General features: G+C 33.8%; 4 protein-coding genes across 8 annotated transcripts; all 4 read left to right on the forward strand.

Annotated features, from left to right (window-relative positions):
- Positions 1-8,518: 8,518 nt before the first annotated feature.
- LOC140892127 (protein root UVB sensitive 2, chloroplastic) lies at positions 8,519-12,166 on the forward strand. 3 transcript variants are annotated; one of them, XM_073300883.1, is made up of 10 exons: positions 8,519-8,637; positions 8,801-8,923; positions 9,300-9,388; positions 9,478-9,562; positions 9,689-9,748; positions 9,839-9,932; positions 10,005-10,102; positions 10,232-10,411; positions 11,324-11,446; positions 11,527-12,166. In XM_073300883.1, exons 1-10 carry the CDS (start codon positions 8,626-8,628, stop codon positions 11,950-11,952), a joined length of 1,290 nt encoding a protein of 429 aa, XP_073156984.1. In that variant the 5' UTR covers positions 8,519-8,625; the 3' UTR covers positions 11,953-12,166. The 3 variants fall into 3 exon arrangements, with proteins under 3 accessions (XP_073156984.1, XP_073156992.1, XP_073156999.1); XM_073300891.1 differs by having other exon boundaries at positions 8,521-8,650; XM_073300898.1 differs by lacking the exons at positions 8,519-8,637; positions 9,478-9,562 and having other exon boundaries at positions 8,776-8,923; positions 9,708-9,748.
- Positions 12,167-13,541: 1,375 nt separating this feature from the next.
- Positions 13,542-16,595, forward strand: LOC140874644 (pre-mRNA-splicing factor SLU7-like). The gene is made up of 7 exons (XM_073277999.1): positions 13,542-13,682; positions 13,799-13,962; positions 14,051-14,163; positions 14,653-15,057; positions 15,240-15,375; positions 15,479-15,778; positions 16,237-16,595. The coding sequence occupies exons 1-7, from the start codon at positions 13,667-13,669 to the stop codon at positions 16,483-16,485; spliced, it is 1,383 nt and encodes a 460-aa protein (XP_073134100.1). The 5' UTR covers positions 13,542-13,666; the 3' UTR covers positions 16,486-16,595.
- Positions 16,596-36,589: 19,994 nt separating this feature from the next.
- LOC140879247 (pre-mRNA-splicing factor SLU7-like) lies at positions 36,590-40,841 on the forward strand. Of its 2 annotated transcripts, none has more exons than XM_073282928.1 (9): positions 36,590-36,725; positions 36,853-37,016; positions 37,119-37,231; positions 37,703-38,116; positions 38,314-38,449; positions 38,564-38,863; positions 39,606-39,822; positions 40,177-40,280; positions 40,471-40,841. In XM_073282928.1, exons 1-9 carry the CDS (start codon positions 36,710-36,712, stop codon positions 40,615-40,617), a joined length of 1,611 nt encoding a protein of 536 aa, XP_073139029.1. In that variant the 5' UTR covers positions 36,590-36,709; the 3' UTR covers positions 40,618-40,841. The 2 variants fall into 2 exon arrangements, with proteins under 2 accessions (XP_073139029.1, XP_073139034.1); XM_073282933.1 differs by having other exon boundaries at positions 40,183-40,280.
- A 16,569-nt stretch (positions 40,842-57,410) lies between these two features.
- Positions 57,411-61,867, forward strand: LOC140875451 (mitochondrial ATP-independent inner membrane protease subunit 2-like). Of its 2 annotated transcripts, XR_012148452.1 has the most exons (6): positions 57,411-57,515; positions 58,894-59,066; positions 60,077-60,260; positions 60,967-61,073; positions 61,171-61,315; positions 61,739-61,867. XR_012148452.1 is itself a non-coding variant. In XM_073279136.1 (5 exons), the coding sequence occupies exons 1-5, from the start codon at positions 57,444-57,446 to the stop codon at positions 61,250-61,252; spliced, it is 618 nt and encodes a 205-aa protein (XP_073135237.1). In that variant the 5' UTR covers positions 57,411-57,443; the 3' UTR covers positions 61,253-61,725. The 2 variants fall into 2 exon arrangements, 1 of the variants encoding a protein (XP_073135237.1); XM_073279136.1 differs by lacking the exon at positions 61,739-61,867 and having other exon boundaries at positions 61,171-61,725.
- Positions 61,868-72,089: the final 10,222 nt, after the last annotated feature.

Genomic DNA, 72,089 nt, shown 5'->3' on the forward strand with positions numbered 1-72,089 from the left:
GGCCACAAACATCTATATGGATCAGATCCAATAGATTTTGACTACGCTCAGGCTTTCCCTTAAAAGGTGTTTTAGTCATTTTTCCTTTCAGGCAAGACTCACAAGTAGGTATAGAGTTTATATCTGACATATCAAATATGCCCTCTCCCACTAGCTTGTTCATCCTCCGTGAGAAAATATGACCTAGCCTAGCATGCCAAAGGTTTGCTGGGTTTTGACTATCGTTTTTTCTTTTTATTGTTGTTGCCAGTTTATCAACATAATTAACTGGTACATCTTTTAATTTTAAGTTATATAGATCGTTTTCAAGTTGTCCACATCCAATCAAACATTCATTCTTGTAAATATTGCAAATCTCATTCACAAAATTGCAAGAAAAACTATCCCTATCAAGCATAGAAACAGAAATAATGTTTTAACCAAATCTGACAAAAATAAAACATCTCTCAAAATTAACTTAAAATTGTTCTGCAAAATTAAATAAACATCTCCCACAGCTTTTGCCTCAACTCTGGAACCATTTCCGAGCCTCAACTGGGTCTCACCCATCCTCAGCTTACGACTTCTTGACATCACCTGCAAATCATTGCAAATGTGAGATCCACATCCGGTATCCAATACCCAAGAAGTAGTATTAAGTGAAACATTTATTTCAATATAAAACATACCCTTCGCAGTTCGCAACTGCTCGAGATATTCCTTGCAATTGCGTTTCCAGTGATCGAGTTTCTTGCAGTGATGACAAACATCTTCAGACTTGTCCATGTTAGAAGCCTTGGTCTTGTGCTTCTTCTTGGTCCCAGTTTTCTTGGGAGGGGTAGAACGTTTCTTATCCTTTGTACTTGGCCCCTTCTTAGCAGAAGAAGAGGAGCCCACCAAGAGAACCGGTTTATCCCTCTTGAATGTGGTCTCATAAGTGACAAGCATATTGACCATCTCTTCAAGGGTGGCCTCTAGCTTGTTCATATTAAAGTTCACCACAAAACCGTCAAACGATGAAGGAAGAGAAAGAAGCAGTAAGTGTGCACACAGTTCGTGCTCCAACACCAACTCGAGAGTCACCAATTTTTCAATGAGCCAAATCATGCGTACCACATGCTCACGGACCGAAGTCCCTTCTCGCATGCGGCACGTCATCAACTCTTTTACAGTGGAGTACCTCTCAGCTCTCGATTGAGCCCCAAAAAGATCCTTGAGTTGCACGTGTATGTCAGCAGCAATCACGGCATCCTCAAATCGCCTTTGGAGTTCATCAGACATCGAAGCTTGCATGTAGCATTTGGCCTTGATATCATGGTCCCACCATTTATCAAGTTTGGCCAACTCATCCGGACTCACATCAGCCGGTGCTTCCTTCGGAGGAGCCTTTTCTAGCACGTAGAAAATCTTCTCCGAGCATAAGACAATTTTCAACTTACGGAACCATTCCATATAGTTTGCGCCAGTTAGTTTGTTTTGTTCGAGAATAGAAAACAGTGGATTACGCGAATTCATATACTGAAAAATAACAAACAATAATCAGTGATTGTTTAATTAATTTAATAAAACATAAAATAAGGCGAGTTTAATTTTATGAATTACTCTCCCACTATTTTAACGATTTCACCACTCTCTAGTGAAAACGAGAAAACCATTTTCTTTAGTAGGATCATGGAGCCCAATTTACAAAATATAGTTCCGAATAAAATCAGTCAATTATAATTTTAAAAAGGTAGAGTTCAATTGCTGCTAGAGCAACCTCCATGTTTTTACATCATATCCAATAAAGGGTCCCAATAATATGACGCCGTTTAAAGTGATATGTCAAGTTGACCCATCAATATTAAGTTGTGATGGACGGTCGTCATGTGGACCCCCAATAATATGAGGTGATCCCATGAGAGTTCCACCCAACTTACAACAATTGTCTACTCAATGCACAACTTTTCAGCGAACGGCCTTCCCAATAATATGAGATGGACCACGGTCGCGGGTAGCATCTATCATGCATTAATAGTTGATGGAAGGTAGGAAAATATAAACTATATTTAATTTTCTTTTTGTTAAACTTGATATTAATTTAAAATCATATTTAAAATGAGAAATTTTAATTTTGAAAAGTTGTCTCATCATTTAATTAATTTGTATGCTTGCGGGATTCATGCAATTTAGTCTAAACATGCATACAACAATAATATCAAATATTAAATAAAGGATGATCGATGCCTAGATCTAACCGACCCGTGGTTGTCAATCACGAGTCTAAGTCCAATCCTAGATGATATGCAAGTATGCAATGCAATCCTATTACATTGAGCTTCCAATTTACATTTCTTCGGTCTTTATCATCGTCTGTTGGGCCCACCATTATCTTCAAATTTTTATCTCCCACTAAGTCTAATAAATTTACAATAAATTTCGATTACAAGTAGGGGATACATATTTAAGGGTGGGAACGGGCCATAAACCAGGACCACTTTTATTACAAATGACAAATCAAATTGGGCCATAATACAAGCCCATTAATAAAACCCAACAACAATAATAAAAACTAAATGTAAACAACCTAACATACACCTAAAAAATTGGTCATGGCAATCGATCATTCTTTTATCCTATTATTTAATTCAATTAAATGATTGGATAACATGCAATTCAAAATGACAATAATTGTAAATAGATAAAATCATATTTTATACATAAAATCCCATTTTACATATAAAATCATATTTTATCTAGTTTATCCATAAAATCATATTTTATACATAAAATCTAATTTTATATATAAAATCATATTTTATTATCAATTGTACCAAAATTAATTTTCATAAAATTTTGGGTTCAAGCAATTTTGACACATTGCCTCGTGGACCAACCGAAACGATTTTCGATCGGACCAAAAATTGGGCCCAATAACTATTAACAGGCCGTAATACATAATTTTCAAAATTATTTAATAATAAAAATAATAATTTTTGGGGCCACCCGGGACGATCCCGGGCAGCACCCACCCTGCCCAGCCTAGATCCTGGGCCGCTGCGTGCTGGGCTAGGGCAAAATTTGCCCCAGCCCAGCCGCCGAGCTGCTGGGCCACTGCTTGCGGCCCAGATGCGCGCTGGCTAGGGCAACAATTGCCCCAGCCCAGCCGCCGGGATACTGGGCCGGCTCGCGCGGCCCAGCTGTGTGCTGGGCTGCCGTGCGCAGCCCAGCCGCGCGCAGCGGGCAGTTTAGAAAAATATTTTTTTTTCGTTTTGTTTTCTGAAAACCGAGGCTTAGTACAATCGAGAAAAATTTAATCGTTAGATCTGAGAACAACTTGTCTCTGATGCCACTGTTGGAACACGTTCTCGGATCTGTCAGATCTAATACCCGTAGCAGCGAAAGTTTAAAAAATTTTGTTTTTAGATCTGGAACGATTCCAGATCATAGGTACCAGATTCGTAAGATTAAAATAATATGCGTAAAATAAAAAAAAGTAAATTTTACCTCTCAAGTCTCAACTTGAGGTTATGGACTCCAACAGATAAATTTGCTCTTCTTGTATATCCCAGGAACCAATGCCTCGATCAACTCCTGAATCAGGTCCACGAATAGAGATCTAAAACCCTCTGACATACTGCACTATAAAGTCTATCAGAAGTTTCTACGAAGAGAATAACAGATTTGATCTGTTAAACCAGACTGCAATTTCGAAAATTGCAGACTGGAATTTTCGAACATAAGAGGGGAGGGGAACGGCCAACCCTAGGGAGACTGCTCTCTAGGTTTCGAAAATTATGAGATGTTATTCTTAATTTCTGTACTGCAATAACTTATTTATAACATGGGCTGCTAACAGCTTAGGGCCCGTTGGTCATAAGTTCAAGCCTGACAAGCAAAACCCACATGTTCAGAAATTAATATAAAATTCATCGTGACTCAAATTGATAAACCAATTTTACCAATGTGTACAAAAACCTTTTCTGCATATTTTAAAGTCAAGATAAATTTTCTGAATCCGAATTCAGTGGTTTCCAAAAATGGCATCCCTATGTCATTTTAAGAAATCTCACTCCCTCTACTCATCAATAAGAAGTCCTACTTCTCATTTGCTAAATTTAACTCATTAAATTTAATTATCTCAACGGGGATTAGAAATTTATTACTTGTGTGACCCTCAATGGTTCAGGGATACAACTAGCCATGGGCCCACAACTCCTTTGTGACTCGAAACAACAATTTCCGACTTGCCAATCGAATCATGGTAAGAGCGCCTAGCAACATCGCCCCATGATTTCCTAGGTATCACTGATAATGCCTGCAAGAACCAGTGGGTTTTGGTTAGCGTACAGTACGGTCACTTCAACCATATATCCCGATCGAATCAACAACCATTGGTATATTGAGAGTCGTTTGAGATTCGATAACTATGCAATATATCTTGAAGATTAAATAGTGACATCGCATGTGAAACTAGGAAACCAAGTAACCTAAACACATCATGTACTCTGGCCAGAGATTTGTCACACTAATATCTCCTCAGATCGCATAGGACATCCACACTCGTAAGCGTGTGGTGAATCCTTGACAACAAAACATTGACTCCTATATGTGTCATAACTGTACCCAATCTCGACACCTGATGACCCTCATGGAGTTGGTAAACGAGTCAAAGTACAATACTAGCATATAGAGTCTCCATGATGTTTCAAGTAGTAAGGACTAATGGTGTACAACCAAAACCACGGACTTATCCACTCAATTAGTGAAAACCACTTGAAAAGTCCGAATAGGGTAGTTCGATCATCCATCCAATGAATATCCATTTGCATGCTTCGAACATCTCTATGTTCCATACCAATGAAGCATGGTACTCGGCATCGCAAATGCCAGTCTCAATCTTGAGCGATCCTTATCCTTATTGCGGACGGCTCAATTGACTAGGAACTGGTTTAGAATATACAGTGATTTACAAGATGTGTTTCATGATAGTCATCCATATACAATATCACATCTTACATGCACTTTAGTATATTCAAGGTTTTTATCTAAACATCGTATAGTACGTCACAACATAACAATATGATAAAAGATAAAGTAAATGCCAATGAAGAGTGTAAATTATATTAAACAAAGATTGTTTACAAATAGAGTCATAAAGACCCTTAACCACAAGTTGGCTAGTAGGGCACCTACTCTTTCAATTAACGTGTTATATGAATCTCCCATATTCAACAACTTCTTTGAAGGAAATGAGTCGGAGATTAATTTCACGGTGAACGGCACTGAGTATACGAAGGGTTATTATCTATCAGATGAAATATATCCAGAATGGGCTACTTTCGTTAAGGCTTTTCCTTACCGGAGGATCCCAAGAGGAATTTTTTTAAGGAAAGACAATAGTCTGCAAGAAAAGATGTCGAACAGACATTTGGGGTGCTCCAATATCGATGGGCAATTTTCGGAGGTCCAACTCGTTATTGGTATAGGAAAAAGTTAAAAACAAATCATGTTAGCATGTAATATTTTGCATAATATGATTATTGAGGATGAGGGAGGTCACGATGAAGGTGACGAACCCGCACTAACTATCATGGCTCAAAACGAGGATTTCAGGATAATCTTCGGACAAATTCTGAACTACGTGACACTCAAGTGCATCACCAACTTTGCGCCGACCTAGTTGAGCATATCTGGGGACAATACAACAACAATCTGTGAATTACTGTTTCATATATTTCGAAACGTTTATATTATATGTTATTTATAATTTCATGAAAGTGTGGTTTTTTTCTAAGTTGTATTGTTTCATTTCAAGTTTATAATATTTATATTTAAATAAATCTCGAGCTCCCAAGTGTGTAAGTTTAGCTGGTCAATTGTCATAAGGCGCGCCCACGTCTTATGCCAAATCCTCTTTTAGTTTGATTACTTCAATTTCTCTTTAAGGGGAAAGACCACAACAGAAGAAGTATTTAGACTTGTATCTAGGGGTGATCACGGTGTTGTTTTACGGTTTTTTAAAATTAAACCGAATTGATCTTTGTGGTTCGGTTATATTTTATTTTTTTTAATTACGATTTTGCATATAAAATTGGTTTTGCGGTTTTGAGCGGTTTTAAGCGGTTGCGGTCGGTTTGCGATTTTTTTTAATGATAAGTAGAATGAAAAAAAGTTCTCAAATTATTTAAAACAATAATATAAAAATAATAATAAATAACATATTTAAAGATAATATAACCACAAATAATACAAAGCATATTAGATAAAATACATAACATAAAAAATAAAGCATCAAAATAATATTAAAATAGATAAATAAGATCCTTTATGTTTCATTTTTAGTCATGATTATAAAATATTTGTTGTGATAAGAAATAAAAAAGAGAAAATATTGAAAGAATGTTGCGAGAGAAAGTGACGGAGTGCAATTAGAAATAAAGAATATACTATATATTAAGGTGTCATTAATAACATTATTTAAAGCAACTATATAAGCAAGACAGTGCGGTGCGGGAGGTTTTTGGTAAAAAATATATATATATATAACTGCACCGTGGAGGCGGTGCGGTTTCATATTTTTTTTAAAAAAAAACTGTGGTTATTTATAAAAAAAAAAATGAAAAAAGCGGTGCGATGTGGTGCTGTGCGGTCGGTTTGGATGGTTATTGAAAAATTTTGATCAGCCCTACATTTGTATCTATACTTCTTCTGCTGTGGTCTTTCTTTCAAAAAGCTATTTTGAAAACTTCAGGTGTGAAAAAAATAACTTTTTTAGCCCAATTTTTCCCCGATATCATAAAACTTGCTTTTACTATTAATGACATGACATAAATTAGAAAAAAAATAATAAATATATTAAAAATATTAATATTACTTTTTTTTGAAAAATAAGATATTTTTTAAAAATGATTTTTTTAAAAAAATAATAATCATTTAAAGATTGTGAATAAAATTTAAAATGTATTTATTTAATATGAAAAAAATAAAGATGATTGAGTGTACAGTGAGACCCATAAATAGTGAGTATTTACTCTTAAAATGAATGTGGGTGAAAGAGAGATGTTAATATAATGAGTATCTCCTCAAAAAAATATATATATATAAGTATGTGGCAGTGGACCTCATGTTTTTTGATGATGTGGTGGATGTTATAATGAGAACCAATCCGGATGCTCCAAGTAATGGATTCATTTCATTTATAGGGCATTTAACCCCTTGCCGCAGTACGATAATGAATTGTAATATTAGTTATCCAGTTATCCCTTTTGTTGCGTGTTTTATGCTCGTAAGTAGGGGTGGTATATTGGGTAGGGGTCCGCCAACCCCCCGCCACAAAAGGCGGTTTTTTTATTTAAAAAAACATGTAGGGATGGTATACCGTACCGTATCGAAAATTATGGTATACAAAAATGTTATATCGATATCATACCGAAACTCTCGGTACATATATATAGCATATCGATCATACCGAAATTTCGGTACGGTATTGGTATATACCGTTTTATATCAAAAATTTCAAATTTCATACCATTACCGTACCGAAATTTTCGGCATACCAACAATTCGGTATTTTTTCGGTACAGTAACTTCGGTATACCAAAAATTCGGTATTTTTTCCCACCCATACTCTCAAGTGTACAATGTCAAGTTTTAATATATGATAAGTAAACTATCGTTGTTCGTACGAGAAATATGTATTGAAAATTATATTCATGCTTGTAATTAAAATATATCAGATTTTATCTAGAAAATTAAGAATGTGATTATTTTAAACTTAAATAAATTAAAGATACTAACAAGCAAACACACACAAAAGATATATATATATATTTATATATATATATATATGAGAAAATTATCTAAAGATTTGATTTCACTTAATTAGAAATTCTAGATTCTGAAAAAAGATTTTTTATTTATAACCAAACACTACAAATTTTTTTTAATTTGATTTCACTTAATTAGAAATTCTAGATTCTGAAAAAAGATTTTTTATTTATAACCAAACACTACAATTTTTTTTTTTTTAAAAAAAATTTCCCTAAAAAAAGTGTTTTTGTTCTCCTGACTTCCCCGATCTAACGACAATCTAACTTCTATTTGATTCGGTGAAATCTTATTTAAAATTACAATCCATCATGTATAACTTTATTGTTGATTTTTTTTTACTCCTAAAAATCGCTCTTCTTTCAAAATTTGCAATCCTATTTTTACCTATATGTTAAAAATTTTAAATTATTCTATTACTCATAATAAAATAATATAAAAAACTTTATTTGAAATAATAAAAACTATCATCTTTAGAGAAATATTTCAACTGTATATATAATCACACAACACTACAAAAAAAAAATCCAATATAAATATTAATCAAAGTAGGTTTTTTGTGAGACGGTCTTACAAAAGTTTTTGCTAAATATAAATTATTGATATGATATAGGTTTATGGAATACAAATAATAATCAAAATGTAAATGATATCGAATAAATAAATAAAGCTTTAACTATAGTAAATAAATAATAAAAATACGAAAATATATCATGTTTGGCGATACATTTACAAATGTAGCACGCCGTACGATTCCCTCTCGGCCTACCAAAGAAATTCCGACTTTGGCGGCGGTGGCTGCGGCTTCGACCCCTTCAATTCCCGCTGTGGTTACCCATGATGTTTTCGGTCTCTTTCTAAAGTAAACTCGTTCTTTATTATTTTCCTTACTTAATAAACAAATAAATTTTAAAAAAAAAATCAATCTTTTTTACTTTTTCTCTAGTATCTTCTTTCTCTCTGACCATGGTTTCGGTTTCTTGAAGTCATTTTTTGTGTGTATTTGTTACAGGAAATTTTGAAAATGTTTAAGAAGGATCCGATAGAGTCCACGCGGCCGATACCCGTGTACTGGATTGAAACTTCGGATTCTGTGTCTCGCCGCTTTGAGTTCGAAGCCGATGGTCGATTGTCGGTGAGCAAATTTTTCAGTTCGTTTGTTCTTGGTGGTGCATATCATGAAGAAATGCTGAACCCAGTTTTATTTTCCTTCGATTTTTCGATTTTGAATGTCCTTGAGCTAGTTCTAACTGAGTAATCACGGTTTTTGTTATTCTTCTTTTTGTGTATTGTGTGGATGCTGTTACTCTACGAGTGTTTTCGGACCTTTTCTTTATAACTTCATAGAAGCGAAAGAGAGTGACTTTTTTTTTTAAATTGGAGGCAAAATTTCTTTTCTTGAAACAATTAGGCATAAATCTTCTAGATATTTGTCCGGAATACTTTTCGGGTATTTTGTTTGAATGAAATCATACATATCCCTGAAAGTGGTTTTTGGTGAATGTACACAGATGAAGATAGTTGATGATGCAAGACCTGCTTCCCGCAGAGTGGTTGAGTCATTCCTCAATAAGTTTTTTCCTTCAGGATATCCTTATAGGTAACTTGCATTGTGTGTATCCTGCTTGATTCGGGTCTAAAGCACAAGTCATGATTTATTGTTTGAGTTGGGGCATCCTACATCTACAGTGTGAACGAAGGATATCTTAGATACACACAATTTCGAGCCTTGCAACACTTCACCAGTGCGGCATTATCTGTGTTATCAACTCAGGTCTTCTTCTGATAGTATTGTGTGATTATTTTGCATGACATGTCATGTCGAATACTGTTCAATTTTTTTAATAATTCACATGCCGTTGCTATGGTAGAGACTTTTTAACGTCTTAATCCCTTTCAGTCACTGCTATTTGCTGCAGGCTTGAGACCTACTCCAGCACAAGCTACTGCTGTCAGTTGGGTAAGAAATTTATTTGTTGGACAATTGGTGAGGTTGCTTAAGATTGTTTTTTCAATTCGGGCTTTGTTATACTGTTTTGATCAAGTGCAGATATTAAAAGATGGAATGCAGCATGTTGGGAAGCTTATATGTAGCAATTTGGGTGCAAGAATGGACTCGGAGCCGAAAAGCTGGAGAATTTTGGGTTTGTTCTGAAAATCTTGTTTAAGTTCTCTAGCTGTCTATGGGATGATTGATAGAAATTTCCTACTTGTAGCTGATGTTCTGTATGATGTGGGTGCTGGTCTGGAAGTTCTTTCCCCTTTATGCCCACAGTTATTTCTTGAAATGGCTGGACTAGGTAATTTCGCTAAGGTGAGTCAGATATTTGCTACACACGTGTATTTTGTTTTTTAAGTGACACAAAGAATGAAGTGTTCTCGTGCCTTTTAGATTTATTTGCGATTATTGAAGTCACTAGGAACGTTATTCTCATTTCATCAGGGAATGGCAGTTGTTGCTGCAAGAGCAACTAGACTGCCTATTTATTCGTCGTTTGCGAAAGAGGGAAATCTCAGCGATCTTTTTGCTAAAGGTGAAGCCATTTCGACTCTGTGCAATGTTTTTGGAATAGGAGTGGGAATTCAGTTAGCATCCACAATTTGCTCATCTATGAAGGGAAAGGTACTTTCCTTGTTGCCCACAATACAGTTGCCATCTCTGATTGAGATCCAACCATTCTAAATTTATATAATATGTTTATGAACAGCGAATCAACCAAATTGCTTTGACGATATTTTTCCTAGTTTATATTTACCGAAAAAATGATTGGAAAGTTATAGATTCACATTTTTTATGGTTGGATGGCTTGGCAGAGCGGTGATATGGGCTCCAGTGACTTCTAGAGATTACCGATACTCTATTCACATCTTTTAAAAGAAGCAATAGTAATGATAAGATTTTACATTTTTTCGTTCAATTCTGATAGTTACTCTTTGATGTGCTCTTGTATAATATATGTAGTTGGAGTTATGCATATGATGCAGGAATGAATGCACTAAGATGCTGCTCCAATGTTTGCTCTTAGTGATGTCGCAACACTGAATGGATTATATTAGATATAATTAGAAACATGTTGGCTTACATTGAAACTTAATACACATGATGACATGATAATCATTAAAGTAAAGGTTCTAAAGAAAATACAGGGGCTCGAAAAATTAAAGTTTGCCATGATGATTATCAGATAATGGTCCTCGACAAGTTACTGGTCACTTGAAATAGATTCTCTTATGTTTGTGGGTTGTGATTCCTATTTTCTTCTGCGAAGAGTAAAGGAAAGAAGAATTTATCGTGGTGTTGTTGTACAGATCCATTGGGGCTCACAATCAATATAGCTACAAAATGGCTTCTTTTATAAGCTTGTTATGACATTACTGCATTTTCGAAACTCTCTCAAGAACTTGCATGAAAATTCTCTATGTTCTCTACTTTCAGTAAATTCATACGATTGTGTGGGTGAGTGGTATCATTTGTGCTATGCCACTTTCAAATGATGTGATAAGATGGTTTTTAATGATTCCGAGCATCTTGCAGTTGATAGTCGGACCGCTGCTATCTTTGGTACACGTTTATTGTGTCACCGAAGAGATGCGAGCAACTCCAGTCAATACGCTCAATCCACAGAGAACCGCTATGATTGTTGCCGACTTTTTAAAGGTTTAGCACCAAACAATCTTTTGAATTATTAACCAAATCTGTTTCTTCTACAACTCAAGCTTTTGATATTTTTAAACCAGACGGGTAGAATTTCTAGTCCGGCTGATTTAAGGTATAGAGAAGATCTCTTGTTCCCTGGACGACTAATAGAGGAAGCTGGCAATGTTAAGATCGGAAGAGCTATACACGAGGTCGTCAAGCCTTCCGAGCTACACAAAGTCAAAGAAAGATTCCCGGACGAAAGATTTATACTTAGCTGTGGAGCGAAATGGACAGACTTGATATTGGAGCGCAGCGCCACTGGTGCAGACGCTCTGAGAGGATGGTTAGTCGCTGCATATGCTGCAGATATCGAAAATTCTTTGCACATGGCGAGCGAGCATGTGTTGGAAGAGGCTTTTGATCGGATGGATAGCGTGTTCCCATCGTTTCTATTGGAAGTTGGGGCTAAGGGGTGGCACACAGATCGGTTTCTTGATGGGGCTAGATGTCGTTTTACATTGTAACGTAATCTCTCAAACCACATTCAGATTTGTCTTGCAATTTCTTTGCTTTTTATTCTGTGTGTTTATTTAAAGTGATTTTGCGTTTCCGGTCAATGAAATGTTAGAAAATTGGGGTTGGATCCCCTGCTGTGGGGTTGCCCACAGCAGGGGGTGCTGTTGGGGCCCCTTTCTTTTTTCTTTTTTTTTTTCTGTTTTTTGCTTTTTTTATTATTTTAAGTTTTTATTATTATTTATATTTTTGGGTCTTTCCTCTTTATTATCAGTTTTTTTTTTTTTTTTTGCTAAATTTTTTGTGTTTAAATTTTGAAGAATTTTTTTTTGTGTTTTCTGTTCCTCTCTTCTGACTTTTTTTAATTTATTTATAATTTTTAATTTTTTAAAAAAATATATCATTTTTTTTGTCATTTTTTGTATTATTTTAACACATTATTTTTGTAAAAAAAAAGAAAAAAATTAATTATAATATTAAATATATATACATTTAAAAATATCATAAATTATAAGTAAATTCTAAAAAAAACCCAATTTAACTTATTTGTAAAAGTGAAAATTATAAAATTAATATTTTGATATGAGATTTTATCAAAATAAAATACATTATGCTCGATAAATTAAAAATAAGAAAAATTAAGTATAATTTTAACTATTTAAATATTTAAAAAATATCATAAACTACATTTAAAGTTTAATTAAAAAAAATCAAATATTATTATTTATAATTTTGTTAATTAGATGAACCGATTTTTTTATGAAAACCAAAAATCAAGCTAAATTAATCGAAATTTTCTAGAACTAAAACCGAATTTTAAAATTATAAGATGAAAAAATGATCCAAGAAAATAATAAGATAAAAAATAAATGTTTTTTTTAAAAAAATTAAAATGTATGATTTAAAAAGGCCAAAATAAAGAGAAAAAAAACCAAAAAACCAAATATGTTTTTTAAAAAATATAAAAACTTAAATATAATAAAAAAAGCAAAAAAAGAAAAAAAAAAAGAAAAAAGAAAAGAAAAGGGGCTGTGGGGGAAACGATGCCGTTTCCCCACAGCACCCCCTGCTGTGCGGTTGGGATCCAAACCCAGAAAATTGTATGTAGAAAAGGAATGTTGCAAAAACTTTTGTCATCGGGTTGGGGACTTGGTAAATAAGTCATTGGGGCTACTCAGATATAATATTATTAATTTTAAAAGGTTATAGCATTATTGATTTTTTTGTACAAAACTATAAAATTTGAATTGCATTAATAATTAAAATCGAATTCAAATTATTTTGTTTAGAAACATATATTGGATGTGTTCCAATTTTAATTATTATTATTATTATTATTATTATTATTATTATTATTATTATAAATATATTGAAGAATAAATGAATTTTTTTAACAATCTAGTTTATGTCAAATTCAATAGTATAAATAAAATCGGAAATTTAAAGTTATGGATAATGTTGGATTCTTCGGCGACTATATAGGTCGATTTGAGAATAAAAAAAAGTTGGAGGACTCCAGAAATAAGTATAAAATTTGCACCTTTCAAAAAAAAAAAGTATAAAATTTGCAAGAGGATATAATAATCATTAGCGCCTAAATTGTTGCCTTTGTGTTTAGGAAAAGCAGAACAGAGGAATCACAGCTTCGTAGTCACTTTCGATTCCCTCTTTTTAACGTTCATACATATTTGGCTTCAATTCGATCGATTGTTAGACAACAACGCCATGGCTACAGCATCAGGTAATTTATTCTCCTCTAATTCAATCGATTTTACCCGATCTTTGATTTCGACTGAATGATTAGATGTTTTTGTCTGATTTCTGATGTAATTTTTTTAATCCAATTTCGAATTGCAGTCTCGTTTAAGTCGAGAGAAGATCACAGAAAAAAATTTGAGTTAGAAGAGGCGCGTAAAGCAGGGCTTGCACCTGCCGAGGTAGATGAAGATGGGAAGGAAATCAACCCCCATATTCCGCAGTATATGTCTTCGGCTCCTTGGTATTTGAATGCGGAGAGACCGGTACGTTGCGGGTTTTATTTCCTTGCTCGAGTTTTGTACTTTGCATCTATTAGCCTGATTCATGTTCTTCGCTTTGTTTTCTTTTTAGAGTTTGAAACATCAACGGAAGTGGAAATCGGATCCCAATTATACCAACGCTTGGTATGATAGAGGTGCTAAGACTTTTCAAGCTGACAAGTTCAGGAAGGGCGCTTGCGAAAAGTACATCACTATATCTTTTTATGTATATGTATGTATTGTTTGAACGTGTCTGTGTGTTCGTGTATGAGTGGTTGCTTCCCAATCTGTTCTTGTTTCCATGTTATCATGCTTCTCATCCAAGATATATTAGCTGCTGATTTCTATTTAATTATTTCTTTTTCTTTCTCTTAATTATTAATTAGTTTTTTTTTTTTTAAACTTTCATAGAAAATTTTATTTATTCCAATATAGTATTTCATAAAATTTTGATCCAGAGAAGATCTCGTTTGTAAAATTAAATTAAGAGTAGGTTTTTTTTATGATATTAGTGGGATGCGACAGATTGATCATATCATATCTATAATATGAAACCCAATGATATCTACCGTGTTACAATTATGCTTTTGTGTCTAGTTTTTGTTCTCATGATTCCTCATATTTAAGCATCATTTTGTTCTAATCCATGTCTCTAATGGTTCCATCAGTCTACTAATTATATGCTTCCTACAGCTGTGGCGCTATGACTCATGATAAGAAGTCTTGTGTGGAAAGGCCCCGCAAAATCAGAGCGAAGTGGACTGGCAAAAATATAGCCCCCGATGAGAAAATAGAGACCTTTGAGCTTGACTATGACGGAAAACGAGACCGGTGGAATGGTTATGATCCAGCTTCTTTTGCACATGTGGTTCAGAGGTATGAAGCTAGGGATGAAGCAAGGCACGAGTATTTGAAGGACCAACAGCTTAAAAAGTTGGAGGAGAAAAATAATAATCAACATAACGAAGATGGTGATAGTGACAATGAAGATGATCTGAAAGTTGATGAGGCCAAAGTAGACGAGAGCAGGCAAATGGATTTTGCGAAGGTTGAAAAGCGTGTGCGTACTACTGGTGGAGGAAGCACAGGAACTGTTAGGTTTGCTATTATCTCTATCTTTTTTATTTAAATTTAAAGTTTTGGCATAATGTGAAATTAACAAAGTCCTTCTGGAATCCTCACTATAGCCTCTAATTTGGAATTCTGTGAAACACATCTTTGAAATTCTTTTGTTGGTCTATTGTGATTGTCCATCTATTAACACGTTTGTTTTCTACCAGGAACCTACGCATTCGTGAGGATACTGCAAAATATCTTCTCAATCTTGACTTTAACTCTGCGCATTATGACCCGAAAACTCGTTCTATGCGTGAGGATCCTCTTCCAGATAATGATCCTAATGAAAAGTTTTATGTGGTAAGTATAGAAGCTGTTCAAATAGGGAAATTGCTTTGTCTTTTTTTCTTCTTTGGTATTTGTGTTAACAAGATGACTAATTGGGCTTGCCAATATAATTTAGGGAGATAATCATCATAGAGTCAGCGGCCAAACTTTGGAGTTTAAGAAGCTCAATATTCATGTTTGGGAAGCATTTGACAAGGGTCATGATGTCCATTTGCAAGCAGCTCCATCACAAGCCGAACTGCTTTATAAAAATTTCAAGATTAATAAGGAGAAGTTGAAAATTCAAAATAAAGACACTATCATGGAGAAGTATGGCGATGCTGCTACAGAAGACAAGCTCCCACAGGAGCTTTTACTTGGTCAAAGTGAAAGAGAGGTTGAATATGATCGAGCTGGTAGAATTAGTAAAGGCGAGGTATGGTTACATAATATTTCTTTGGTATTCTTTCACCAGGTTTATGTGCTCTTTTTCATTTTCCTGTATACTGGCATGTATAGTTTCAGAGTTGATGAAATAATATCTCATGGGCCACAAGATATTTCATTTTGTGCTTGCATGTTTGCTTTCCTTCTGTTTTCCAAATGCTTTGTTGGTCCTTTTAAGTTTCTATGGTATTTCTGTGCTTGTATTCTGTGATGGCGGTTGGTGTGCTTTGTGTTTTTATCCTAATCTCCTGTTTTGCTCTGGTCCTGCGCAAATTTGACACCAGCCTTAAATGTTTTTGTTTACAATTTTCATTTGTATTTTGATCAACAGTACTAAGATTGATATGAAACCTCTATTGATTATCCCGGTGTATGATCGAACAACTGCTATGTGAGGGTGGAATCCATTCCACTGGAGTCTAACCTTTCTGTGCCTGATATTTGTAGGAGGCATCTCTTCCAAAGAGCAAGTATGAGGAGGATACTTACATCAACAACCATACCAGCGTTTGGGGTTCTTGGTGGAAGGATCTCCAATGGGGTTATACATGTTGCCAGCAGACGGTTAGAAATAGCTATTGTACTGGTGCTGCTGGTATTGAAGCCGTTGAAGCTGCTGCAGATCTTATGAAAGCTAATATGGCTCGCAAAGAGGCTTCTGAAGTTAGGGTTTTGTACCATGTTTACATAAACTAGAAAACAAAATTGAGTTGTACAGGCCAATATTTCTTTTGTTTACTTTGAATGATTGCTTCCAATATTGTGGGAAGCAAGAACACATTTTTTTCTTATTCGAAGAAGTAGAAATCACTTTCGTTCTATGACACTAACCAACCATTACCTTAAGTCACTTGCCTTGTGTAGTTATCACGTCTATTCATAAGTTTTCGGCTAATTAACAAATAAACTCTAAACTCTGGTTTGATTTCCTCATCCACCTCAATAAAACCTTAGTAGGAAAAACCTTGTGGGACAATCATAATGAGGTAAAACGAGTACAACGTATCTTGTTAATTGTCTCGTTAAAAATTTATTATTAAAAATTTATTATAAAAAATCACGTGTGAAAAAACATAGACAAGGAAAAAATAGTATAACTTTTATTGTTTTCCTCTTGCAAACATTAATTGAAATTATTAACTCTTTTTGTTCCAATCTTGTGTATCGATTTGAAATGCATGTGATGAGTTCGTCTTTAGATATAGTTCTTGATTATGAAATATTTTTTCTTCACCTTCAATTTGCCGAAAAGATACTTTGAGTATCAAATCCTTCGATGATTTTTCTATATATCAGGATCAATCAGTGTGTCTATAACAAAATGCAAATATTTTCTCATAATCAATTTCGAATATTTTGAGAAACTTTATTAAACTATTACCACATCATGTCATTTGTCAGTCATTTTTTATGACAAATAGTGTGTCAGTGCAAGCGTTACATGTTTGTTTAATATTTTATTGTTAATTTGATTAATGTTCAAATAAGAGTGATATCATTGTTGTAACAATAATCAAATGACTAAACTGCAAAAACAAAAAAACAAAACAAAACAAAACAAAACAAAACAAAAAACAAAGTGTAATATCTATATCAAATAAAAATAATTTTGGCCAAAAAAGATTGTGTCGTCTTTTGTATGAAAAACAAATTCTTTATATATACTAGTAAATATATGCACACGATATTTGCACATAAATTAAGTTTGTATCTAAAATATAGTTTTATATGTGTGCTATTAGCAAAGGTCTTTAGTACACTGATTAGACTCAGATCTATGTAGCCAAAGTGTACCTTCTTACAGTGAACTAAAAGATAAGAAAACAGCTAGTTACCAACGGATGAATTTGAATCAAAGATGTCAGTTATCTTGCACTTATAAATAGAGACCACAACCAACAGAAGAACCATCCGGCTCCCAAGAACTCACAATCACTTACAACTTATCAAAGAACTACTGAACACTTTCAGTTGTTCATATCCACATAAGAAGAGTTCAAACGCTTACATAGAAGATCATACAGAACCCAAAGAACACCAACACACACATCAAGTCTATCAGATCTTTTAGGATCATATTGTGCTTAAGTGTTGAATTGTACAAATATTGTATTTGTAACATTTGAGGTACTGCAAACCTCTGTAACCTGATTTCAACAAAGGGCTGAAACCAATAGAGTAACTAAGAGTCTCGATAGTAGGCAGTGGGGTAAGTACTGGTTGAGGTAGGCCGTTGTGTCAAAGTCTTCTAGTGATACCTTTTGGAAACAGAAGAAGGGGTGACATAGGAGCAGTTGTGCCTCCGAACATCCAAAAACATATTGTTGTGTTGATTACTTTCTGTTGAACATTCACACACAACCAGTAGAGCCAGCTGATGCAAGTTCAATCTCCCAGTTGATCTTTTTCCGCACAACCATATATTTGTTGGTTGATTCTCGGAGATCTAAGAGAAAAGAGAGTTCAACGGCTAATACTACTGAGCTCACTAGTTGCAGTTAGCTACTGCTTCATGCAACACGTTCTAGAATAGTAGCAGCTCACTACTCGTTCTACCCCAGCAGCAGTAGCTTTTCGATCCTGACATAAAATATTATATGTTAATCTAGACGGATTTTGAGGTGTTTAGGCGGCGATTAGGCGGTCTAGACGACTAATTAAGGCAATAACTCTCAGAAACTTCAACTATCTAAAAATTTGGGCGGTGACCAACCGCCCAGTGCCTAAGTGGTCCTAGGCTCCGCCTTTTAAAACACGATAAAAACTTATATGAGACGATCTCAAGGGTCATTTTTTTGAGACGAATCTCTTATATGAGACGGTCTCAAGGGTCATTTTTTTGAGACGGTCTCAAGGGTCATTTTTTTGAGACGAGTCTCTTATATGGGTTATCCATTAAAAAATATTACATTTTATGCCAAAAAATTACTTATTATTATAAATATGAGTAATATTGACCCGTCTCACGGATGAGACCGTCTTGAAAGAGTGTTACTCTTAAAACATCGGTATTATATTTTACATATAAATATTATTTTTTCAATAATTATTAATTGTTTTTTTCATTTTTAAATAATAAAAATTTAAATTTAAAATTTATTTATCATTTTATCCTATCTATAATGGTTAGTTGAAAAAAATATGAAAATATATAAAAATATCAAATTTCTTTATTTATATAGTGTAAAGGACAATTTTGAAAAAAAAATTGTTATCCTCGCGCTAAGATGATTAAATATTATATCTATATCTATATCTATATATATATATATATATATATATATATATATATATAAACAGAAAAGTATATGTTAGGATCGAAATATGTGTAGAGGGTGGTGAATACACAATATAAAATTTTGCGAGTACTTCGATCTGATTTGTAAGAGTCAGACAGAAGTTTCGTTTGCTTAAAACTTTTTATCTGTTCGAAAGATCTGAGCAAGTCAGGCGGAAATAATCTTCCTCACAGATTGAATGCCTAATAGTACTAATGCAAATGAAATGAAATAATTGCAGTAAAGAGATAGAGTTGTTTCTGGATGTTCGGAGATGAATTCTCCTACGTCACCCCTTCTTCTGTTTCCAGAAGGATTCTACTAGAAGACTTTGACTTATACAATTCCTTTGTACAAATTCAATCCAATCAATCCTTTGATAGGAACTCCTAGCAATACTCTAACTTGAAGTAGAACAATTTTTCTACTTAGAGTTTACAAGATGAAGCAACAGAGTATGCTTCGATGGTTGGAACTGGGAAACTGTAGCTTTGATCTGGATCGATTTGAAGTGTATCTTTGAGCTTGATCGATCTGTGTTGTGTTCTAACTCAGAATATCGAGACTTTGATCTGATGAAATAAGTATCTGAGTTGGTATATTGAGTGAAGGCTTTTTCGACTTTGAATTTGATTGCTTTATAATTTTCACTCTTGGTCTCCCTGTCTTGAATCTTCGAAATGCTTGAGTATTTATAGTTTTCAAAAGTAGACAGTGAGCCGCCAACAATTTTTGATATTGGGCTGCCAGCATATCTCATAAATAGCTCACAAATCTTGACTTAAAGCGAAGGCCGATCAACGTTCAAATTCTCATTAAATGATTTTGTCGTTTTCTTCAATTACAGCAACGGATAGATTACTGATGAAGCTTCGATCTGGTTGTTGACCATTTGGTCTTGTGTCAATCGATCCGGTGTAATAAGATATGTGGAGCTTGATCTGTATCTTGGTTTAATCACGATACTTTGATCTGGCAACTTTCGTAGAAATCTTTAGTCTTTAATATCTGATGAGTCCGATTAATTTATTTACTTGGTTTTGTTTTGACTTTGTAATCACCGAAATTCTAGAGTTTGATCTCCAGCAATTTCCCCCTTTTTGGTGATGTCAAAACCAAGTTAATATTCGGATCAAAAATATGATGAAGATGATAGATCGAAAATCTTTTCTAAAATTTTCTGTCATAGATCAAATAATAATTTTAGACAAAATAAATGTCGAAAATTAATTCTTCAGATCTGCTTGTCTCTGCTTTTCTTCTGAACTGAAAATTTTACTTCTTTCCCTTGCCTTTAGCCTTTTCCCCCTATTTGGCAGCACCACCCTCAGATAAAAGATCTAGAATAACTGTGAGCTGAGTACCAGAAGTGTCATGAATCTGTTTGGTGTGAGCTTTAGTGGAGGCTTCGATACCTTCAAGCTTCCGAAGAATATTTATATATTCTGCAGTGTGTTGCTTTCGGACATGCAGAACAGATTCACTAATGTTGTTTACCATTGTCAGCACATGTGATTTGAAATCACGCAGCTCAGTAGAAGTTTGCAGCTGATTAGCTTGCAGTTCACCGACTATATTAGAGAGTTGAGTGAGTGAATTAGCCAAGTGTTGATCTGGTCTGATGTCAACCGGATGAGAGAGATGAGCTTCAGTGGCGTCAGTAGAAGTAGAAGCACTAATTTGAAGTAGTGAAGCAGAAGCAACAGGAGGTGTAAGGGTAATGTCCTTCATAATCTCGGATGTTCTCTCTGGATCTGTGATGCAAATCTCTGAGAGAGATGTAGATGAAAGATCCAACTTGTCTTTGAACATAATGGTAATAGGCCTGAATATACTATGAATAAGATCAGTTTTAACTATCTCAAAGATAGGAGGCAAATCCATTACCAATTGCTCAGAAGGATCTATCATCAGAGACTCGTCAGATAAGAGACAACTTTGTTCTTCCATTGGAACAAATGGTACCAGTGCTATGTGCGGATCAATAGCAGAGGTCTTTGTTCGTTCTGGAGAGTCCATGATGATATCTTCAATATGGGAATCATTCGGAACAGAGGTATCCATTTGCAATTCATCTGCAACTTGTTCTTTACCAGAGATAATAGTTTCAACTGATGGAGTGTTGAGAACCGTAGATGCAGCTAGTGGTACTTCTATTTCTTTCTCAGTGGTTGAAAGGTCAGGAGGAACAGAAGAGTCAGGCTGTTCTGTATTGACAGATCGATTAGCTGACACATCTTCAAAGATCGGAGGAATCAGTGGTTCCTTGTATTGAAATTCCTGAGCAGACTGATCTGTGGGAACAACATCAATGATTAATGACTCTTCTGGAATAGAAGTATCCTTAGCTGATAAAATGCTCGCATCGATTGGTTCGGCAGAGAGAGTGAGTTCATCTATCAGAGATAGTTCATCTGTTTCAGTCGGATGAGCTGAAGATGAAGGTTGAACTCTGACTGGTGCTTCTGATGGAAATTCTTGTCTCATAAGTTGAGCATTTTTTGTCATCAGATTAGCATCATTCTCCAGTTGGTTAAATGCAGCGGTCTTATCAAAAATATCCAGACTGGTTGGATTGAACTTGGCTCTCTGTGTTTGAATGATGTGTCGAAGAGTGCTTTCCCGTAGCCTAAGTTGAAAAACTCTCTTCTGTTCAAGGCTCTAGATACCATTCTTGTTTCAGCCCATTCAAGAATTTTATCTTCAAGGACTGCAATTTTGTCCAGTGTGTTCAATTCCTTGATGTTGATGAAATGATCCTCAGTTCGATGAAAGACCCATCTGTCAAACGACTTCATTTTTAGATCCACATTTTTGATAATGTGTTCAGCAGTCAGATCAATAATCCTTTGAATATTTGACAGTAGATTTTGTACATCATCAGGCTGTTTGAAGAATCCGAACTGAAGCATGGATACATTAAGTTGAGTCACTGGTGGAACAATATCTTCTACCATAGAGAGAGGAATAGCTGGAACTGGTGCAGATGGAATAGGCATTGGAATCCGAGGAATCCTGACTATTCTTCTTCTTTTCTTCGGATGAGGTGGAATGATGACAGCAGTAGTAATTTGATCTGATTCAGAAGATTCGGACTCAGATAAAATTGCTAAAATTTTTCTCTTTTCTATAGTCTTCCTTCTAGGAACTGTTCTCCTTGTAGGCGTAGCTTCCTTTGTTGATGTGATGGCCAATGATTTAGATTCATCCTGGAGCGTTAAGTCTTCAATCTTATCCAAGTGAGATGAACCATGCTTGAAAATAATCAGCTGTTTAGCTTTGTATACATTAATGTCTCTTTCATTTAAAGTCTTGTGCAGATGAAGTGCAGACGAGGGTCCCAGATGGACATTCAGATCATTCAAAATATCTCCGATTTGAACTGCAAATCCTTGAGATTGTTCTGTAGGTGTAGTTATCATAGCAGATAGAATATTTAACAGAACAACTGACCAATTTACGGTAATACCAGCAGATATAACAACCATAACATCAAATTTCTCAGATGTAATTGCATCGAAAGAACCTGCTTTGGCCAGAAGAGATTTGGCCACAATATCGTGCAGAATCCTAAATTCCATCTTCAATTCCTTCTTCTTGCACGGAATGCGAATTGGCTTGTTTGTCAAGGAGTACATGCTCTTCATCTGCTTCTTTGTTTCAGCAGAGATTGATGAGAAATCAGTTATACCCTGTCTCGGCAAATCAAATGGCAAAGTGAAAAGGGTAGAGGTGATGCGGACATATTCTCCACCAAGACTTGCAGAGATGGAGTCGTCTTCAACTTTGGCCGTCTGAAAGAATTTGGGTAGGGCTTGCTTGTAAAGAAATTTCCCGCCTTCGAGAAATTTCCGCAGCCCAGATGCTTCAATCGTTCTGAACATATCCACCAATCCTTGATCTGTCAGATCGAATATTGTGTGAAAATCGATGAGAAGAACGTTTTGGGTAATGGGCGTCATCTTTGTCCTGAAAATCGAAAAATAAATGCGAGTAATCTCGTTTTTGCGAAGAAGGAGCAAATAAGGGCTCAGAAGAATGCGAAGTGTAGAAGAGGCATTTTTTCCGATAATTTTTAAGATGCTAAGCACGTGGCAGATGACGTAAGCGACTTTTCAAATTCAAAAAGTGCGGATGATGTGGTATGCCAAGCACGCGGTAAAAAAATACTTTTTAATATTATCTTGGGAATGCATATCGACATAAATAAATAAATAAGTAAATAAATTCCTTATAAATAATCACTCGGATGTATCTTCCGAGTATTCCGTTTCATACTCAAACTATAAACTCAAATAAGGAAAATGAGTTCTAATCTGTCTCTTGAGGAATTTAAGGAAGAACTTCAGGAATTTATCCTGAAGTGGGTAATGGGTCTCTGGTTCAAAATGGAAGAGATCCGGATGTATCATCAGGCGCCATTTCCTCCATGCAAGCATGAGGATGTTTGCGAGCTTGAGGATCGCAAGGACAAGTACAAGGAGTTGCTGGGTGCCATAAGCGTTGAGGAGATCCTCTCGAATCAGGGTGTTTCCTTTCTGATGTACAGGAAAAAAGTGAGGGTCCTCACTCATCTGATCAATGCAGGTGAGTTCAAAGGGAGGCGTTTTGATCCGGTTGTGTTGGAATGGTTGAACAGGTGGTGTTTGGATGCTGTTGTGAGAAAGCGGGTTTGGGGGCCAATGAGAGAAAATTTAGGGGATTAAGCTAGTATGAAGAGTATGATGTACTACCTTTGAATTATGCAAAGAAATATTATGTTTTATCTTATAAGTTTTGTGTTTTGTGTGTGCGATTGATACTTGTGAGTATAAATAAAAATACTAGAGAAAACTTAACCAACATCGAATAAAATGAAGATTTATCTAGATAAAAGTTTAAACTAAACTTTTCATCTTTAGTCAGATGAAAGATCCAAAAAAAATTGAACTAATAAAAAAAATGGATGAAAAATGATGATGATATTTTGAAGGTTACGAAGCAAAAAGCACAGAAGATAAAATAAAATAAATGTGATTGGACAAGTTGTCTGTGAAATAGTCTTGCGACTTATCAACTTTTTGCAATAAAGTCAAAGAGAATTAGAAAGGTTTTGATAATCTCAAGAAGAATTATCATGATCTAGGCAGATCAAATTTAATTCCCGTAATAAATAGGTAGAAGTTGATTGGACGTTTAAAGAAGCTGAAGTGGCTGAAGCCTTTTCATCCATTTCTCTGTCCCTATAAGAAGAAAAGTTACAAGACACTAGCAACTCATAATTTAAAGCAGTAAGAGTAAATGGCAAGTGAGAATAATAGCACCGTTGTTCCATCTATTGAGCAAGGGTATGAAATCCGGAAGGATTTATACAGGAGAAGGGTGTTTGAGCGCGGAATGAGGATGTGGAATTTCCTTGATTCCATTCGCTGTCCTCATCCGAATCCTCCTCCGGTGACTCAGGCAATGCATCGTCGAAATTGTGCTAGGATGCAGTGGTGTAAAATCATGCTAGGTACTCATCGTGCTAGAGATGTCTTGAAGTCTTCTGGAGTTCGTCTTGTCATTCTCCTCACAGAGCGAGATGAAATGCAAAACATTTTCTTTGAAGACGACGTCTGCAATGGTCAAGGCTCCCTAAGTACTTGGATGATCAACTGGAGCCATGAGATGCGTAGAAGAATAGATCTAGCTCGTATAGCTTATGAGATAAATCAGTGAAATATAATAAGTTTTATGTTCTTTATCTGTTAAATGTACTGGAACGAGTAGATATAAAAATTAAGTGTTAAGTAGATATTCCCCCTAAACATGTGATTTATTTAATCGATATCAACTAAACCAAGAACATTTCGAAAATAAGAAAACTTAGCGTCGGGTAATGGTTTGGTGAAAATATCGGCAACTTGCAAATCGGTTGAAACATGTTCCAGACGAATATCTTTCTTTTGAACATGATCTAGAATGAAATGATGACGAATATCAATATGCTTCGTTCTGGAATGTAGAACTGGATTGTATGTGATAGCAATTGCACTTGTATTATCACAGAAAATTGGTGATTCAGATGAATCAACACCATAATCTCTAAGTTGTTGTTGTATCCAGAGAAATTGTTCACAACAACTTCCAGCGGCTAAGTATTCTGATTCTGCTGTAGATGTAGCAATAGATGTTTGTTTTTTTACTGAACCAAGAAATAAGCCTGTCACCAAGAAATTGACAAGTCCCACTTGTACTTTTACGATCAATTCTGCAACCCGCATAATCTGCATCTGAGTAACCAATTAGATTAAAACTAGAATCTTTTGGATACCATAATCCAACATTCTGAGTTCCCTTGAGATATTTTAGGATTCTTTTGCGGCAATATAGTGAGATTGCTTTGGATCAGATTGAAATCTTGCACACAGACCGACTGAGAACATAATATCCGGTCTGCTTGTTGTCAGATAGAGTAAGGAACCTATAAGTCCTCTGAATAGAGTTTGATCTACCGAAGTTCCAGCTTCATCTTTATCCAATTTGATTGAAGCACTCATTGAAGTACTAGCAGCAGAGCAATTCTCCATTCCAAACTTCTTTAGAAGTTCTTTTGTGTATTTGACCTGGTTAATGAATATTCCCTTTTCCATCTGTCTGACTTGCAATCCCAGAAAGAATGTTAATTCTCCCATCATACTCATCTCGAATTTGTCCTGCATCATCTTAGAAAACTTTTTGCATAATTTGGGGTTAGATGACCCAAATATGATATCATCAACATATATTTGTACTAATAAAGTATGATCGTCTTTGACAAACTTAAAAAGAGTTTTATCTACAGAGCCAATAGTAAAACCGTGATCATTAAGAAAAAGTGAAAGAGTATCATACCAAGCTCGTGGAGCTTGTTTTAACCCATAAAGAGCTTTATCTAGATTGAATACATGATCTGGATAAGTTTGACTTTTGAATCCTGGAGGTTGTTCTACAAACACTTCTTCTTGGAGAAGACCATTTAGAAATGCGCTTTTAACATCCATCTGGAATACCTTAAAATTCTTGAAATCAGCATAAGCAAGGAAAATTCGAATAGCTTCAAGTCTAGCTACAGGAGCAAAGGTTTCGTCAAAATCAATGCCCTCTTCTTGTCTGTAACCCTATGCTACTAATCGAGCCTTATTTCTTACTACATTACCACTTTCATTGAGTTTATTTTTAAATACCCATCTAGTTCCTATTATAGATTTATCTAAAGGTCTAGGAACTAAATGCCAGACAGAATTTCTTTCGAATTGATTCAATTCATCTTGCATGGCTTCTATCCAATTACTGTCAAGAAGAGCTTCTTCTACTTTCTTAGGTTCTATATGAGAAATAAAAGCAGCATGCATGAATTCATTAATCATCTGACCTCTGGTTCTCAAAGGTGCAGATGGATTACCTATTACTAAGTTTGGTGGATGAGTTTTGGACCATCTGTAATTTGGACCAAGTTGATCTGTGTTTCCTTGTTGATCTTGATCATCGTGATGTGCAATATGATCTGTGTTTGTAGTAATCTCATTCTCAACTGGTGGTTCTTCTGGTCTCTGTTCTTCAACTAGATCTAGTTCACATTGAATATTTTGTATGATCTGGATTTCTTCTTCATCATCTGAATCAAGCTTTGCATCCTCAATTCTGTTACTGAGATCATTTAGGCTTGAAGATTCATTAGTGACAGATGTTTCATCAAAAACAACATGTATAGATTATTCAACTGTTAGAGATTTAGTATTATATACCCTATAAGCTTTACTAACAGATGAATATCCAAGAAACAAACCAGCATCTGATCTGACATCGAGTGCAGTCAGATGAGTCTTACCATTGTTGTGAATGAAACATTTGCAACCAAATACCTTGAAGTATGATATCACTGGAACTTTACCATACCAGATCTCATAAGGTGTTTTTCTAACTTTCTTATTAATCATTGATCTGTTCTGAGTGTAACAAGCTGTGTTTACAGCTTCTGCCCAAAACTTTTGTGAAATACCTGAATCAGCAATCATTGTTCTAGCAGCTTCCTTTAGAGTTCTATTTCTCCTTTCTGCAACACCATTTTGTTGTGGCGTTCTAGCTGCTGAATACTCATGCTTGATTCCATGATTTTCAAGATAAGTAGACAGAGTTTGATTTGTAAACTCGGTTCCTCTGTTACTTCTAATTTTATTAATCGATTGAGATTTCTCATTTTGAAGTCTTAAAAGGAGTTTAACCAATTGGGTGGCAGTTTGATCTTTGGATTTTAAAAATATCACCCAAGTGAATCTTGAGAAATCATAAAAAATAACCAAGGTGTACTTCATTCCCCCTAAGCTTGTTACTGGTATAGGACCAAAAAGATCCATGTGCAATAGTTCTAAGCTTTTGGAGGATGACTTACATCCTTTGTTTTTAAAAGTTGATCTGATCTGCTTACCTAGTTGGTAGGCAGAACAAATTTTATCTTTTGAAAACTAGATTTTAGGCAGACCTGTAACCAATTCATTTTTACTCAGATTGGCTAAAGCTTTGAAGTTCAAGTGATTGAGTCTCTTGTGCCATAACCAATTTTGGTTCACTTTTGCTGCTACCAGACAGACTGAAGTGAATGGTTGATCCGACCAATTGACTTTATAATTGTTTCCATTTCTTTCACCTGTCATAATGATTAGTCCAGATTGATCTTTTACAGTGCAAGTGTGCTTTTGGAACTCTACGCAGTAGTCATAGTCACACAATTGACTAATACTAATCAGATTGTATTTCAAATTTTTTACGAGTAATACATCTTTAATATGAATATTTCCATGGATAAGCTTACCCTTACCCATGGTTGTACCTTTAGAGTTATCTCCGAAAGTAATCTTAGGTCCTGATCCTGGTATATATTCAGATAGCATTCTTCTGTCTCCTGTCATATGCCTTGAGCATCCACTATCCAGATACCACACTGTTTGTTTGATCAATTCGCCCTTGTTTTCCTACAAAAAGAAAGTAAAATAACTTTGGTCCCCATTCCTACTTGGGTCCACGCTGGATTAATCCCTTTGGAATCCATACTTGGATTATCCTTACAGGATTTCCATGATATTGTCCTTTGGGAATAACATATTTATCTGATGACCTTTGTGCTTTGTGCTGTGTGTGCCAAGTGTTGTGATCAGATCGATTATTCCCATTTGAATTCCAATACTTTCTATACGAGCTGTTAGAATGTGGTTTATGTTGAGTTGACAAAGTTCTCTGTCTTTCAGAACTATTTCTAGACCAATTTGATCTAGATCTAGTCCATCCTGACTTAGATCTATCTGGCTCAACATATCCCAGCCCTCTGTGTAAGAGTTTGCTCTGATGAGGTATTGAATATGTCATAGGGATCTCTGGTTCATATATCGTGCTGGATCTCACAAACTTCATATACTTTAAGCCGTTATTTTCCAGACACGATTGAGTGATTGGAGTAGATGAACTTCCTTCATTTGTGCTGTAGCCTAAGCCAGATTTATCTCCAGCTTGCTTTTGCATTCCGGTAAGTTTATCTAAGGATATCGATGCTTTATTCCAAGAGTTTACTAGATCTGTTAATCTCTGATTTTTAGATAAAGTTTCTTGTTGCTTGCTTCTCATATCATTGTTTTCGGTCATTAGCAAATTTATCTGAGCTCTTAGACTGTTTGATCCAGTGTACTCATTCGAGTTACTTTGATCTGACTTATCTGTTGTGCTATTTCCATTTGTTCTGACTTCATCAAACTTAAGAGATAGCATGCGATATTCATTAACCATCTCATTTAATGCATTGATAAGATCTTCCTTACTAAATTCATCAGAAGTAAAGTCAAGTACCTCTCCATCGTCTGGAATGTCAGCGTTATTAGCCATAAGACATTTGACAGCTTCATCTTCACTTTCACTTGACGATGCTTCTGAGTCGGATGAGGTGGAATCTGATTCTGCCCATTTGCTATTGCTTTCATCTGCTAAGAGGGCCTTTTGTTCTTTCTTCCTGCTGAATCTTTTTCTTTCTTCTCTTGAGTTCTTCTTGTATGATGTTCTTTTCTCATCCTTTTTGGGTTTGGTACAGTCAGCTATGAAGTGTCCTTCTTTTCCACAGTTGTAACAAGCTCGATTTTCTTCAACTGGTTCTTTTGGTTTGAAGCTTGATCTGTTAGCTCTTTGGAAACTGTTGTGATTCTTTCTCATGAATCATCCAAACTTCTTTACAAATAGTGACATTGCATCGCTACTGATTTGTTCTGCAGTCTTGGTTGCTGGAATTTCATCTGCTGCAGTGAGAGCTTTGGTAACTTGTGATGTTGATGTGTCTTCCTCAGTTCGAACTCCCAGTTCGAATTCATAAGCTTTAAGATATGCAAATAGATCATGTAGTTCGATCTTATTGAGATCCTTGGATTCCCTCATAGCGACTGTCTTTACATCCCATTCTCGTGGCAGAGCTCTCATGACTTTGAGTGTTACTTCACGATTGCTGTAATTCTTTCCAAGTGCATTTAGCTCGATCATAATGCTGCTGAATCTTTCATCAAATTCATTCATTGTTTCTCCTGATTTCATCTTGATATTTTCAAACTTTTGAATAGCCACCATGAGTTTGTTTTCTTTCGTTTGATCATTTCCTTCACATAATTGAGTGAGCTTCTCCCATATTTCTTTGGCAGTAGTGCAGCTTTTAATCTTGCTAAACATGTTTTTGTCCAGAGTTTTGTATAGAATATCTCTGGCAACATTGTCAAGATTGGCTTTCCTTTTATATTCAGAAGTCCATTCAGATCGAGGCTTTTCTATCATCTGAGGAGCACCTTCAGTAATAGCAACAGCAGTGTTGACTTTCATAATCTTCATTGGTCCATCTGTTACAACGAACCAGATATCATCATCCAGTGCTGATAGATGTGTCTGCATACGAATTTTCCAGTCATCATAATCTTTTTTTGAAAACATAGGGATTTTGCTAAACGATGTCATAGCTAAAGATGCCATAGTTTAAGAGACGATTCAGGTGATAAGCAAGAACCTCTCTGATACCACTTGTTAGGATCGAAATATGTGTAGAGGGGGGGGGGTGAATACACAATATAAAATTTTGCGAGTACTTCGATCTGATTTGTAAGAGTCAGACAGAAGTTTCGTTTGCTTAAAACTTTTTATCTGTTCGAAAGATCTGAGCAAGTCAGGCGGAAATAATCTTCCTCACAGATTGAATGCCTAATAGTACTAATGCAAATGAAATAAAATAATTGCAGTAAAGAGATAAAGTTGTTTCTGGATGTTCGAAGATGAATTCTCCTACGTCACCCCTTTTTCTGTTTCCAGAAGGATTCCACTAGAAGACTTTGACTTATACAATTCTTTTCTACAAATCCAATCCAATCAATCTTTTGATAGGAACTCCTAGCAATACTCTAACTCGAAGTAGAACAATTTTTCTACTTAGAGTTTACAAGATGAAGCAACAGAGTATGCTTCGATGGTTGGAACTGGGAAGCTGTAGCTTTGATCTGGATCGATTTGAAGTGTATCTTTGAGCTTGATCGATCTGTGTTGTGTTCTAACTCAGAATATCGAGACTTTGATCTGATGAAATAAGTATCTGAGTTGGTATATTGAGTGAAGGCTTTTTCGACTTTGAATTTGATTGCTTTGTAATTTTCACTCTTGGTCTCCCTGTCTTGAATCTTCGAAATGCTTGAGTATTTATAGTTTCCAAAAGTAGACAGTGAGCCGCCAATAATTTCTGATATTGGGCTGCCAGCATATCTCATAAATAGCTCACAAATCTTGACTTAAAGCGAAGGCCGATCAACGTTCAAATTCTCATTAAATGATTTTGTCGTTTTCTTCAATTACAGCAACGGATAGATTCCTGATGAAGCTTCGATCTGGTTGTTGACCATTTGGTCTTGTGTCAATCGATCCGGTGTAATAAGATCTGTGGAGCTTGATCTGTATCTTGGTTTAATCACGATACTTTGATCTCGCAACTTTCGTAGAAATCTTTAGTCTTTAATATTTGATGAGTGCGATTAATTTATTTACTTGGTTTTGTTTTGACTTTGTAATCACCGAAATTCTAGAGTTTGATCTCCAACAGTATACTAAAAAAAAAAGTGAACTTTTCCCGCCTAAAGTTTCATTCCAAAAATAGTAAATGCATAAAAAAATACAAATAAAGATAATATTGAATTTAAATTCACAGATAAAGATAGATTCAAAAAAAATATTATATTATGAGTAAGTGATATAGATTTTTATCTAAATATTTTAAAACACATGTAAAATAAGATTAAATTTATAAAAATTCAAAATAAATTTTTTATGATGAAAAAATAATTTTTTTTTTAAAAAAAAATATAAATATGGGTTAAATTTAAACAAAAATTAAAATAATATTCTCATGATAAAAATATTTTAGTTTTTGGTTAATACGGTGATTGTTTTGCATATATGCATATACGTGTCACATATTTAAAAATGATATTATGCATAATAGACTTATTGAATCTAAAAATTTTTAAATATAGAAAAAAATATATATCTACATATATATATATATATATATATATATATATATATATATAAACAAAAAGTCTCATAAATCGAAATAAAAAAACTTTTCTCGCCCTAAAGTTTCATTCCAAAAATAGTAAATGCATAAAAAAATACAAATAAAGATAATATTGAATTTAAATTCACAGATAAAGATAGATTCAAAAAATATATATTATATTATGAGTAAGTGATAGAGATTTTTATCTAAATATTTTAAAACACATGTAAAATACGATTAAATTTATAAAAATTCAAAATAATTTTTTTATGATGAAAAAATAATTTTTTTAAAAAAAATATATAAAAATATGGGTTGAATTAAAACAAAAATTAAAATAATATTCTCATGATAAAAATATTTTAATTTTTGGCTAATGTGGTGATTGTTTTGCATATATGCATATACGTGTCACATATTTAAAAATGATATTATGCATAATAGACTTATTGAATCTAAAAATTTTAAATATAAAAAAAAATCTATATCTACATGACTACATATATATATATATATATATATATATATATATATATAAACAAAAAGTCTCATAAATCGAAATAAAAAAACTTTTCTCGCCCTAAAGTTTCATTCCAAAAATATTAAATGCATAAAAAAATACAAATAAATATAATATTGAATTTAAATTCACAGATAAAGATAGATTCAAAAAAAATATTATATCATGAGTAAGTGATAGAGATTTTTATCTAAATATTTTAAAACACATGTAAAATACGATTAAATTTATAAAAATTCATATGATGAAAAATTAATTTTTATTTAAAAATATATAAAAATATGGGTTGAATTTAAACAAAAATTAAAATAATATTCTCATGATAAAAATATTTTAGTTTTTGGTTAATATGGTAATTGTTTTGCATATATGCATATACATGTCATATATTTAAAAATGATATTATGTATAATAGACTTATTGAATTTAAAAATTTTTAAATATAGAAAAAAATCTATATCTACATATCTATATATATATATATATAAACAAAAAGTCTCATAAATCGAAATAAAAAAACTTTTCTCGCCCAAAAGACATTTTCAAAAATAGTAAATATATCATAAAATTTAAAATTACAAATAATATATTATTTAATTCAAAATTATAGATAATATTGAATATTCAAAAAATAAGATGATATTATATTATAAACAATAAAATATTTGATCTAAAATTTTAAAATATAGATAAAAATACTATTTAATTTTTGCTTTTATCTTGGGTTGTTTTGTCTAATACAACAAAATTTGTAGATCAACTTTTACAAGCCAAAAAATAAATACAAGAGTTTAATATATCAAAATATCATGATAAATTAAATACAAAATATCGCGATAAAATATCAAAATATTAAGATATTATTGTTGTAAATATCATTGTACATGATATTTGTTATACCTTTAGCATTTTTATATATAAAAACATAAAACTCAGCTACAAATAGTTAAACTAAAGTTTTGAAAATATAAATAAAAAATTATTATTGAATTAAAAACACAAATCAAATAATCTTTTTACAACATTTATTTTTTTTACTTTTTTATAAAAATACGATAGAGTTTTTTTTTAAAAATATTTTTCATAATAAACAAAATTTAATTTAAAGGTGTTTTGTTTCTTTTATATATATATATATATATATATAACGGTAAACAAATATTCAAAAAATAATAATATTATTAGTGATATGCTATTTAATTCAAAAAATTTAAATATACATAAAAATAAGATTGTAAAAAATTTAAATAATATTTTTTTATCAAGTAAAATTTAACATTTAATTTTAATAGGATTATTGATTTTTCTATATGAAAATATAGATATACGCAACAAATATTCAAAAAACGATGATGTTAAGAGCGATATATATTGAAAACACGTTACAAGCGATATATTATTTAATATAAAATTATATATATTGAAAACACGTTACGAGCGATATATTATTTAATATAAAGTTTTAGAATGTAAATAAAAATACGATTGAAGTTAAACTATTACATATATATATAAGCAGAAAAATGTACTAAGAATTGAAACATGAAACTTTTCCGTTCAAAAATGTTTTCGAAAAATATTAAACAATTATATTAACTTTAAAAATACAATAATATGTGATCGAATTTAAATTAGAAATAGATATAACATTGGATATTTAACAAAAGATAGTATTATTTTATCTAAAAAATTATATATATATATATATATATGGTTTTTTTTATATTTAATTTATAAAAAATTTAAATTGCAAAAATAATTTAAAACAAGAGGTTTTGCACAAGTAGTGCAAAACGCCCCTGCTAACAGCGGACCCTGCAATTTTTATTGCAGGGTTCGCTTTTGTGTAAAGCGGACGCTGCAATTTGCAGCGTCCGCTGCCAGCATGTCACATGGGGACTTGCAACTTGCAAGTCCCCATGTGATACTTTTGTTTTTTTTATTTGTTTTTTAATTAATTAATTATATAATTAATAATGTTTAATAAAATTATATTTAGTAGTATGATCATTTTTTTTAAAATTTTAAATTTCGAATTTGGTAATCGGACTAAAAAATTATTAAAAAAACAAAACATAAAATTTACGGTTAAAAAAATTATATTAATTAAATAAATTTACGATTTAACTTTAATTTTGGTCAGTGAAGTTATATATTTATTTTAATCGTTTGAATTTGTGGAGATCCCTCGGTTACGTGATAAATCTAGAATAATTAATTCAAATCTATTCAAACTGAACTGATGCAAAAATGCTTTTTTCAAAATTTCTCAATCCGAATTCAAGCCGAAACAAATCATCTCAAAAATTGTGAACTCAATCCGACCGGAATATATCTGAATTAATTTTGTATGTCTATTCATAAGAACTTGCAGAGATCCAAACGAATTAAAATAAGCCAATAACTCCTCTAACCAATTTTTAATAAAAAAAATAAAATTTATATTAAAAAATATGATATAAAATAAATTTATCAAAAAAAAAATTTATATTAAAATAAATTTATCAAAATATGTTGATAACTGATCACAAAAAATTTATTTAATCAATTCAATTTTTTAACCATAAATTTTAATTCTAATTTTCGAGATGATTTTGTTTCGACTTGAATTCGGATTGAGAAATTTTGTAATAGCATTTTTGCATCAGTTCAGTTTAAATAGATTTGAATTAAATACTCTAGATTTATCCACGTAACCGAGGGATCTCCACAAATACAAACGATTAAAATAAATATATAACTCCACTGATCAAAATTAAAGTTAAATCGTAAATTTATTTAATCAATATAATTTTTTTAACCGTAAATTTTATGTTTTGTTTTTTTAATAATTTTTTCAGTCCGATTATCAAATTCGAAATTTAGAATTTAAAAAAAAAGATCATACTACTAAATATAATTTTATTAAACATTATTAATTATATAATTAATTAATTAAAAAAAAAAAAAAAAAACAAAGGTATCACATGGAGACTTGCAAGTTTCAAGTCCCCATGTGACATGCTGGCAGCGTCCGCTGCCAGCATGAGCGGACGCTGCAAATTGCAGCGTCCGCTTTACACAAAAGCGGACCCTGCAATAAAAATTGCAGGGTCCGCTGTTAGCAGGGGCGTTTTGCACTACTTGTGCAAAACCCCTTGTTTCAAATTATTTTTGCAATTTAAATTTTTTTATGAATTAAATATAAAAAAAACCATATATATATATATATATATATTTCAACCGAAAAATAATTGCTGAAAATAGTGAAGATATTATTATCATAAAATTTAAAAATTCAAATAAGATAGTATTAAATTAAAAAATATAGATAGAGATAACATAGACTATTCAAGAAAATATAATATATGATTTAAATGATATAATTGTCGATCTAACATTTTTTAAAATATAGATAAATATAAAATTAAATTTTTAAATTTTTTTTATTATCATACTTATAGGTTGTTTTTGTTTGTTTAATTTTATATACTTTATATATTAATTTTTGTTAATATTTTATACTAATTTTACAAAGTTTAATGTAACTTATCTTATCCAAATATTATGTATCTATATTTTATTTTATTTATTTTTATATTTTATTCTTTTTTCTATTTTCCTATTTAAAATTTAAAATTTTTAAAATTTAAAAAATTTATATTTTGTTTTTTTATAGAATACAAATATTTAATGCATAAAATTTATAATTATTGGATAAATAAATTACTTAGAAAATAATAAAATTTTAAATATAAAAAAGTAATATGAAGAAGTAAAATATTAAAATAAGACATTTCTAAAAAAAATAAGGGTGTAAAAACTTTTTTTTTATATAAAAACATCTTAAAAGATGTCAAATAGCTTATCTCAAGGACTCAACTGTTTTCTAATAGTTTTTCAAAGAAATTTATAACAATTATAAACTTCGTCAAATACCCCTCCAATCATAATGAATTTAAATTTACTCCAATACTCTAAAGATTTGAAATTCATTGTGATCGTCTCAATTATAGTTTAATAAATATCAAGATAAATTTTATTTTATTTTTAAAAAGTTATATAAACAATGAAGACACATTTATATTGATAAATTTAATCATTTAATTCAATTCAATCTTAATTTAATTGTATTTTAATTATTTATTCAAATAATTATATTTATTAATTTACCAAAAAATATATATAAAAATAACACTATGTGCATCGCACAGGTGTACAGGTGAAATACTAGTATAACATAAATATAGAAATAGAGGTATAGATATCAATAAATTATAATTTAAAATAATAATCATTTTACATAATAATTAATAACAAAAATGTACTAATAATAATTATATCATTTCGATATAAAATAATTTATAAAATCACATATTTTAATATTTACCTTGTTTTATAGGGATAAGCAAAGTTGGAAGATAAATATAAGTATAAAGAGGATATAATAAGCTGACTAAAATCCTTTATGTTCACGGCCCTCATTCCTTAGTCGTCCGGTAGTAACTTTCCACTCGTTCTTCTAGGGTTCATATTCTGTCTCAATTCGATCGATTGGCGAGACATCGGTGACACAACAATACCATGGCTACTGCTTCAGGTAATTTATTTCCCTCGAATTCAATCAATTCGACCGTATCCTTGATTTCGAGTGAAAGATTATATGTTTATGTCGGATTAATGATTTCTGATGTAATTGTTTTTTAAAATCCAATTTCGAATTGCAGTGTCGTTTAAGTCGAGAGAGGATCACAGGAAACAGCTTGAGTTAGAAGAGGCGCGTAAAGCAGGGCTTGCACCTGCCGAGGTGGATGAGGATGGGAAGGAAATCAACCCCCATATTCCGCAGTATATGTCTTCGGCTCCTTGGTATTTGAATGCGGAGAGACCGGTACGTTGCGGGTTATATTTCCTTGCTCAGTTTTGCGCTTTGCATCTTTAGCCTGGAACTGTGACATGATTAATGTTCTTCTCTTTGTTGTCTTTTTATTAGAGTTTAAAACATCAACGGAAGTGGAAATCGGATCCCAATTATACCAAAGCTTGGTATGATAGAGGTGCTAAGATTTTTCAAGCTGACAAGTTCAGGAAGGGCGCTTGCGAAAAGTACACCACTTTATCTCTTTATGTATCTGTATGTATTGTTGTTTGAGCGTGTCTGTGTGTTCATGTATGTGTGGTAGCTTCTTAATCCTTTCTTGCTTCCATAATCCATGGTATCAAGTTTATGGATGATTTCTGATGTAATCCAAGATATATTGTAGTGCATCTTTCCTTTCAAATTTGTTCATTTTTTGCCAATGCGAATGCAAATTCCTATCTTATGGGATGGAGGAATTCAGTTATAGCCTATAGGATGCAAAATTAGTGATTACTCGTTCTTGACACAGACTCTGGTGACTTCAGCTCTACTTCACTTGGAATAGCTTACCTTCTTTTGCACAGTTTGATATTAGAAAAAAAAAATCTACTTGTAACTTTTTACTTGCAATGATTTCTTTCTTTTTGCATTTTTTAGAACTTGAGTTGTACTGTGTTACGGTTATGCTTGTGCATCTAATTATGTGCTTCCTACAGTTGTGGAGCTGTGACTCATGATAAGAAGTCTTGCGTGGAAAGGCCCCGCAAAACCGGAGCAAAGTGGACTGGAAAAAATATAGCCCCTGATGAGAAAATAGAGACCTTTGAGCTTGACTATGATGGAAAACGAGACCGTTGGAATGGATATGATGCAGCTTCTTTTGAACATGTTGTCCAGAGGTATGAAGCTAGGGATGAAGCAAGGCACACGTATTTAAAGGAACAACAGCTTAAGAAGTTGGAGGAGAAAAATAATAATCAAAATGAGGAAGATGGTGATAGTGATGATGAAGACAATGAAGATGATCTGAAAGTTGATGAGGCCAAAGTGGACGAGAGCAAGCAAATGGATTTTGCTAAGGTTGAAAAGCGTGTGCGTACTACTGGTGGAGGAAGCACAGGAACTGTTAGGTTTGCTATCATTTCTAGCATCCACCTTTTTTATTTAAAGTTTTGCCATACTCTAATTTTTTTCAACAAATGTTCGAATAGTAATAGGAAATTAAAAAAGTCCTGGAATCCATTCTGTAACCCTAAAACACATCTTTTAAATTCTGTTGTTGGTCTATTGAGATTGTGCATCTAACAACACTTTTGTTTTCTACCAGGAACCTACGTATTCGTGAGGATACTGCAAAATATCTTCTCAATCTTGACGTTAACTCTGCTCATTATGACCCGAAAACTCGTTCTATGCGTGAAGATCCTCTTCCAGATATGGATCCTAATGAAAAGTTTTATACGGTAAGTATAGAAGCTGTTCAAACAGCGAATCTGCTTTGTCTTTGTCTCTTGTTTTTCCCCTTTTTTGGTATTTATGTGTTAACGAGATGATATTTGGGCTTGCCTATAACATAGGGAGATAATCATCATAGAGTCAGCGGTCAAGCTTTGGAGTTTAAGCAGCTCAATATTCATGCTTGGGAAGCATTTGACAAGGGTCATGATGTCCATTTGCAAGCGGCTCCATCACAAGCTGAACTGCTTTATAAAAATTTCAAGATTAATAAGGAGAAGTTAAAGTTTCAAAATAAAGACACTATCATGGAGAAGTATGGCAATGCTGCTACAGAAGACAAGCTCCCACGAGAGCTTTTACTTGGTCAAAGTGAAAGAGAGGTTGAATATGATCGTGCTGGTAGAGTTATTAAAGGCCAGGTAAGGTTTCATATTATTCTCTGGCATTATTTCACCAGGTTTATGTGCTCTTTTTCATTTCGTGTATACTTGCATTTTTAGTTTGAGAGTTGATGAAATAATATCTCATGGGCTGCAAGATTTTTCATTTTGAGCTTGCGTGTTTACTTTCCTTCTGTTTGTTATCCTCTGGGTGAGTGGGTGGTTGGATTTTCGGCAATTAAATTTAATCTGCTTTTCCACACGCTTCCGTGGTTCTTCAAGTTTCTATGGTATTTCTGTGCTTGTATTCTGTGGTGGTGGTTTGTGTGCTTTGTGTGTTTATTCTAATCTCCTGTCTTGCTGTGGTCCTGCACAATATATTTCACCAGTCTTAAATGTGTTTGGTTTACAATTTTCATTGGTATTTTGATTAGCGGTATTAAAAATTCTAAAATTGATTAAAAATGAAATGAATTAATATGATAAGTAATCTATAGATAAGTAATATAATTTAAATTAAAAATAAATAAGAAAAAATAGTTAATACATTATTTGATTTGATGGATAGATTATAATTTATTTGATTTAATTGATGTAAAATTATTAATTAATAAATAGATAAATAATATGACGAAAATAAGGCGAAATTAATTGGAATAAGTTATACATAGATTAATAATACATCAAACCAAACAATGCCCCAGTGTATGATTGAACAACTGTTATGTGAGGAGGAATCCCTTCAACTGGAGTATAACCTTTCAGTGCCTGATATTTGTAGGAGGCATCTCTTCCAAAGAGCAAGTATGAGGAGGATGTTTACGTCAACAACCATACCAGTGTTTGGGGTTCTTGGTGGAAGGATCACCAATGGGGTTATGTATGTTGCCAGCAGACGGTTAGAAATAGCTATTGTACCGGTGCTGCTGGTATTGAAGCAGCTGAAGCTGCTGCAGATCTTATGAAAGCTAATATTTCTCGCAAAGAGGCTTCTGAAGGTTAGGGTTTTGAACCGTGCATTATTTATTGAAACTAGAAAACAAGAATGAGTTGAACAGGCTAATAGTTATTTTATTTACTTTTAATGATTGCTTCCCTACTGGGATGATTACATTCAAACAAAATTTTTAAACTTGACCTTATTGAGGAAAGATACTTAAAAGCGTGTGATGCAGAACACATTTTTGCTTCTTCAAAGAACTAGAGTCTAGATGTCAGTCGATCACTATGACCTTAAGATATTTGCTCTATGTAGTTGTCACCATCTCTTCATAAGTTTTCAGCTGATTAACAAATAAACTCTGGTTTGATTTTTATTTCGGCTTTCCTTTTATTTTGGTTATTGCTATCAGAAACAGCTTCCACAGCGGAGGAGAAAAGGCTTGCTACGTGGGGATCTGAAGTACCTGATGATTTAGTTCTGGACCAGAAGAAACTTGCTGAAGCACTTCAGAAGGTGAAATTCTTACAATCGAGTTTTGTTTCCTTGCAACAGTTACTTTATATGCGATACAAATGGAAGTTCGGATATATGCATGTCGTAGTGGTGGTTCATAACTATCTCCTCAATCCTTTTATTTGCCATAAATAATATATTTTTCCTCGAACATTTGATTGCTTAACATGTAATATTATCAACTTTTCAGGAGGATGAAAAGAGGAGAGAAGAGAAAGATGAAAGGAAACGTAAATACAACGTCAAGTGGAACGACGAGGTTACTCCAGAGGACATGGAGGCATACAGGATGAAGAGGATCCACCATGATGACCCCATGAAGGACTTCTTACATTGAAGTTGGAGCTTTCAGATATGACTAGAGGCTCGAGAAATATCCTGAAAAAGCAACTTCATAGGAGTCCTCGTTTGGAAACGTGGGTGTTTCTTGGTTCCAATTGTGAAAACATTTGTATCTGTTTTTAATAGTTTGCTACTTTTGATCACTCTTGAATGCTCGGCTTTGTTTTATGCTACATATAGACTCAAATCAATGTCGGTATAAAATAGATACATGACTAATTGATTTCCAAAATCAAAATGAAATAAAATAGATACATGTCTAATTGATTCAAAATCAAATTGAAAGAAACATAAGAAAAGATACTTGAAGGCTTCGTTAGATGCTACAAATAATGAGCCGTCATTTCTTGATTATGCATTTCGGCTCGAAACTTTGCGATGAATTCCTCGGCCCTTTCGTCGATCCTCTCCATTTGTGAAGAACCCATAACCAAAGACTCCCACATTTCATCTGCTGAACTCACCTTTTCATCCATACTCCCCACACCATTTTTGTGCAATCCTATAACATGATTCTTACCGCAATCAACAACAGTGCGACTATTGTTCAAATGATACATCTTCTCACAGGCTTTTGGATTCAACACAGAATCAGCATGCTCTACAAAGAGCTGGTCCACGAAAACAGGAAGATTCCCCCTCTTTATGTAAGCAAGGTGGCGTTTTTCGGTTCTACTTCTACGCTTGATGATCTTGAATTTCTTGGGATGAACCGAAAGGGATGTCGGCCATAAGAGTTTCTTGCAAGTTTTCTTGGAATCAAATTGGGTTTTGGGTTTCTTGATCAGCTTTGGCTTGCTCAGTTTAAGTTGCAGTTTCTTGGTGAAGATCCTCCAAGCTTTAGTAGGGGGAAACAACTTCAAATTCAAGCAAGACATAATTGAAGGAACAGGGATTTGGAGATATAGATATTGCAGAAGAACAGATGAGGTATTTTTGTGGATGAATGCATGAGTTGTTACTTTATAGGGCTCCTTGCTAGAGGTTTTATCATGAAGAATATAATTATTCACTTCAAATTTACGCTACTTGTTCCACTAATGACACCAAACTCTTGCGAAAGCATCCTATTCATGTGTATCTAGAGCCCACGAGTGATTGAGCATGATATATATGTAATAGTCTATGCTACATCGAGTGTGTTAAATTCGATATGATTTACACAAAAGTTCTTGTGTACCACACAATATTTTTATTTGAATTAAGTAATCAATTGAGATTCTTGTATAAAATTATGTGTATATAGTGTAGTACACCCGAATGTAACATAAACGGAACATATAATTCCTTTTTTTCACTGAAAGGGTTGACCCCAAAGGGGACCCCATTCTACATGAGTCAGATGCTCATTGGCTCATGCGAAGGGTAAATCGAGGTATGTGCACGAGCGGCAGGGACCTGAAGGAGGGAGCACATGACTCAATCCCCAAAGCATACCCCACAATATTTCAGCAGAGAATATGCTCCACATGAGGATCGAACCCGCAACGCTGGAAAATTTCTTCCCACGTCACCTCAGACCTTACCAACTCGCCTATGCCCTTGTGGGCGGAACATATATTTCCTTGATAGTAATGAATCTAGAAATGAACCGATCTTTTTTACTAACTTTTTCCCAACATTAGATTCTTTGCTTAGAACTTACGTCCGACCCATGGCCACTAGTCAACAAACGGCAAGGCTCAATATATTCCAGTTTATTTAATGCTAATGGGTCAAATTAAGTCAAAAGTTGTATTAATTTTTTTTTAATTAATAAGATCTCGAACTTTATGGAATTAGTTTTGATTAAAATAATTTTGAGTATATTCGAACTCGATCCTGAGCTTATCACCAAAGCGAAAATGATGATCAAATTGGAGTCCGAAGATGTAAGAAAATAATTTTCAAATTGAAAGATTAGTTTTGTTTTAAATATAAAAAAAAATATTTTCTAAATATAACAAAAAAATACGTGGACCCTGGAATTATGAAGTAATTCTTTCGAATGAATGTCCCAAAAAAAAATTGCCTTCATTTATTACTACAAATGTCGTTTTTGTTGAAAAATATATTATTATTATTATTATGTTGAATATTGAATATTGAACGTTGAATGTTGAATATTGAATTGTAAAATGTGAAAAATTAGTTTGTGATAATATAGATGATGATGTTTTAATTTTTGGACTAATCTCAAATGTGGATCTATAAATAGGTCTTCATTTGTGATGAAAAATACAATTGAGTTGAGAAAAAAATATTATAAAGTGTAGAGTTTGATATATTTTGAGTTTTGGAGTTTTTACTTTTTAGCATAAATTTTTACTTTTTCACAACACGTTATCAGCACGATCGCTCGAAGGTTCTCTATAATTTTCGACGCTCCAAAATACAAGAAAAATTCAAAAATATTCAACAAGTAAGAATTTTTATTTTACTGTTTATATATTTTTATTGTGTATATATTAATATATAATATCATGTTATGACAAAAAATAAGTTTTTTTCAAAACTTGTTATAAATCCTGGGAGGATGTTAAGACGACATCCCACACTCCCGGTAAGAGATACGACAAGTATAAAAGCCTCTAAGGTTCTTAAACAATATAATCATATTTGTATAATTTCATGTTATTATATAAAAGGTTGTCTATGACACCGATCTTATAATAATGTGATATGATATACTATACCTGACTTTATACTAACTATATTAGTATAATTTCACAATATTATATAAAAGGCTGTCTACGATACTGACCTTATAATAATGTGATATGATATACATAATTATTTAATTATGATTATCATTATATGCATTGCATCATTATCACGAATTTTTATTCAACATATACTCGATTTTTTCTTTACCCTCAACGGTCACAAACGGCTAGTTTTTGGCCTATAAATATGTTCACTCAAACTTATTTTCAATCACACCAAAATTCACTCTTTCTCTCAAAATATTTTTACTCGATTTTTCGAAGATGGAGATGATGTCATTTATAAGGCTATTTTTCATAACGATTATGATCATCATGCTCACGAGTCTTGTACTCACCAGCGATTTTCCATCACATACTTTTTATCTATTTGTATACGCACTTGTAATTTTCATTTTTTCATTATTTTGTATTGTCATATTAATGGAAATTAACTAATAAAATGCATTGTTATTTTTCTAGTACCACCATGACAAACTTGGCAAAGCTTGAATTCGTTGCACTCGATATCACTGGAAAACATTATATGTCATGGACTCTTGATGTTGAGATGCATCTTGAGTCATTGGGTCTAAGTGATACCATCAAAGAAATTAATATATCAACCTCATAAGATAAAGCAAAGGCAATGATTTTTGTAGTGACCCTTACCCGGATCACCTACTAAACAGAACTTAGGCATGAAATTAACTTAATTAAATAGATATCAGAATAAACTGCGAAAACATTACAAATATTACAATCCCAAGGCAAGGAATCTGTAAAAATCCAATTAGATTATACAACCATATCAAAAAGCTGTATCAATCCGATAACAACAGAAATAAAAACCTAAGCGAAGCTCCAACTGACCAACCGCTGCCTAGCCCCTCCTGGAACCACCCGCCTCGTCCAATCGCAAACCTGCCCCAAGAAATAGGGTGTCCAAAAACACAAAGTACGAGACGTGAGCATAAAACGCTCAGTACGAGAGTATGAGTATACATGCATGCAAAGTGAACTCTCTATAACTCAAGGTCAAAGATCAGATAACAGAGACTGACCGGGCCCTGGTATGTAGCACGTTGTGCCGTCGCTGCAGGAGGTGGCTCCCATACCAATATACCAGTGGATATGCCGGACCCAAATCGATGGAAGTCCATCCACTAACAGGATAGGGTACAACCCTACTAATATACATCTCGAAGGAGATAGCTCAATATGCAGATGAATGCAGCATAAATCAATGACATATAAATCATGCAGTCACATAATACATCATACTCAGTCAGGATATCTCGAACAGTACTATCGTACCTAACACCGAAGTCTGAACTAAGCTGGAAGAAGACAACCCCTAGCTGCCTTAGGTTCAAGTCCCGACCCGGCCTGGTCTCAAGACTGACCCGACCTGACCTCTCCCTTCAAGCCCGACCTGAACTGCTCCTGGTCAAGCCCGACCTAAACTGCTCCTGGTCAAGCCCAACCTGAACTGCTCCTGTCAAGCCCCGAGCTACTCCTTCCCGAACTCCCGAGCTACTCATGACCGAGCTCCCGAGCTACTCCTTGGTCCGAGTAAAACTAAGAAGTGAGATGAAATGGTGTAAAATGACCGAACCCTCGACTCCTATTTATAGAGGATGAGCCGGGACAGTTGTCAATTGAGTGCATGACACCTAGCAGGACACTAATCATGTTTTAACTCCAGCCACATGTCCATTCCCGACCTGAATACCATGTGTTCTTCCCATAACCGAACACTACCCTGGCCTTGCACATCACTTTCTTGAGCACCCTAAGCCCCGACCTTAGCCAAGCACTAACACATTCCCGAGCCCTAGCTCCAAGCCCGAGCTCTAGCTCAATGCCCGAGCTCTTGCTCAATGCCCGAGCTATTGATGAACAACCATGACCGACCCGAGCTACTCATGTCATGTGTTCTTGATCTTAACTTGTGCTCTTGTTAATAAAATATAATTAACCAATTAATCTTGTAAATTGGAACTGGGCTACTACATTGTCCCCCACTTAAGATATTTCGTCCTCGAAATAAGATCTTAAGTACTGAATGTAATACAAAAATCAGAAACATTCTTTATTCTAATCAAACGTTTACAACTGAATACAACTCGAAAATAAAATCAAAACAACTCAGGATATTCTGTGCGCATCCAGTCTTCGAGTTCCCAAGTAGCTTCCTCAGTGCCTCGACGCTGCCACTGAACTAAAACCAGAGGAATGACTTTGTTTCGCAAAACCTTATCCTTATGATCCAGGATACGAATAGGTTTCTCAACATAGGTCAAATTCTTGCTCACCTGAACCTCAGACCGCTGCAGAATATGAGACTCATCCGCCACATACCGTCGCAATAGAGATACATGGAACACGTCGTGAATACTGGAAAGATGCGGTGGCAAAGCTAGTTGATAAGTCAAATCGCCAATGCTCTCCAAAATTTCAAACGGACCGATAAATCTGGGAGACAACTTGCCCTTAAGGCCAAATCTGAGAATTCTGCGGAAAGGTGACACTCTCAGAAATACTTTCTTCCCAACATCGAACTGCAAAGGCCTACGCTTGGTATTAGCATAGCTGGCCTGACGATCCTGTGCAGTCTTAATCCGTTTCTTGATCTGATCAACAACATCTGCTACCTGTTGGATTAACTCTGGTACCTCAGCCTGCCTCTCCCCCACTTCTTTCCAGAAGAGTGGAGTACGACAACGTTGCCCGTACAACGCCTCAAAAGGTGCTATACCAATACTAGTATGATAGCTGTTGTTGTACGCAAACTCAATCAAAGTCAAATGATCTTGCCAGGCTGAACCAAATTCCATAGTGCACGCTCAAAGCATATCCTCCAAAGTACGGATAGTGCGCTCTGACTGACCATCTGTCTCCGGGTGATAAGCAGTACTCAAACTGAGAATAGTACCCATCGCACTCTGAACACTCTCCCAGAACCTAGAAGTAAACCTGGGGTCTCGATCACTGACAATGCTCACAGGCACTCCATGAAGTCGAACGATCTCCTGAATGTACAACCGCGCCATACGATCCACAGAATACTCTCGGCTATAGGCAATGAAATGTGCTGACTTGGTGAGTCGGTCTACCACCACCCAGATAGCATCACAGTTCCTCGAGGTCATTGGCAAATGGGTCACAAAATCCATCGTCATCAACTCCCATTTCCACACAGGAATAGGCAGACTGTGAAGCAATCCTCCAAGTTGTCAGTGTTCTGCCTTGACCTACTGATACACCAAACATATAGAAGCATACTAATACACATTTTTCTTCATTCCTTTCCACCAGAAAGAACCTCAGACGCAAATCTTTCTACACCGAAAGGATTCACATACTTTATAACTAACACTTGTCATAACACCTGTGACAACGTCGTTGTCCACAATTCTTGATTTCCTGAATTCCTCAGGTTCTCTTTTTGGAAATATCAATACAATTATTCTGTTGATTAACAAATCGATTAGTGCAGGATGAACAAAACTATTTCATCCCTCTTAGGCAAAGTCCTAAAATCAATACAACCTAGCAAAAACCCCTGAATCGATCTCATCGAATCAGACTTATCAATGCATATCCATTAGACATCCTGAAAAATCAGTGACAACAATCTCGCTGGATCTGATAACCTTAGATCTCAGCTGCTGTCCTTTTTCCATGTCTAAACACTTGATGTTATCCTGTTAGTATTCATTAAAATTCAAACGCTTGCTAGATCAATTTTTTTGACACTGAAGTCCCAGAATTACTGCAAATCATTCCTGAGAACTGAATATCTGAGTACTCTACTCATCTTTTCAGTCTATCAAAAAATGAATAATTCTAATCATTCTTTATGCAAAAGAATATTTAGCTCCCCCATCACGGGTTATAACATCTGTATCAACCTCAGACAAATAATTGCAAATAGTCACTGGGCACCAAACTTGCACCAGTTTAACTGACCATTTCAAAACATACATGAACACCTAAGTGTTCATCTTTCCACTATCCAAGTGAATTCTTATATTGTCGCATCCATGCTGTGACTTAGCAGGCTCATGACATCTGTCAATAGAATCGAGTATATTTTCAAGGTTATCAAACTGATACCAAATTATACTCTAACGTAACTGTTACAATGATCCCTAGACTGAGTAAATTTCCATCCCCTTCTGAAGTAGAAAAGACTTCCAGAATATTAATGGAAATACACTCTCCCACGTCTATTGTTGATCACAGTTCACGTTTCTCAATATATGTCATCACAGTGCCCTGATAAAATTTTTATTAGATTGACAATCCATCAATCAAATTCCAATTCTTACAGGAAACTTCCTTAAGTAAACTAATCACTTAGAATTTCATGTTTATCTCGTAATCAATATCCTGATCAATAATATACCTCTGATAGAATCAATCAATACTGGCAAAACCTCCTGGTTCTCCCCCAGTATCACGTGCGAGAACTACTCGTCCAGAATATTCACTTGTCAAGGAATCCTTTTCAAGACTATTCTGTCCACGGAAAGCCAAAGTTTGTATCTCTGATAAAGTCAGACAATAACTCACCACAATCCCTTTGGCACTAATCCAGCACCAAATGCAATTCCAGAAGACTCAAATAAATCCTAAATATTTTCCTGATAGTTATACCCATTGTTATGATTGTACATACAACGAGACTGAGGTAAGCCTTCCTATAATGCCAAACTGGAACAAAAAAATCCTTCCAGAGTATGCCGGCATAAGGTCACACTTGCTATACCATCTCGAAACCTGACAGTCAAGAGCATCCTGGCATAACTCATCCCCGAGTCTCTGATATTATGAAATATTCCTATCTGGACCAAAATCACCGTTCAAGGAAAATTATCTGTAGAGGCACAACTCAAATCCCGAGTTTGTAAACATCTGATAATTAAATCCTGTTGAATATCAATTCAATTAATCTTTGAAATCATAAATCTAGATCAAAACTTATCTACTCAGAACAATTACTTGTCAAGGAAAAATCTATTCCAAGACTGTTCTGAAAACGGAATATCTGTATCTCAAACAGAGGATAACTAAACCTTGATACCATACCTGGTATCTGTCCAATCCAAAGTCATACCCTGCTGTGACAGTGCCAAATTTCCAGACTGAGTAGCCTTCCCTATATAGTCTATGGAGCACAAAGGCCTCCAAAACAACCTCTGAAGTAAGAAAACTTCTAGATTAATATCGACTAAGGGTCGCGCTTCCTCACGTCTAGTACTGGTCACAATCCACAACTCTTGGTATTACTTAGTCTGTCATCCTGATGAAAATCCATTACCACTAGGTAACAACCTAAAAAGATCAAAACAGCCAACTGTTCTAAATAATTCCGTCTAGAATAAACATTCATGCATCCTGATGAATCACATCATCTCTGAAAACACTTGGTTTACTAGAATATTCTAGGTAAAACATCTAGAACTATTCATTGAAAACATGCAAAATCCCAAGTACTCATTAAAACAATGATCAGTCTTTTATTCAAAATAACCAAGTTAATCTCAAAGATTACAACACTTGAACCACAAATCCAGGTTCTAATACAATCTTTATTACAATCCCATGTAATACACAACTTAATCAAAAGATTACACTGAAAGATGTACAATACAACAATAACTGAGTACATCAAATTCTGAAATCTTTAATACATCTGATTAAAACTGAAATACAGTATTTAAATTCCTATGGAAGTCTTTCATTCCGTCTACTGATCTTGAACATGAAGTTTTCCTCAGGTCAGCAGACCTTCTTCATCGCAAGATCTCAAAGATAAAATCTTGCTAATCTACCGGATCCTTCCAATATTGCTGGGTTCCTAATATGGTAGATGAGACAAGATTCTTCTGACAATCTCTCCAACTACTAGTGAAGAGTCTTCCGGGGTGGCTTCCTTGGTCGACTCAGAATGGATGACTACATGTCACACATTCCTTTCAACCTGGAGAAGCACCTGGCGTTGAAAACTGGAACTTCTCTACCAGCTCCATCCTGCTGGGATCCACATAATACGAACTTCTGCTGCCAACCTTGGCAATGACGATCTTGGAAAAGCCTAAACATCTTGCTATTCCAATTCCCGATAATGCTATCGATATTGAATCCAACTTGTAACCCTACAAAGGATAACCCAAAATCAATACTATGTCCCAAAGAATCTTATTGCATTCTATGATACCATAAATATAGTGACCCTTACCCGAATCACCTACTAAACAGAATTTAGGCATGCAATTAACTTAATTAAACAGATATCAGAATAAACTGCGGAAACATTACAAATACTACAATCCCAAGGCAAGGAATCTGTAAAAATCCAATTAGATTATACAACCATATCGAAAAGCTGTATCAATCCGATAACAACAGAAATAGAAACCTAAGCGAAGCTCCAGCTGACCAACCGCTGCCTAGCCCCTCCTGGAACCACCCGCCTCGTCCAATCGAAAACCTGCCCCAAGGAATAGGGTGTCCAGAAACACAAAGTACGAGACGTGAGCATAAAACGCTCAATACGAGAGTATGAGTATACATGAATGCAAAGTGAACTCCCTATAACTCGAGGTCAAAGATTAGATAACAGAGACAGACCGGACCCTGGTATGTAGCACGCTGTGCCGTCGCTGCAGGAGGTGGCTCCCATACCAATATACCAGTGAATATGCCGGACCCAAATCGATGGAAGTCCATCCACTAACAGGATAGGGTACAACCCTACAAATATACATCTCGAAGGAGATAGCTCAATATGCAGATGAATGCAGCATAAATCAATGACATATAAATCATGCAGTCACATAATACATGCATACTCAGTCAAGATATCTCGAACAGTACTATCGTACCTAACACCGAATTCTGAACTAAGCTGGAAGAAGACAACCCCTAGCTGCCTTAGGTTCAAGTCCCGACCCGACCTGGTCTCAAGACTGACCCGACCTGACCTCTCCCTTCAAGCTCGACCTGAACTGCTCCTGGTCAAGCCCCGAGCTACTCCTTCCCAAACTCCCGAGCTACTCATGACCGACCCGAGCTACTCATGTCATGTTCTCTTGATCTTAACTTGTGCTCTTGTTAATAAAATATAATTAACCAATTAATCTTGTAAATTGGAACTGGCCTACTACAATTTTCTTACGCCGACATCTTGATGAAGGGTTGAAATGTGAGTATCTCACAGAAAAAGACCCAATGATTTTATGGAAAGGGTTGAAAGAAAGATTTGAGCATATAAGGGAAGTGATACTCCCGACCGCCCGTGATGAATGGAATACGTTGAGATTCCAAGACATTAAAAAAGTCAGTGATTATAATTCTGCGATATATCGAATTGTCTCGCAATTAAAATTCTGTGGACTTGAAGTCACAGAGATGGAAATGCTTGAGAAAACATTTTCCACTTTTCACGCATCAAATATAACTATACAGCAACAATATAGAGTGCGTGGTTTTACGAGATATTCTGAACTCATTGCATGTCTTCTTATGGCGGAAAAGAACAACGAATTGTTAATAAGAAATCATCAATCCTGATCCACTGGATCAACGGCATTTCCTGAAGCAAATGTCGTAATGAAAAATCAAAATCAAAATCAAAGGCATAGACCATATTTTGGTCATGGACGAGGTCGAGGACGTGGGCGTGGACGTGGACGTAAAAATGATCGCGGTCGTGGTCGCGGCCGTGGATATGAAAATAATCGAGATAGTTACTTCAATAAATCATCTCAAAAAAACGTCACGAACCACCCACCAAAAAGGCAGCATGAAAATACGAGTGAAAATAAAAATCACTCAAAAAGAATTGAGAGTGTTTGTTATAGATGTGGCACTCCAGGACATTGGTCACATATTTGTCGAACCCCTGAGCACCTATGTAAGCTCTATAAAGAATCGATAAATGAAAAAGGAAAAGAGACCAATTTTGTTGAAAATAGTGACCATTTAATTGGTTCAACTAGTTTCAATGCTGCAGATTTTTTGAATGATTTCGAAGACATTGATTAAAGATTGGTGGAACTAGATTGTAACAAATTTGTATTTTTCATGCATTCTTGTATTATAAAGCATGTTATATTTTGCATTTGTATTGAACTTAATTTTTTTTATTTCATTTTTGTGAAGTTTGATATGAAAAATGCTATGAGCAAACATGAAAATAATATCATGGAAATTTGCATACCGGATAGTGGTACAACGCACACTATTCTGCGAGATAAAAGATATTTCTTGGAAATAAAACCAACAAAAATAATGGTGAATACAATATCAGACCATGTAGACTTGATTGAAGGTTGTGGTAAAACACAATTTTTGTTACCAAATGGTACAAAATTTCTGATAAATGATGTTTTATATTCACCACAATCGAAAAGAAATTTGTTGAGTTTTAATGACATATATTCTTATGGATATGATACTGAGACGTTAACTGATGAAAATCAGAAATATATGTGTCTTACCACATATAAATCGGGAAATAAATATGTGGTTGAAAAATTATCAATGCTCCCTACTGGATTGCATTATACACATACAAGGCCAATCGAATCAAATATGGTGGTTAATAGTTCTTCAATATTAACCAATTGACATGATCGATTGGGACATCCTGGTTCAATAATGATGCGAAAAATTATTGAAAATACGCATGGTCATCCATTGAAAGACCAGAAGATCTTTCAGAATAGTAAGTTTCAATGTAAATCATGTTCTCTTGGAAAACTTATTATAAGACTATCGCCAGCTAAAATCCAAACATAATCACCCATATTTCTTGAACGTATTCAGGGTGATATTTGTGGGTCAATTCATCCACCATGTGGACAATTTCGATATTTTATGGTATTGATCGATGCCTCCAGCAGATGGTCACATGTATGCTTATTGTCAACTCGGAATGTTGCATTTGCAAAACTAATGGCTCAAATAATAAAATTGCGGAATCAATTTCCCGATTATACAATCAAGAAAATAAGACTTGATAATGCTGGAGAATTTACTTCCCAAACTTTCAATGACTATTGTATGTCAATGGGAATTACTGTTGAACATCCTGTTGCTCATGTTTATACACAGAATGGATTAGCTGAATCATTGATTAAACGTCTACAACTGATTGCTAGACCAATGATTATGAGAACAAAACTCCCTATTTCTATATGAGGACATGTAATTTTACATGCTGCGACATTAATTCGCATCAGACCAAGTGCATATCATAAATTCTCCCCATTGCAGCTTGCATTTGGTAAAGAACCAAATATTTCTCATTTGAGAATTTTTGGATGTATGGTGTATGTGCCTATTGCACCACCTCAACGATCGAAAATGGGTTCTCAAAGAAAAATCGGTATTTATATCGGTTATGATAGCCCATCAATCATTCGATATCTTGAGCCTCAGACAAGCGATGTGTTTACAGCACGTTTTGCTGATTGTCATTTTAATGAAAAAATCTTCCCAATGTTAGGGGGAGAAAAGAAACACATCGAAAAAAAAATCACATGGTATGTACCATCATTGTTACATTTGGATCCAAGGACCAAACAATGTGAGAAAGATGTACAACAAATTGTGCACTTGCAAAGAATTGCAAATCAAATGCCAGATGCATTTGCAGACACAAAAGGGGTAATGAAATCATATTTACATGCTGTAAATGCCCCTGCTCGAATTGAAATTCCAAAGAAATAAATTGAAGACACTCATGATGTCATAAAACGCTTGAAGCGTGAAAGGCCAGTCGGTTCCAAGGATAAAAATCCTCGGAAAAGAAAAGGCATAGAGAAACACGATGATCATAAAATAGAAAATGGTGTTCCAAAAGAAACACCTGATGATGAAAATGTTCTGTCAGAACCACAAACTGACGAGAATCGTGAAATCTCTATCAATTATATTAATACTGAAAAAATATGGAACTGAAAAGATATAGAAGATATTGATGAGATATTTTCTTATAATGTGGCATGTGACATCATAATGAAAACGAGGATCATGAACCAAAAACCTTTGGTGAATGTAAAACTCGTCATGATTGGGCAAAATGGAAAGATGTCATATAGGTTGAATTGGATTCGCTGAATAAACGTAATGTTTTTGGACCTATAGTCCTCACACCTGAAGGTGTAAAACCTGTTGGATACAAATGAGTTTTTATTCGAAAGCGAAATGAGAAAAATGAAATAGTCAGATATAAAGCTAGACTTGTTTCACAAGGTTTTTCTCAAAGGCCTGGAATTGATTATGAAGAAACGTATTCTCCTGTTATGGATGCAATTATGTTTCGATATTTAATTAGTTTGGCAGTGTCTGAAAATTTGAAAATGTGTCTTATGGATGTTGTTACAGCTTACTTATACGGATCACTTGATAGTGATATATACATGAAAATCTCTGAAGGATTTAAGATGCCTAAAGCACAAAGTTCAAAACCCAGAGAATTTTATTCTGTAAAATTGCAAAGATCATTATATGGGTTGAAGCAATCCGGCTGAATGTGGTATAATCGGCTAAGTGAGCACTTGATGCAAAATGGATATGTAAATGATCCAATATGCCCTTGTGTTTTCATCAAGAAAAAAACATCCGGATGTGTAATTATTGATGTATATGTTGATGATTTAAACATCATTGGAACGAATAAAGAAATTCAAGAGGTTATGATGTACTTGAAGGAAGAATTCGAAATAAAGGATCTTGAAAAAACTAAGTATTGTCTGGGTTTGCAAATCGAACAAAAAGAATGTGGAATTTTCGTTCACCAGAAAAATTATACAGAAAAGATCCTTAAATGTTTTAATATGGATAAATCAAATCCATTAAGTACTCCAATGGTTGTAAGATCATTAAACATAAAAAAGGATCAATTTCGTCCATGTGAAGATGATGAAGTTATTCTTGGTCCAGAAGTACCATATCTAAGTGCCATTGGTGCCCTTATGTATCTTGCAAATTGCACTAGACATGATATATCTTTTGCTGTAAATTTATTGGCAAGATTTAGTTTATATCCAACAAAGAGGCACTGGAACAGAATTAAGCATATATTCCGTTATCTACGAGGAACAACAGATTTGGAACTTTTGTACTCAAAAGACACCAATCAAAGTATCATTGGTTATGCTGATGCTGGATATTTATCTGATCCACATAAGACACATTCTCAAACCGGATATGTATTTACTCGTGGAGGCACCGCAATTTCTTGGCGTTCACAGAAACAAACACTCGTAACAACTTCATCAAATCACGCTGATATTATTGCATTACATGAAACAAGTCGTGAATGTGTATGGTTAAAGTTAATGACCAAACATATTCAAATATCGTGTGGATTGACAGTAGACAAGAAGCCTGTGACACTATATGAAGATAATGCTGCATGTATTGCTCAAATGAAAGAAGGATATATCAAAAGTGACAGAACCAAACATATCTCCCCAAAATTCTTTGCCTACACTCAAGAGCTTGAGAAGAATAAAGATATTGATATCTGTTACATTCAATCAAGTGAGAGCTCATCAGATCTCTTCACAAAGACACTTCCCACGACGATATTCAGAAAGCATATATACAACATTGGGATGCGTAATCTACGGAATATGTGAAGAATCACTCATGTTAACATGAGGGAGAGTTTACGTGGCTGCACTCTTTTTTCCTTACTATGGTTTTTATCCCACTGAGTTTTTCCTAGTAAGGTTTTTAACGAGGCAGTATAAAACACGTAATGAAGACAGCCATCATATCACGATCATCATCACAAGGGGGAGTGTTGAATAATAATATTATTATTATTATGTTGAATATTGAATATTGAATGTTGAATGTTGAATATTGAGTTGTAAAATGTGGAAAATTAGTGTGTGATGATGTAGATGATGATGTTTTAATTTTTGGACTAATCTCAAATGTGGATCTATAAACAGGTCTTCATTTGTGATGAAAAATACAATTGAGTTGAGAGAAAAATATTATAAAGTGTAGAGTTTGATATATTTTGAGTTTTGGAGTTTTTACTTTTTAGCATAAATTTTTACTTTTTTACAACAGTCTCAAATATTAAAACTCACCTAATTATAAACAAGCTAGTTGAAATAGAACACCTCCTAAATTATAATCCAACATAACATAAAAGGTAAATATTTGTTGAAAATCAAAGTGTATAAGCTTATAAAAGGCGAAAAATGCCCGGACAAACCTTTAGGCATTCCTCCCCTTATTTGGCCAAGAACATCGCACTTAATTGTAATGGCGTACCCAATGGGATAATGGCATTTATGATCTATAAGCCGGATCTCTTGAAGCTATCTCATTCGAGCATTATTTGAATGTGGATTCAATGGTTCATTTTTTTTATTTTTTTTTTGCATAGGAGATGTTTATTTATCATGCAAAAAAAAAAAATCTGTCAAATTTAGCACATGAACAATGCTAGTATCAACAGAACCCTATAAGCCTCGCATAAGATGTCTTGACTCGGTAGTATGATTGTGATGTCATTTTGTCGTAATTCGATCCTATTCTTATGATAATGTTCTAAAGATGTATTCGATTGTGGGTATTTATTTCGTCCATAACTTTGATTGCAAGACCAAAAACCAACCATTTGATGCACGAGATTTCTCCCAAGTTGAATGGACTTATCTAATATGTAAGCCAACCTAACAATATATTTTCGTCCAGACCGAAGGATCCTCTCTAAGATGTATGAAGTCATACAATTGATTTAATTTTTCATTTATTTTTTCGAAAAAAAAAACTTCACTAAATTAACTAGTATAGAGGTTGTTAAAACAAAGGGTGTGGGATCGACCACCACCTTTTGATACAATCATACAAACGTTAATTTGGGAATTAACTCACATTGTGCTGGGCCATATTTTATTCTTTTTCAAAGCGCAAATCTGCCATTGGTTAGATTCACACAAAAAGGCATGGAATGGAAGCAAAAAAGGACCCAAAAAATCAGTAAGTGAAGCTATGATGTGTATACATACATTTTATAGTATTATTTTTTAAATTAATTTTTTATTTTAAATTATTTAACGTACACTAAATCAATTACGGTTCCTACAAAAAAAAATTAGATTTTGTCTCTACATTTGTTCATTCGAAGCGTGCATTTTGGGTATTTTTGTTCATTCACTTCACTTTTGTTGTAAAAAGTAAAAAAAACTAGAGATTTATCTTAACAAAGTGAAATTGACATAAATGTGTTCAGTGTGGGGAGATGAGATATTTATCCTAACAACATTGTAGTATTGTATTAAGAGTGCATTTAAAGATGGATATTTATGAATATACGTGAAGAAAGAAATTTAACATTCAAAATTATCACTGATTTAATGCTAAAAACAAGGATTTTCTCTCCCTGGTAATAAAAATACACATACATATCAGACATACAATACAAGTAATTTTTCTTATGAATTGTGCAGCTTAAATATTTACTAACTTGAGTATTCAAGGAGCTTCGCCGCGAAAACCTTCAAACTCTTTTGCTGTTTATTCATTATTTTTAAGAATATCATCACTAAAAATACCTTATGAGTTTATAAATTGCTATTTGTTAGTTTAATATTTCAATGTGAAACCTTGTAACATAGTTGAATCATTCTTTTAAATGAGTAGTTCAAGTGCGATTGAGGTTTTTTTCCTTTATTTCTTTTTATTGGGAACAACGCTCATTTTATAAAAAAATATACATTAAATAAAAGTTTTTTGTTTTAAAAAATAAAAAAAATACAATTTTCAGAATGTTTGAAGTTAATTTTGTAGTTTATCTCAATTAAAGAGCTCAGACAAATGACAGTTTTGTCAAAGAGTTTGAACAAAAAGTTTCTGACGTGAGAACTGAAAGCAAAATTCAAGTTTCTATTAATAATTTATTGATAATTTCTCCTTAAACAATGTCTTATATCTTTATAAGAAATAATGAATAGCATTATAATTTACAAGTAAGATTTTTTATTATTATAATAATAAAAATAAATAAATAAATAACAAAATATATAATAGAGAAAAATATCATCGATAAGAGAGAACAGGAATGCTAAAAACTTAAATCCGCGACTCTGCAATGGTTTCGCCTTCAACCTGGTTGCGCTACATTGCCAGCAAACTCGAGTACTCCGCCTCTCTCAGCTATAAGGTCAGTCCCATCTTTCGATTCTTGCTTGTGTTGTTTCCTGATTCTTGGCTGGTGGAATTTTTCCGTTAAATCGTTTTAGTTCAATTTTTATGCTGCTGTATAAAAGGGTTTTAAGAAGATTGTGGGGGTCTAGTTCTAATATTTGCGCAAGGGAAATGGTGGGTTTCTCGAAAATTGTGTAAATATTGAATCTTTGTATGATTGTATCCATTTGTATATTCTATTCAGAAGGTGCCTTTTTCAACGTGAGAAATGGGCTATTGTTTGTGTTCAGAAAAATTGGTGCAGAATGCTTTGAGCTAGATTCTTGATTTTGTTAGATTTGGAATAGCTATATATAGTTTTCGAAGTTAGAAATTGCTAAGCAAAAGGGAAAATAAAATGTAATTGTTCTTGATACTTGGATGCAAAATCTTCATGAAAGTGCTGCAAATGAGCATGAAAGAAAATGCTTCTTTTACTTCTTTATCTTGTTTTTATGTTTTTCCCTCCCTCCATAATCATCCATTAGTTGGATTGTAGAGTTTTGTTTGATTAATTACAGCGTACAGTATTGTAATTTTCCCTGACTTGAATATGCGAGTGGAAAGTCTTAGATTGTGATAGTTTTCACCTTCCTTTGTCACACTTGCTTTTCTCCTCCCGTCATTGATTCAGAGGGTGTTGACTTTCTTTAGAGTTTTTGACAAAGAAAAGGTAAAAAAGGAAATGCCTTTGAATGAAAGAGGATTTGTTTGGATGCATTATTTTCTTTGATCTTTTCATTTATAATTTTGTCCCCACTTTTAGAATCATGTGTCCGGACAAGAACATGGTTTATTCATCTCTACTCCTTTACAAAAAAATTGAGTTGCATGACTTCTAAGTTCTAACACGTTCGGAAGCTAAGCCGGCATGTCTAATGTTATGAATACCTGCATGTCCGTTAATAGTTTAATCATGGGTACTACTATTACACAATGGCGCAATGCTTTCATCTATTAGCAGCAGTTAATATTGCTATGACAGGCCATATTGGGGGAATAGTTTTTGTTTCTCTTGTTTGCCTTAGGTTTGAATGTTCTCATCATTTGCCTCTCTCAGGTACATAATAGAGAAGCTTGGATTTTGGTTTGTTTGACCTTGTTCTCAGAACTCCGTGTTATACCAAATAGGATTTTTTTCTCGTTCATGTTAGCAGGATCTTTTATGAGTATTTTCCAGAGGCACAAGCGGGAATTGTTTACCTCAGTATCTATGATCACCTTTCTCTGGTATTGGTTATTTGCTATATTTGGCTGTACCTGTAAATATAATTATATTTTCATGTCCTGAATGAGTACGGTTTTTTGGGGATTTTCTAAACACCTGGCCTCAGAAAACTTTTACGTGGTTGCAGACATATAACCAAGGTAAAATTACAGATCGTGAAGTATTTGATACCGTGTGGAAGAATGTATTCCAAGGAAAGTTGACATTCTTGCACTGGAACAAGGGAGATGAAATGGCCCCAACTATAGGGACTCAGGGTGGAACACTGCTTGTTAGGAAAATTCCAGCTGCGGATCCGATGTATGTTTTTCATATCACAACACCAATGTTATTACCTTGATTGGCTTACATGGCGGAAAGGGTTGATTTGAAGTTTTTACGTGTATACACTTTTAGTGATAAATATAAGCTCATTTTCTAACAAGTTTTGATTTTCTAGAATGTTTTTCATTTGCATAAAATGTTACACAAGCATTGGAATCTATTAATGGCTACCAAAATTTCCCGTCAGTGCTTGTTAAGATTTCAAATATGTTTGGTCTAAATTCTGTTCCAACCTCTTGTCATTGATATTCAAGTTTGTGAATGGGTAAATTACACTTAAGCTGCGTAATCTTCGCCGTTAGTCATGATTGCATTGACATTTTTCCTGTGTTTTTCTTTTCTTCAACCTCGACTCCTAGCTAATATTTTTATTTCAAACTTGAGTATCGACTGGTTTGCCTTAATAACCCAATAATGGTATTCTTTGGTTTGAACCTAGTTCCATGTTCTTACATGAAGTTTGTTGGATCTTCACGATGAATGTTATTTTTTCATGATTAAGTGACATGAAGAGTTCTTTTTCTGGTATTGCTGTGAATTGAATTTTGGTTGGTCACGTGAAGCATTTCATATGTTAGTAATATATGATGCTAATTCATGCTCTTATGCTATTCGGTTTAAACCCTGTTAAGTTACATGTTCTTAAATAAAGTTTGTTGGATCTTCTCGATGAATATTATTTTATCATGATTAAGTAATATGCCACGGCAAATTTGTTTCTGGGATTGGCACTAAATATAATTTTTGGGGGGGGTGACATGAGGCATGTTAACAAATATGCTACCACTGTGTCGTACCTTTCAGTAATATGATCTGGAAAAATAATTGCCAATTGCCTGCTTAATATGCTTATGATTGAATAATCTCAATTCATAATCATGTGTAGATGGAAGAATTAGTGTCTACGAAAAGATTTATCACCTAATGCTACAGTGCAAATATAATATTTTCAAAAGAAGTCCCTGATGAAACTGCTCTTGTGACAGGCGAGTTTATGTCGGAGACGTAGTTGTCTTGAAGGACCCTACAGACTCGGAAAAGTATCTTGTCAGGAGGTTAGCTGCTATTGAAGGCTATGAAATGGCTTCCACTGATGCGAAGGATGAGCCTTTTGTTCTCGAAAAGGATCAGTGTTGGGTTTTGGCTGACAATGAAAACGTGAAGCCCAAGGTATACGCTTCTGACTCAAATGATACTTTCCTTAGAACGAATATAAAGGGGTCTTAACATTCTCTCATGCTTTGCACTTAAAAATGTTGGGAGCGTAAACAAGTGTGTATGCTGATGGTTGTGGAAGCCTAATGCAAGCCTCTCTGAAGGAGCACGTGAAGAATATTAAGTGTTAGGCACAGTATATTTCTGCCAACATCTTTGGAAGTGAGAATGAATAAAGGACACACTTTTATATTTAATTGCTACCATTATTTGATGCACTTGCTACTGATATTAGGAAACACTTGTCCTAACGTAATGAGGGTGATAATTTTGAACTTCACCATGCCTAAATTCCTTCTTGTGCATCCATGTCCATGTTGCACCATTGCTCAACTCAATTTCCTTTGAACTCTTAATACAAACGACATTTTTTCAACATCAGGAACTAAGTTTAATGATGGTTTTTCTATGAAGTCGAGATTGTTAAATTAAACATAGTTGTGTAATAATGAGGCTGTAGATGCTGAGCTGGATCTAGGATTTCAGTAGAGACCGGTGACTTGGTAAATCTGTTTTTGGTTTGGGGCTAGGATGACATCGAACTCACATTTCTTGAAAATTATTTTATTAAAATTTTGAAATTTCTTAATATGAAGGGGAACTCTGATTCCCTCTGAGTCCATTCATGTTTATCTGAAATTCCCACTTTTTGGCCTGACAGGAAGCCTACGATAGTCGAACATTTGGTCCGGTAACGATGGCAGACATAGTTGGTAGGGTCATATATTGCTTAAGAAGCGCAGTTGATCATGGCCCTGTAAAAAATAGGTAAACCATTTTCATCTGTACTAACATTTGTCAAAACATTCTTACATTTCTTTTTGCATGTTTGAAATGGTGATCGAACTGTAATGTTATTTTTCAGTAATTTCAGTACGAGGAAGGATTCACCGGTCCTTGAAGTCGAACTTGATGTCGATGAAATGGCGAGAAATCATAAAGCATAGACTACGAATCATGAAGAAAACTCTCCGTCCGTCTCCATTTTTCTTCATAGACCCTTTTCGAGTGTAAGTTGATTAAGAGTAACATTTTATTTTTTTGAAAAACGATCTCATTTCAAGGACAATGGTTTACCTGACGATAATTTTGTTGAATCAAAATTTTTGGATCTCTTTGAAGTAGAATTTAAAATATAAATAAATAAAGGATAAGAAGAAGCATGTGTCAGATTAAGTGTCTGAGCTTACAATTAAGCCAATTCGCAAAACTTCACATTTCATAAAATAGGTGATAAAGTGATACCTTATATTCATAAGTCGATTTCTTATACTCTATTCTTAAGTTTTTAACGAGGTCTTAGGTTCGAGATTTTATTGTAACAAGCACTTCCTCGACTAAAGGGGAAAAAAGTCATGCTTGACATGACATCTCAATTTAAGGATATAGTTTGAGAATGTGGAACTCTGATAAAAACTTGTTGAGAATGGCAGATATTGCTTGTTGAGGATAATGCTTATGGAGAAGACCACCTTGTAGCCTATGTGGCGTTGCGTTTTGTTTTGTTTTTTGTATGATGATGGATCTGAAATCATTCTTTTGATAAACAAAATCTCCATATTATTGTAGTGGATTGCAAACAAGGCTAATGAGGTAAATCGCACTAAGAGAGTGTTTGAAAAAGTTTTTGTTTATTTTGAAGTGATTTTTTTGGAGATTATAAAGAAGCGCGTGAGAAGCAAAATCAAGGAGTGTTTGGAATAAAAATGTAAAGTTAACAAGCTAAAATTTTAAGGTTTGGAGAAAACTTCTTTCGAAACTTATTTTTAGTAAATGATAATAATATTTTAACCTATATAACATTAATCTCTTTTAATTATCTAAATTTTTGGTACTCACGCCATCAACAATGTATTATTATTATTATTATTATTATTATTATTATTATTATTATTATTATTATTATTATTTTGAATACTTTGTATCAAAATTAACTTGTCGTTTTAGGACTTTATATAAGATCAATAAAATAAAAAAAAGCAAATAATAAAATCTGTATAAAATGCGCAACATATGTCGAAAAACATTTAAAAAATAAAAATGATAAAAAAATGTAAAATATTTTGTAAAAAGAAATGTTATTGTTTTATCAAAATTTATAACTGACGGTAATAATACAACTTAAATTTTTAATATCGTACAGCTTATGAAGGGTCACATTTCAATTGTTATATTAATCAAATACAATTGTTGAACTCCAACAATATAATATCACAGTTATAGAGCATTTAATCATTTAACATCCATGTATGTTAATATTTGTTTTTCCCTTCATTCGAGCGAAAACGCCTAAAGATCATGCAAGATCAATGACGAAAAATAGGATTATAGAAGAATGGAGAATCGATTGAAGTAGGGAGAAACAAGTTGTTGTTGTTGTCGTTGTTGTTATTATTATTTTTATTTTTATTTTTGAACTTCAAGCACAAATCTATACAATAATAAATTTAGAAGCTCATTCCCTAATTACTAGCCTCGCTGTTCCTTCAAGCGCTAGCTGCATGTTGTGCCCACCATTGAATTCCATCCAGAAATAGATGGCTCTGAATTGGAATCTGGAGCGCACGAATTTCCTACCAAGTCACAAATTTATATTATCAATTTATAGTTAGTTACATAAAGCTCGAAAATATAATCGAAATCCCAGAAATATTTTCAATGGATCTATTTGAATATACTTTCTAAATGTTTAAAGATGAATAATATAGAAATATATATTTTTCTTCACCTTTAGATTTAAAAATCTTTTAAGTTTTCGATTTCATGTTTTTTAGATGAATTTCTAAAGTAGTGTTTGAGAGAAGTTCTAGGAAGTACTTCTCAATTTTTTCTTAACAAAATTTTGAAAATTCCATAATCGCAAAAAGTTTGGCACTTACTGTAACATTCAAAGTAGCTGATATGCCATGAACAACGATCAGTTAATTTATCGGAAAAGATGGCCAAACATTCGATCTCTTGATCGCATGAGGAGGAGATGAAAATATATATGAATCATGCATAGAGGATGTAAAAGACCACTAAATCTTTCACAATATTGTGGTTTTGGTGCATCACAAACTATTACTAGGGCTGCTTTATATAGAGTTGAGTGAATGTATGTTTTTATTTTTATTTTTAGAAAAAATAGATTATGGTGATATATGTATTTAAGATTTTGCGTACCAATACGAGATTGAGTTAATAAATTATTTGCATAAGAGTAAAACTAGAAAAATCTCATTATGTCGATTTCATGTTTTTTTTTTTCCGATATTCAACTAGAATGAGAGAATATATATTATTTGCATAAAAGTAAAGCAGGAAAAATCTCATCATGTCGATTTCAGACTTTTTTGATATTCAACTCGAATCAGTCAATAAATTATTTGCATAAAAGTAACATTGAAGCAAGTGTTGGGTGTGTAATAAGAGCGAATCTGAAATAGTTAAGAAGTCGTAGGGTATGTTGCAACAAGCAGTGGAACAAGGCACACATGAATTTGCCCCCACACAAAGTGCTTATGAAACACAATCGTCTTTCAATATACAACAACTAGTGTTTTGTGATAGTAAAATTCGAAAATACAAAATCGGGTGAACTTCAAGATGTTTTTTTGAACTTTCAGATATGATTAACGTACATAAAATTAAAACATAAATAAGCCGTGGACGAAAAATGAATGCATTTTCGAGTTTTTGGTGAGTTCTCAACACACACTTTCACAAAAAGTCAGTTCAATCCATGAAGACCTCACTGGCAAGATCAACTCAGTTTAGGCCAACCAATCTGTCAAGATTGATAATCTCTACAGAGCTACAATCGGTCTTGCATATTCTACGGAAACAAGAACTGAGAGTCCCCAATGTTGACAAAAAGGGAGATGTTGACAAAAAGGGAGAAACTGAGCAGAAATAAAAAAAGGGAAACTAAGTAGAAACCAACGAGGGAGAAGAGCAGCCAGAATCATCACAGAAAATAAAAGATTATCAGTACATATTTTATCTATAAAACTATGTGTATCAATTTTAGAATTCTTAGTGTATCAAACTATTAGTTTTTGAATATATATGAATCATCAGATTTCTGAATTCCTAAGTCCAGGATAGAGAGGGGGAAATTGCAGATTTTGTCAAACACCAAAATGAGAGAAATTGTTGGATCAGTTAAAGTTTTGATGTTTAAACTAGAGTCGTACAATTTGGGTTAGGTCCGTCGGATCGATCCGCCCTGCCGTACAACTTAAGTGAGTTGAGTTGAGATTTTTTAAACTCAACAAAAGGTGGACCTAGGCGGGCTAAGATTGGCCCGCGAGCATGGAGATTTTTTTTTAAAAATATTTACATTAGGGATTTATATGTATTTTTTTAAATGAAAGTTGTGATTATGTTTGTATTAGTCACTTTGTATAAAATGTAAACGCATGAATCAATAATTAGAAATTTTATTAATATGTTTTTATTAATATTTATTTATGTGATTAAATTTAATTAATTATAATGAATTTTAATTAGTTTTATTTATTTATTTTTATTTGTTGTGAGCCAACTCGCGGGTCGGTTCGTCAAACCCGCAACCCATCTTGGGTTGGGTTGGGGATTTTCAGTCCGTCGAAATGGTGGATCGCCCTTGCCCCGCCAAATGACGCAGTCTTTTTGCGGGCCGGCCCGTCCTGCTATGGGTTGGGTCAATCTTAAAGCAAAACTGAACTAAGTGATTAAGTTCCTAAGCTAAATTGGATGACCTAAACTGGACAAAGACTTAGACTGGGCAACTAAACTGATATGAGTAAATTGAACTAAAACTGAACTCACCAAACTGAATAAGGTATGTCAATCCTCACCAAGTTTAAAGGACATCAATTTATCTCGATAAATGGATTTTTAAAGTGATGATCAGCATAATTTTTTTTAAAAATATTTCATACTATATAAATGAGAAAATTCAATTTCTAAATATTGTCTTTTTTTTAAATATATACAAACTCTTTGCATGTATAAACTTATCCAAAAGATCATAGATGCACAAAAAAAGGGCCTACTGATCAATTTAATATTTTTGTGGAAAAAAAAGGCTACTCAAATTAAGATTTTTGTGAAAAAATATTCTTACTTCATTTACAAGAAAATAAAAATAAAAAATTTTGGTGTTTCATGATTATTGAAAGTAAATAAAAACCAACGAATTTTGTTTCAAGACAATTGGATTCTTATCAAATTTGTTCAACAAATAAAAACCAAAGAATTTTAGTTTTTCAATCTTTTAGACAACTGGATCTTTATATATTATACACGTATATTGTCAATTTTGACATCATTATAATAATTGATTTTACAAAAATATTATCACCCAATTTATCAAGTGTGTATTAACAAATGACAAAGTTGACAATAGACAATGTAAAAAACTTAGACATTAGTTCATATTTTTATAATATGTATAGATATATTATGTAGGGACCCGATCCGGATCACCTACTTGTTAAATTTCTAAGAATGCAATTAGATAACTTAACCAAAAAGTAAAGCAACGAAAGCTAAAATCAAGTTTACAAAGCAAACCGACAAAATACAACGACACTAAAATCCTAAGCGAATAATGTTATACAACTATATCGAATAAACTATATCAAATACACTAAACAAGACATCAACTCACTGCAACCACAGATCCTACTCCCAACCCTGTATCGATCCTCAGGTCTCATCCAACCTGAGAGCTGCTCTATCGACTAGGGTGTCCAAAAAAATAACAATAATGACTTGAACGACTAACGCTCACAATGTAAATTACGAGTTTAAAAACCAATATGATATATGTATGCAAATGACTGGGTACTGGTCAACTATCAAGTCTTCCTCAGTACTCTAGGTGCCAATAAGTGTGTAGTACCATCTGGATCAACTCTGCTGGGTAAACTCTCACACTCGTCAAGATCACCATAGCGTCAGTCCCCCTCATCACGACGTCTTGCAGTGTACGACCATATAACAGAGTGTAGGGCCGAGCGACCCTACTCAAAAGGTTATCTCAAAAGAGATAAGTCTCAACATGAATATGCACATGCAACATACTATAATAAAACAGTAAAACACGGATCATGTCACATAAAATACAACATATAACCATGCATACTCGCTGGCAATCTCAGTCAGTATTTACGTACCTTTATAAGGCAGTCCTAGCGATACAAGTCTAGAATCCATTCATACGAGCCAATAATTATTATATCACTAAAACATGTCTTTAATCTTGAATTAAGCTAATAGATACTTCCCAATTATAATCGAGATCTCAAACTGTACCTGCATCTGTCGTCAGCCCTTTGCTATCGAAGGCTCCAACTCCTGAGCACTGCTCGGTTGCTATCCCGAAAGTGTCTCCCTGCTGTCCAATCCTCGATAGAAATGGATAAAACCCACAATATCAACTGAAAGATGAGGGAGACCTGTCAATTGGAAAAATATAAATGAGCCTCGAATGACCTATTTATAGGCGGAGTTCGGACCTTCTGAACTTGATCTACACTAAATAACTTGATCAGACCAGTTATATAGTTCAGTCTTCCGGATCAGTTTGGTCTTCCGGACCATATCAACTCTCTACCAGAATAATTTATTCATATTCAAGATTGATCCGATTTGTTGAACATGCGGCTATTTTTGGAAAAAAGTTGCACTGGCTAGATTTTGTGACATTGGATCTCTGCGTCTATAAATATTTGAAGAACAACAAGGTTTATAACGATTTTGAATCGACAATCGTGAATCCACAGCTATCTTGCCCTCTACATATGGAATTTCATCATGACTTTAAATAAATTTTTCTTGATTAAATCCGAGATGTGACAATAGTTGATGCTTGGTATCTTTGTGTGTTCTCGGTCATTTTACTTGAATTTGAATGTCTACGAAACTTAATCCGTGAATTAATATAATTGTGTTCTTAGCTTTAGAATAATTTAATTTATTTTAATTAATTTAATTATTCAAAAAAATCATTTTTATTTAGCTTAGATTAAATTAAATCATTTATATCCCATCAATTAGAAATAGTTTTCGTGGGACGACTTGCACTCCATCCAACTATATTATTACTTTATCTAGTGCACTTGTTAGGATCCCCAATCAAAATCGTCAGGCAAGTTTACGCACCGTTGCCGGATAAGTGTTTGATATCCATGTTTTTATGTTTTTATTTTCTCTTGGGGGTGGGTCGTTCGTTTCATACTGTTCCACATCACTTAGCAACAATTTTAAATAGGATGTGATTATCTTTTGAGACACCACCTGATAAGTAAAATTTATTTCACTTCTATTGCATGTGTTTAATTAGGATTCTTGTTATTTTTTGAGCGATATTTTTCTTGTTTTGTGTTGTTTGTGTCGTTTGCAGGACATTGAGCATCAACCATTATTATGACCTAAAATGACATGTAACTGGATGAAAAGATAGAAGACAATAAGCCAAGGAAACAATAAAAAAAAATGCAAACCAGCAGTCGGGCGCACCCGCTTTCACCTGTGTTGAAAAATGGTTCCGAGGCAGCAACACATTCGCACCCGCGCCTGTACCTAGGCGCCCCGCACCCGTCAGAGTCCAGATTTTTGGAGAGTATTTCTTTTTGGTTTAAAATATCTGTGGGCATATTTTTGAGGAATATCGAGGGTATTGAGAACATAGAAGGTGGCCGAGAGTAGACTTTCACAAGAGAACACCCAAAAAACACTACCACACAACACTACGCATTCAAGAAGGCTTGAGACACGAATTTGAAACGTGGGAGAGAATGAAAGGGGATAGTTGAATCACAAGACATAGAACATTCATTGGGGATGGAGAATCAACATTTCTCTGTGATTTTTATTACCTGCCTTGATTTATGATGAGATTTTTGGATATGTCTATGTGTTTAATTATTTTATTATAAACCTATTAGTTGTCTCTAAAGATTGACGAATCTTGATTTGATTTTCATGTTTCAAATATTATTTTACTCACTATTGTTTTTTCTTACAATTTATTTGTGTATTCCTGTTTTGATTGTCTTTCAATTTACTGGTCATAGATTGAATGTTAAAATTTATTTGAAATTTGGCACTCGGTAGAAGATACTTTGAATAGGATCATAAAAAACAGGACCTAAGATTTTTTTAGAGTTTGGGAGACCTACAATTTTCTTTGAGGTAATTGAAATAGATCATTGAAATTGATTAAATTATTTTTATGTTTGATTTATGATAGGGATATTGAAATTGACATTACAATAAGAAATTTACTCGGCACTCGGAAGAGGCAGTAAATAACATTTAAGCGTTATCTGCCTTTGGAATAGGTGATATTATCAATTGATATGATTTACATGAATGAAAATTGAGTGAAATCTTGTATGTAGAACTCATCTCAGATCGTGTAATCAAAGCCGTCCTTGAAATTTTAGTTTATTTAATTTATTTTACTTACTAAATTTTAAACCATGATTTTTTAAATAAAGTTGAGATTATTTTAATTACAATATTTAGTGTGAATATAAATTTTTAATACTCGTGGGAATGATACTCTACTCATCATATATTAAAACTTGACATCGTGCGCTTACGAGTGAAAATCACGTAACAAGTTCTTGGGTGCACCCGAGCTGTTGGATTGCATCTTTTTTTTTTTATTGTTTCATTGGATTATTTTCTTCCATCTTTTCATCCAATTACATGTGCCAGTTTATGTCATAATGTTTTTTTAGATGAATTTCTTCCATAACCGCAAAAAAGTTTGGCACTTACTGTCTCATTCAAAGTAGCTGATATGCCATGAACAACGATCAGTTAATTTATCGGAAAAGATGGCCAAACATTCGATCTCTTGATCGCATGAGGAGGAGATGAAAATATATATGAATCATGCATAAAGGATGTAAAAGACCACTAAATCTTTCACAATATTGTGGTTTTGGTATGGTGCATCACAAACTATTACGAGGGTTGCTTTACATTGAGTTGAGTGAATGTATATTTTTATTTTTTTTATTTTTATTTTTAGAAAAAATAGATTATGGTGAATGGTGATATATGTATTTAAGATTTTGCGTACCAGTACGTGATTGAGTTAATAAATTATTTGCATAACTAGAAAAATATCATTGTGTCGATTTCATGTTTTTTTTTCCCGATATTCAACTAGAATGAGATAATATATTATTTGCATAAAAGTAAAGCAGGAAAAATCTCATCATGTTGATTTCAATCTTTTTTTATATTCAACTCGAATGAGTAAATAAATTATTTGCATAAAAGTAACACTGGAACAAGTGTTGGGTGTGTAATAAGTGCAAATATGATATAGTTTGAGAAGTCACATGGTATGTGTAACAAGCACTGGAACAAGGCACGAACAGAATATAAGTTGAATCTAGAGTTCAACTATACCTCCTCGACCTGATTTTGCCCCCGCACAGAGTACTTATGAAACACAATAATCGTCTCTCATTATATAACGACTAGTGTTTTGTGATAGTAAGATTCAAAAATACAAAATCGGGTGAATTCTTCAAGAAGTTTTTTTGAAATTTCGGATATGATTAATGTAAATACAAATTAAAGCATAAATAAGTCGTGGACGAAAATTGAACGCATTTTCGAGTTTTTTGAGAGTTCTCCAGACACTCTTTCACTAAAAGTCAGTTCAATCCATGAAGACCTCACTGCCAAAATCAACTCAGTTCAGGCCAACATATCTGTCAAGATTGATAATGTCTCTGCAGAGCTACAATCGGTTTTTCATATTCTACGGAAACTAAGAAGAAATGAAAAGGGAAAACTGAGCAAAAACCAGCGAGGGAGAAGAGCAGCTAGAGTCATTACAGAAGATAAATGATTATATTAGTACTTATTTTATTTACAAAACTATGTGTATCAATTTTAGAATTCTTAGTGTATCAAACTATCAGTTTTTGAATATTGATGAATTATCAGATTTCTGAAATCTTAAGTCTAGGACATACAAGGAGAAATCATAGATTTTGTCAAACACCAAAACGAAAGAAATTGTTGGAGCAATTAAGGTTTTGGCGTTTAAACTAGAGCCGTCAATTTGAGTTGGGATCGTCAGGTTGACCCTCCTCACCGCACAATTTAAGTGGAAACAAATCTTTAAGTAAATTAATTAAATCTGAACTAAGTGATTAAGTCCCTAAGCTAAACTAGATGACCTAAACTGGACTAGGACTTAGACCGGAAAACTAAACTGATACGAGTAAAATGAACTAAAACTGAACTTACCAAACTAAATGAGGTATGTCAATCCTCACCAAGTTTAAGGGGCATCAATTTATCTTGATAAATGGATTTGGATAAGTTTTCCTACAAATAAATGTTGCATACTCAAGTACACTACATATGCACTATTCTCAGAATACTATTGATGTGAACAAGAAAAAACCAACAGCTACCATAAATGGAAACAAATTTGTTTTCAAAATTTGTGACCGTTGGAATTCAAGTCTACAAATAAAAAGAAGATCATTTTAGCAACTCTCTCGCATCTCTTAAATTTACAAGCAAAAGATAAAGTATTCAAAGTAATTCCAAGCAAAACCATTCAGTCATGCAAAATTTACATAGAAATTATATATGATCATTGAGGATCAATTTGTGCAAAAAATTTACTTTTTAAATCATCTAATTTCGAGTCAGTTTTCATACTGTTCATTTTGTAAAAGAGTGTACTAGGAGTTTCAGTTTGGCACTGTTAAAATCAAATTGAACTGGGATTGTTAAAATTAATTGTATTATCCAAAGTCTTCTAGTGAATATCCTTCCAAAAGGAAGAATGGGTGGCGTCACGTAAGAGTATCTGGAGTTTCCGAACATCCATAGAAAACTGTGTTTATTTACATTTCAGTTAGCCTTTCTTTTTGGCATTTCACAAGTCAATTTCAATTGTTCTATATATCAGTTAGGCTTAATTTTGCACAATCTTTTTGTTAACCAAAATGATAATGACACGCGAGAATTGCAAATTTCAGTTTCTAACTTGAATGAATTAATTTTAAGATAAATTTGTTGAGAGTGTTTATTTAACCTTCCTTCTAAACTCTCTTCTCGATCCTAACAACCTCCCTCACCCTCATTTTTCTTGGCATTGTTTGATTTGAATTTTAAAAAAACTACTCAATATACACAATAGTATACAAGTAGGAAATGAAAGTCATAGACAGTCTATATGGGACATGCAATCCTTTTCTCCTTCTTACATATATTAATTAGGCATAATCACCAATTCTAAACAATTAATTTTTCATTCACCTAAAATATATTTTGAGTTAAAAAAAATATATTTTGAGAACCCAAAATTTCAGTTGGCTGAACTGAGGTAAACTGAAATAAGGTAGACTAAATTGAGATAAAATAAGCTAAGGTAAAATGAAATGAGGTAGAATGAATTGAGGTGAACTGAAATGACCAGTTTACCAAGACTAGTTCAGCTCCACGAGACTGATGAGGAGGTAGACTGAAATCTGTCCACAGGGGCATAGGCGAGTTGGTAAGGCCTGAGGTGACGTGGGAAAAGATTCTCCAGCATTGCGGGTTCGATCATGTGGAAGTATGCTCTGGGGGTTGGCCACGTTGCTCTCTCCTTCAAGTCCCTGCCGCTCGTGTACATCCCTCGATTTAACCTCCGCATGAGCCAATGCGCCTTTGAATCATGTGGAATGAGATCCCCTTCGGGGTCAACCCTTTTAAGGTAGACTGAAATCCCAGAAAGTAGTTATTCCAGATTTGTACCTGACGCATTAACTCAAAATTATG

The sequence above is a fragment of the Henckelia pumila genome, chromosome 1 (genome assembly GCF_033568475.1).
Source record: "Henckelia pumila isolate YLH828 chromosome 1, ASM3356847v2, whole genome shotgun sequence".
NCBI classification, from domain to species: domain Eukaryota; kingdom Viridiplantae; phylum Streptophyta; class Magnoliopsida; order Lamiales; family Gesneriaceae; genus Henckelia; species Henckelia pumila.

Excerpts from the sequence above, each read along its gene's own strand:
- LOC140892127 (XM_073300883.1), top strand. Across the intron at positions 8,924-9,299 it reads AAGCCGATGGTCGATTGTCG|ATGAAGATAGTTGATGATGC; the intron begins GTGAGCAAATTT and ends GAATGTACACAG. Across the intron at positions 9,933-10,004 it reads GAAAAGCTGGAGAATTTTGG|CTGATGTTCTGTATGATGTG; the intron begins GTTTGTTCTGAA and ends TCCTACTTGTAG.
- LOC140875451 (XM_073279136.1), top strand. The coding sequence starts at position 57,444 with ATGGTTTCGCCTTCAACCTGGTTGCGCTACATTGCCAGCAAACTCGAG. Across the intron at positions 57,516-58,893 it reads CCGCCTCTCTCAGCTATAAG|ACATATAACCAAGGTAAAAT; the intron begins GTCAGTCCCATC and ends ACGTGGTTGCAG. Across the intron at positions 61,074-61,170 it reads CATGGCCCTGTAAAAAATAG|TAATTTCAGTACGAGGAAGG; the intron begins GTAAACCATTTT and ends GTTATTTTTCAG.
- LOC140874644 (XM_073277999.1), top strand. Across the intron at positions 13,963-14,050 it reads ATTTGAATGCGGAGAGACCG|AGTTTGAAACATCAACGGAA; the intron begins GTACGTTGCGGG and ends TTTTCTTTTTAG. Across the intron at positions 15,058-15,239 it reads GGAAGCACAGGAACTGTTAG|GAACCTACGCATTCGTGAGG; the intron begins GTTTGCTATTAT and ends GTTTTCTACCAG.
- LOC140879247 (XM_073282928.1), top strand. Across the intron at positions 38,450-38,563 it reads CTAATGAAAAGTTTTATACG|GGAGATAATCATCATAGAGT; the intron begins GTAAGTATAGAA and ends CCTATAACATAG. Across the intron at positions 38,864-39,605 it reads GTAGAGTTATTAAAGGCCAG|GAGGCATCTCTTCCAAAGAG; the intron begins GTAAGGTTTCAT and ends TGATATTTGTAG.